The 57,393-nt window shown below is 32.4% G+C and overlaps 3 protein-coding genes and 1 long non-coding RNA gene across 7 annotated transcripts; all 4 read right to left on the bottom strand.

The window, feature by feature from the left end:
* Positions 1-1,042: 1,042 nt before the first annotated feature.
* Positions 1,043-2,385, bottom strand: LOC124900114. The gene is made up of 2 exons (XR_007057857.1): positions 2,171-2,385; positions 1,043-1,291 (listed from the first exon to the last, which is right to left on the bottom strand). It is a non-coding gene; the product is annotated as an uncharacterized LOC124900114 (long non-coding RNA).
* A 3,158-nt stretch (positions 2,386-5,543) lies between these two features.
* On the bottom strand, positions 5,544-7,131 carry LOC107878493 (peroxisomal and mitochondrial division factor 2). Of its 2 annotated transcripts, none has more exons than XM_016725509.2 (2): positions 6,879-7,131; positions 5,544-6,786 (listed from the first exon to the last, which is right to left on the bottom strand). In XM_016725509.2, the coding sequence occupies exon 2, from the start codon at positions 6,772-6,774 to the stop codon at positions 5,884-5,886; it is 891 nt and encodes a 296-aa protein (XP_016580995.1). In that variant the 5' UTR covers positions 6,775-6,786; positions 6,879-7,131; the 3' UTR covers positions 5,544-5,883. The 2 variants fall into 2 exon arrangements, with proteins under 2 accessions (XP_016580995.1, XP_047271435.1); XM_047415479.1 differs by having other exon boundaries at positions 6,864-6,987.
* Positions 7,132-10,683: 3,552 nt separating this feature from the next.
* LOC107877356 (transcription factor PAR1) lies at positions 10,684-11,199 on the bottom strand. The gene has a single exon (XM_016724015.2). It carries the CDS (start codon positions 11,120-11,122, stop codon positions 10,754-10,756), a length of 369 nt encoding a protein of 122 aa, XP_016579501.1. The 5' UTR covers positions 11,123-11,199; the 3' UTR covers positions 10,684-10,753.
* Positions 11,200-24,739: 13,540 nt separating this feature from the next.
* On the bottom strand, positions 24,740-30,829 carry LOC107878495 (mitogen-activated protein kinase 20). 3 transcript variants are annotated; one of them, XM_016725510.2, is made up of 10 exons: positions 30,248-30,829; positions 28,086-28,494; positions 27,741-27,868; positions 27,537-27,596; positions 26,776-26,925; positions 26,525-26,680; positions 26,195-26,406; positions 26,002-26,103; positions 25,569-25,738; positions 24,740-25,484 (listed from the first exon to the last, which is right to left on the bottom strand). In XM_016725510.2, the coding sequence occupies exons 1-10, from the start codon at positions 30,269-30,271 to the stop codon at positions 25,024-25,026; spliced, it is 1,872 nt and encodes a 623-aa protein (XP_016580996.2). In that variant the 5' UTR covers positions 30,272-30,829; the 3' UTR covers positions 24,740-25,023. The 3 variants fall into 3 exon arrangements, with proteins under 3 accessions (XP_016580996.2, XP_047271438.1, XP_047271437.1); XM_047415482.1 differs by lacking the exon at positions 30,248-30,829 and adding an exon at positions 28,862-28,879; XM_047415481.1 differs by lacking the exon at positions 30,248-30,829 and having other exon boundaries at positions 28,086-28,581.
* Between the last annotated feature and the right edge of the window lie 26,564 nt (positions 30,830-57,393).

Here is a 57,393-nt window from a genome sequence, read left to right on the forward strand (position 1 = left end):
TGTCTTTATAATTCTCTTGTTTTTCATTTCTATTCTTTATTTTTGTTCTGGGATACCAGGAGAAAAAGAACATAGTGTAATATTTTGTGTAAGCAATGTATTCTTTATTCTTTTTGTAATCTTGAAATAGAATGAATTGTTTTTTTCTTGTCAAGCCTGCCCATCTTTGTGAACCATCATTGTCTTTTAGTAATCTCTTAGAACACATACAAAGGTAACTGAAGGAAGGGACTATTATATTATGGGCTAGCAACTGAAGGAAATTTTTATCAAGAAGTTGATATCAGATGGGGCAATGAACAAGGTAAAATACAGGATTGAGGTCAACTTCTCACCCTCTTACTTGACAGATATTCAAGATCAGATATCCAGTCGAAATAGGAGCATCTATTTGGTAGCTTTGACACCATCACCATTCACCTGTTTATACTACAATTCTGTTGTTTCAATGCTATCCCGCCTTATATCTGTTATTATTTCACTAACAAGTTGGTTCATTGGTAATGTAGTTACCTTCTCAAGGAATAGCAAACAATGAGGTTGATTTTAAGGTCTTAGGCAGTCTCAGGGCAACCATATGCAGCTTATGTCCAAGGAAAAAGGCAACAAGGAACAACTTGTTACGCTAGTCCCGGACAAGTACTCTGGAAATAGAAACTTGAATGGAAAATGTAGCTTAATATATACCGGTAATTGTGCCGCCTGTGTGATTTCTTACTACGTGAATTACATTCTAAATCCTTCACTAGCGCCATCAATTAAAAGACCACTTGATTTTCCTACTTCTAACTCAAGGCAGCTCTGATTTACACACAATTATCATCTCAAGGTGCATGACATGATGACATTGACTTTGAGTTTTCGGAGACACATCAGCAACCAATGTTTACAGTGACGATAAAGGGGATTATTATGGCCATGAAAAACTTCCACACCTGTGTTTTTGCTCTTTACACTACCACACTATGCTTTTGCATTGATCACATACCGGAAAGCTAATTGAGCATTGATTCTCAATCGAATTTGAATAGACAGATCAAAATTCACAACAAAAATAAAATGGAATAAATCTTCTTCTAAATGAATCCCACAACAGGTTTTGTCAACATATTACTAAGATTGATATGCTTTGCGGACCAATGGCTTCATTCCCCACTTAAGTACAATGTACTTACATGTTCAAGGTTCACATGTTCCAGGAAAGCAAAAGGACCAGCAAATTCAACCAGGTTTTGCAGCTGAACACCTCAAAACTTCTGAAGCAAGATTTAATCCTACTTCTCTATTCGGCCTGCAGAAGTAAGTAGAAAACAATTAAGGAATGGCATCAGGTCCAAACACAATAGGTGCATCGACACCCCTATACACGCACCAGATTTTAGAGCTGGCCCTGCAACTCCCATTTATCCCATTTTAACACCTCTACATGGGTGAGCTAAGTGTGCGAATGCACGCGTGGGTAACTCATTACATATAACAAATCTTTTCCACCTACATACTAGTGGCTTCAAGCACATAATGGCTTAAATAAGGAATTCTAAATCTTGTCCATGGAAAATATAATACTTTCTGAATCATTTATACAAGTAGTATAATGTAAAGAACTTTTCCTCCTTCTAAGTTCTAAGTAAAAAAGTACCAAAAAGACCAGATCAATAATATATATGTGATTAGTGGTTGATCTAGAAAGCTATGTGCTAGTTTATAACCTTTGCTCAACCTCTATATAAGTATTAAAACATCCATTATATATTACTTTCCTTAATTATTCATTTAAAAAAAGAATGTCTCTATCCTCCTTTGGCAACTCTCTAATTTTAACTTTCCACGTGGCGTCTTTACGACTGCAAGATTAAAGGGGATTTTGATACATTTCACATATATTTAGTTATGATGACAAGATTCGAAAACTGCTAAACAAATTGAAACGGAAGGAGTATTGTATATTAACTTCGTAGTCTTTTCAGTAAGTAACTCATAAACTTCAAATTCTAAATCCACCAACGCTATAATTCTCCATCATATATCGATACATATACCAACAAAAGAAACATGCTTAATTAACTCATGTTCCATTTTCAAAAGCTTAAGAGCAAGAAAAATAAAGATAGCTAAATGAAATTTTGCTTAGTAGAACTAGAAGAGAAGGTGAATTAGTGGATTTAATTACCTTAAAGGAAGAAAAAAAGAGATTGGGAGAAAATGCAGGAGCAATGCCATGGCCCTGATGACATAAAACCTAATTGTTTTGAGTGAGAAACTTTGGATTAATGAGGATTTTCTAACTCCAACTCACCTTTCACACACACACTGCACTCTCTATTTTCTGTGGGTTTAACAAGGGGTTTTTGTTACACATGCACCTTCTACCTTTTTGTTTGTTTCTCTTTTTGTTGTTGAGTGAAAGAGTAACTTCTAATTATTTACATTTTTTGAGTTTCATATTTAAATTATTATGTGTTGAAGTTTTTTCTATTTTAAATATCGTTAATTATTTATTAAAAATATAATTTAATTATCAAATATTTATTTTTTTCTGCCTGAAACATCACCTCTTTGCGTAGGAGTTGTGTAGTGGTGGGATTACTTTATCCTCAATCAAAGGTTTCGGTATCGAGTGTCAACCTCAAAATGTGCCCTACAGTGTGCGATCTGAATTAGTCGGGGCTCTAATACCAAACACCGAGTGAAAAATCAAATATAAATAAATAATTAGTAACAGTTTAGATAAAAAAAATAGCGCATTGAATAATTGAGTTATAAAACTCAAAATATCGATATATCTTATTAAATGTGTTTTTGATTATTGATTTTCCAAAACAGCGTGAACCTGCAATGGGATCCGACTCACAAGTAACAACTGATTTTTTTTTTCAAAAATTTGAGTTTGAGATCTTTAATTAAGATTGGGGAGATTTTTATTATATCATCATCGCTCATGTTGGTACATATGCACGCCTTATGATGAAGAGGAAGACCATAATTATTCATTTCAGATTTTGTTGAAACGCCTATGGTTGGTTCTTTTCCTTCGTTTTGTATTAGAAAGAAAAAAAAAGGGTACTACAAATTTATGAATTATGTCTACTTTTTTTTTTTTTCAACTTAAGCCTTTTATTCTATTTAATTAAAATTTATTGGCCGATTAATTCAAATTCATTATGAAAATATGAAATGTCCCCTTTGTCATGTCACCTGTAATGGTAAAGTCTATTCTGGAAAGATACCATCTTTTAACTCTTCACTTTTCGTTATACGTAATATTTTTCGACAGAGCCACTACTCAATCTTTTACTCCGTACTACTTTTTTTAACGTCACATGTTTGGTATTCATATTAAAATTTGATTAAATTTAAATTTGCACATTGTATGACCCTTTTTCGGAGATAACATACTTGTCAGAATATTTTCCATTCTCAAAGGCCCGAATCCTAATACTTGTGTTTTAGGCAAAGGTGGATTTGTGGATTTTGGATCTTTGTCGATAGCATACAGTATTTGTATCCACTAGTATTTTAAATGCGAATATATACGCTAGTTCAAATCCCATGCCATACGCGCTCTCCGTTATTGTACATTCATCTAGGATATCAAATTATTTGATTTCCAAAACTCCCTTCGATTGAAAATAATGTGAAGTGAATTATCATTGATTTCTCCTCAAATTTTACGTTCACGCTTTCATTTGTTCATCATAAGAATTATGTAATCCAAGTTAAAGGAGGTTCAGCTGGTATACTTGAAAAATTAAAACTTCTATCAGAAGGTGTTCTTCCAAATTCATCCCACTGTAGAGTTGGACACTATAAGCAAATAAATATTGTAAATATGATATCTAGGTGACACCGTGTACCAAAACTTAGGACAAATGGAAAGAGATATCATCCAACATTCTTTTGTCTCTGGTGAGATTTGAACCGTCATCTTTTAGTAGAGGAGGTTACAGCATCACCACTTCAGCTAGCAGTTCCTTATCACCACAAGAATCGGATAAGATGACTTCCCAACAGAGCCCCACAAAGGCCTAACAAGTAGCTACAGTGCATTTCAAAGGCAATGGAGCAAATAACAAACTGGTATGTTGAAAACGCGAGACAACACATCTAAGTTGCAAAAGTGATGGGAGGACATAGACAAATAAGAAAAGATGGCCAGCATCGAAAAATAACAATGAGAAATGATGGATAAACTTGCATAAACCAGGTGTTAAAAGTGAGAACCATCACGTCTCATGCATGAATCAAAAATAAACCAGCCCCAATCCACATTGAGAAAAGAATGAAAAAGGGGCCAGATCAGGGAGTTGCAGGTGTCAATGTTCACAAGCTGATGGTAATAACCCACGATGGCAGGTTGCGAAAGCATCTCTTTACCCCACGAAAACCTATAGAAAAGTGGTAGTTTTCTCTGCAGTAGGTGCTACTTATGTGGAACAACAATATACCCAGTGTAATCCCCTATCCCCTGGAAAAGGTAGTGTCTATGCAGATCTTACCCCTACCTTGGGATATAGAGAGGCTGCTTCTGATCAGCTCAAGGAAAGACACATCAAAGGGGAAAGTCAACAACCATCTTTTTCTTCACTGTCCAAGTACAAACGAGATTTGGAAACTATTTTGGAACTTCCTGGGAGTAAAATGACCCATGCCAAACAACACTGATGCTTTTTTGAGAAGCTGGATGGAACACTATACCAGCTTTTATCTGGTAGAAAATTTGGAAAGAAAGGGACTTTAGATGCTTTGAAGATAAGAACAATCACATCCAGAAGAGAAAGGCCAACAGCAAGTTTTTTGTTCTATTTTTGGCGTCGAATGGAACTTTGTAAATGAAGCTGAAGCTATCTTAGAGCGCCTAGTCCCTACAGCTAAGGCTGTGGCTTGTCTTCACACTTTTGGCACAATGTACATAGTTATGGCACATTCTTAATTCTGTTTATGATACAAACTTACAATTTCATAAAGGAGAACATCAATTAAGGAGCTAGAGCTCAGCAAGTTCATGGAAATGTAATACACCCAGAGAAGATACTGTTACTGCTACCTAAGATATGGTCAAAGTAAGGATCATCTTTCTGGTTTTTTCCACTGCAAAGTAACTAATTGTAGGAAGGGGCATCAGTAATTAATCGAACCAGAAAGAAAACTATGAAAACGTTGTCATGTGATTGCAATAGCAACAACCTTGCTTCACAGTGATACAGCTCCAACACTTTACAATCCGAAACAATCAAGGAAGTGTTTAAGCAATTCAACCATTAAACAAAATGTAGGAAGGGGCATCAGTTATTAATCCAACCAGAAAGAAACTACATAAATGGTCCGGTAATTGCAATAGCAACAACCCTGCTTCACAGTGATATAACTCACAAGACATTATAAAAACAAAACAATCAATAAAGTGTGAAAGCAATTCAATCATTCGACAAAAACACATTAGCACATGCATATTCAGCAACTCTTTAAGCGATAACATAACAAAGGAAAAACTGCAAAAGAATTGTAATCAAACTCCTGGAATGAGAAAGAAGCAATCAAAAAGCGTTTAAGCAATTCAATCATTTCAACAAAAACACATTATTACATACAGATTCAGAAACTCTTTAAGCAATTACAGCACAAAGAAAAAACTACAAAACCATTGTAATTGAACTTGTGGAAACAAGAACTAATACAAGTATGTCAACTATCTCCAACTTAGCAAACAAACATATTTCAGCACCATAAGCTAATAACCATAATAGTGTAATCTATTATCTGATTAAGACCAAAAAGTTAACTAATAATCCAACATAACCAAACAACTATCAAAACTGTAAATTCGATATCTTGATCAGCACATAACCAAAAAGACTAAAACTTATTCAAGATCAAGCTAAGGGTTTACGCTGTTTTTCTTCCATATCGAAGATACCAAATAACACCAACAACAGCAACTGCAACAAGTGATGATCCAGCAACCAGTGGAAAATTTACTTCACCACCGAAAAACCCAACTTTATCATCACCAATAGGAATGCCATTAATATTGCTATCAGCAAGCCTTTCAGTAATAATCCTTTCTTTCTCAACCAATTTCTTCTCCAACGCCGCGGCTTTCTCAATCATATCCTTAACTCTCTTCTCTAATTCCTCCTTTACCATATGAAGCTCCTTTTTCTCCTTCTCCCATTCCTCGTTATTCACAACAAGGCCCTCTAATTCCTCAATATGCTTCTTTAAACCCCGGATTTCTTCTTCCTTTCCTTCTACTTCCTCCTTCTGATTGTTTCCAGAAGCTTCTAACTTCTCCAATTTCGTTAACAGCAGATTTCTCTCACTCTCAACCGCATCAAGCTTCACACTCTTCTCGTTTTCCATACTCTTCAATCCTTCCAACGCCGATTTCACACCTGACAATTCCTTATTCGAACCTTCTAGATCATTCATAGCAGTTATTAAATCATGCTGCAGCTTCGAAACTTCGCCTTCCAGCTCATGAGCTCTGGCGGCTACTGACCCTAACGCTTTGTTCTCCGATTCAAACTTGTCCGTCTTCACCTGCAGTTCCTTCTTCTCGCTCTCCGATTCCTCGATTGACGACTTCAGCTTACCGATTCTTTGCTTGATGACGTCATTCTCGTGAAGAAGCTGAGTTTTCTCTTGCTCTAACGCCGAGATTTTCTGCTTCAGTGCCACCGAGGTTTTCGCCGATGCATCGGCAGTTTCGTCGACGGCGATCTCTACCGACGCATCGTCGAAAACTTCGCCGTTAGTAACTGTATCATCTGCCATAGTTAATTAAACCTGAAAATAATCACAGAATAATTAAATAATTAGTGAACATTTGTTGAATAATTAATAAAAATTGAGATATAATTTACAAAATAAAGGAGAACCTTAGGTCAAATTAGGGTTTTTTGATTGCGGAAAAATGAGAATAATTTGTTAAAGATATCTTTTTGTAATTTGGGGTTTGTAGAATATCATATCTTGTCGGAAAAGAAAAGGAATAAAAATGAAATTTCGCTTTTTGACCGGATGGATGACACGTGTTATTGTTGTAAAATGGACGGTTATTGATTGGTGTTGTATAAGTATTGGGCTATGATTGTGGTTTGTATTGGCATAGGGTAATTGGGCAGCCCATCAAGTCCAAGCTATGCTGAGACAAATTTTGTTGAAATAATTTGTTTTGGCAATAATTTTCTCAATATTATATAAAGATAACAATTTCTTGTGACATTATTTGTTTGTCATAATCACTTTATACATCTTAGTGTCCTTTATTAAAATTTGCCTCACTTGTGGAGAATCCAATGGAAGCAACGTTTATAGGAGTTTGTTATATTTAGTTAGGGATGGTATGATGATGTTAAGGTCGGAGGCGGAGTAAGGATTTTCGTAGAGGGGATTCAATAATAGAAGAAAAATTAGATGTAAGGGGTTCAACATCTACAATATATTGATAAAAAAATAGTAGATAATGAACTGGGAGAGCAAACTATATAGGTTAGGAGAGTGAATGATAGGATATTGGTCATTAAGCTAAGTTTTAGAGGGTTTAACTTATAACATACATAATGCATATGTGTCGCTCGCATGTTTGGACGAGGAGGACAAAAGAGTTTTTGGGATGAGCTAGACGGGGTTTTGAGAGGTATACTATAGAGTATAGACCAAGAATAATATATCAATAGGAGGAGATTTCAACGATCACACAGGGACACCACTTTAAAAACGATACGATGATGTGCATTGCTTTGGGCATAAAAATGAAGGAGTTTAATCTTTAAAACTTCTGTGAAAGTTTTTAAGTACATAGGTCATTACTAACTCGAGTTTCTCGAAGAGGGAGAAGCACTTGGTGGCCTTTCATGATGTGATGACTAGGACTGAGATAGATTACTTGTTCATTAGAAGAAAAGGCGTAAGAAAGATTTGTAAGGTTATTTCGATAGAGAATATTAAAACTATTCACATGTCCGAACCATCGCAAAGATCACTTCTGATATCCCGTTCACCTCAGAGGCTACTCTTACATTTCCTCACGCATATCTTCTTTCATAATCTTGTTTCTTATAATATACCCACACCACACGTACACTTAATTACCCTCATTTTTGCAACCTTCATCTTATGAACATACGAGTTCTTGATTGGCCGAAATTCCTACCCATACAACATAATTTGTATAACAATCACTTTATAAAGCGCAACTTAGAGTCACAGTGACATATTCTTATTACGTATGACGCCAGACACGAGCTTCCGTTTAATCTACCCTACCATAACATAATGTATAATATCCTCGTCGATCTCTCCACTTTCTTGGATTATAAATCTGAGATTCTTGAAACTTCCTCTTTTGATGATAACTTGTGTATCAATTTTCGCTTCTCCACCCACCTCCTATAATACAACACTAAACATACACTTTATATATTCTGTTTTGGTCCTCTTCAACAAAAACTAACTCCTATCATACAATTGGAGGTCGAGTAGCTAAGAACACATAAGTATTTGGGCCTCAGAGGAAGCCCCTCTAGCTAGCCCATCAACCCACGTGATCAATTGAGATTTGAAGTCCATAATCCATATTAGGTATTTCATTTTCAGAACTCTGCGGTAGAATAAAGCATATCCTTTGCTATATTACACGTGATATAACAACATAGGCACTAATTTGTAAGGGAACTTTTATCTTTATTTCTTTTCATAATTTCTTCAAATTATAGTTGGTTCTGAGTAAGAGGGTCCACGTGCATGTTAGGATTCTGCATTTTCCTATTTTTGGTGACCCTACTTCGAAGAAATTACTTGGCTAATCGATAAAATTATTGTCACGTAATCAGGAGATTATGATTTGAAATTAAGGTAATGTTATGTACTTCCTCGTTTCAGAATAAGTGAATTGTTGGGGTATTTATTGGTGTTTAAAATAAGTGAATCCTTGAATTTTTTTTCAAATTTATCTTTATGATTTGACAATCAATTAACTTTTGAAAAAGTATTACAAGGTAAATTTTTTCTTTTTATTGGGTAAAAATAAAAAATTATGTTAAATTTATATCTTTAATATTTTTTTCTTAATATATATGTACCAAAATCCAACATATTTTACGAATGGCGTACTTCAATTCTAAATCCATTAACTTTTGGTAACTAATTAAATGAATTAAGGGGTAGGAAGTGAATTGTCATTACACTAAATCGGTTCGTCCAGTACGAGTTGTCAGACATAGGATGCCATGTTGTACCTCATACTATATATTACCTGGCTATTTTTGGAAAAATTGACTGCTGCTACACCACATGATTCATAGATTTAACCCCACATTCACATAAATACCATAACAATCACTGTACACTTCAATCCAAAACTTAGGCTATCTGTATATAAGTTTAATATTTATCCATTATCATATTAAGGAAAATTAATTTAAGGAAGAGTTTTAAAATAACTGACAAAGTTGTTATCATAAGATCAGGAAGATCATACGTTCAACTAGTGAAAATATCTTTGACACAAATATAAGATAAAACTGAGTAGTAAACCATTATAATTCCACTTTTCCTGAATCCATAAATAGTTTAAAGTTTAAATAAAATTAATTAATTTGAAACTTTTTTTTTACAATTTTATAATGGCAATTTTTTTGGATCTAACATGGCACTGGCAAAGACAAACTGAGGACCATTTTTCTTGGTAAAGAGAATTGGAGATACCTCCAAATCATGTAACCACATTCCTAACACATTTCTACTACATGATCCAAGAACATTCCTTACTTTTTTTTTTTTACCTGATGTCCTGTATTTTATTTAGGAAATTGATTTAAAAGCGAAGTTAGAATTTAAAACTTACAGATTTGTGTATATAATAGATGTTTATGATTTGACTCTTTTTTAAACCCCATATAATAGTCAAAGTTTTAATGCATCAATTACCTTTTACGAATTTGAAATTGGATCTCTTTTAATTTATTGAATTTTAAGTTTATAATGTATAAATATTAAATAAATTACTTTGAAGAAACACAAAATTAGACCAAAGTTACTATGTTTTGCAAAAGCCAAATGTCATTCTTCGACGAGAAATAAAAAGAAATATCGAAATTCGAGTGGTTAGAGTCAAAAAGAGAATTTCTTACTTATTTCTCTCATTTAAAACTGTGTATCCAACTTTTATCTCGCATAGCTATTCGGTGATAAAAGAAAGAAGAACATATTATTCTTTAATATCGAACCACCTATAGACTAATCTAGATTTGCATCACGTAAGATCATTATGGGAAAAACATATTTTAAAACTTTTTGAAGAGCTCAAATTTGATACGCGTAAATAAGAAAAAAGTAAATCATATCCATCACCACGAGTCCACAATAGGTGATTATATATCTTCATTTACTAAATAACCCCTAATTCTCCACCAATCGATACATCCCTATTAGATATAGCCATCCAAAGTAACACTTACAAATGAATCATATTATGGAGAAGTTAGATTAAAATATAAAATTAATCCCTATTTGACATCTCTAATTAGATCCTCAAGATCCCCCCCCCCCCCCCCCCCCCGAAAAAAAAAAAAAAAAAGAGAACCAAACAAGTGAGTAAAGGTGCAAGTTTCAATTTTTCACTTGCCCTTCTCCTTTATCTCAAAAGAAATTAAAAAAAAAACAAAAAAAAGAAGAAGAAGAAGAAGCTAACTTGGCCTTTGATTAATAACCAAAATGTACCAAAACTAAAGAAAGAAATAAAACTACAATTTTAACCTCCAAGTTTCATCTTTGCCTTCTCAGTACCTTCAACAAAGCTAGCAAGAACTTTGAGTGCTTTAACTTGACATTGTAATTGCAAAATATAGCCAGCAGTTTCTTCAAATAACATATCAACTCCAAGTGATTCACCTCCTGGTACTATTTTTTGCAATGCCAATATCTTCTCTTCCACTTCAGCCTTCTCATCATCATCACCTTCTTCTTCTACTTCATTTTTCTCATTATTACTATTAACAATATAGCCACTTTCTCTCCTTCTTTTTTGCCTTTTAGACACTTTTTGTGTCATTCGCTTATCTTTTCTTGATAATGTGGGTAGTATTGGAGTTGTTTCTTCATTGTTACAAGTGATATCCATGAAGAAATTTTTGAGAGGGGAGGAAGAGAAGAGAAGAGAAGAAGAGAATGGTTATAGGGTGAAAATGGTGGTGGACTGTTAAATTATTGTTGTTTATAGAAGAAATGTCAATGCCAACGAAGCTGGCCCTACTCTTCCTTTTTTTTTTTTAGTTATTTGGGCTTTTGGGTTTTTGTTGAAGAAGCCCCTGATGGATTTTGATTTGTCATGGCGAGTCACTCCACGCGCGTTACATGCCATAGCTACGGGATGTTCGGTACGTGAGATAACAGTAATAATTTTAGGATAAAATATGCGACAAGCTTTATTTAGTATTTTTTGATATATTATTAATTTTGAGATTATTTTGTCATTACTATCTTATATAGAATGTTAAATAAAATAATCTTATAAATTATCCTTATTTATTAGCTTATCTCACGCACCAAACAAACCCTTAATCTTTGGCTTGAACATTATGATAGATTACACGATGAAGTTATACCAAAATTATCTTTATCCATCTCTCAATTATGAAAATCATTCTACACTCTGAATCTTTTTTTAAAATGTGCTTTTCACACGTTACTTTTATATATTGTTCACTTTATCAATAAAAATATATTGAGTGGTTCCACAAACAAAATTTGAAAGAATAAAATGTATGTAGATCATATCTTTATTTTTATGATGTAAAAAATATTTTTGATGAATTCTCAACTACATATATTATCGATTAATCTTTAAAAATGTCAAACAAATAAATCAATTATAAATAAAAGAAAGTTATACATTTACTCCTATTAAATACTTGGACATACTTGTTTTTGAGACATACATGTAATCATGTCAATATTATTTAAACCTCCAACAATTTTTATTTTTTTTGTCAATCTAATTAAATGTTTTAGTCAAAACCATTTAACAACAAATCTCACCACTTAACAACCAAGATGTCTTCACATGAAGCACGTTCTAAAAGTAATCAAACAAAATTGGATTTTACCACTTCTACAAGCAAGTGAAGTCACGTCCGTAAAACCAGCGAGTGAGAACGGAGAGGCTAACTGTAATCTGGTGCTGGAGGGTAGATGGAAAACAGGATAGGCTCGCAGGGGAACTAGAGTCGTCTGCAGTTGCGGAATCATAATTTTTATTAAGCAGATTCACAATATAAAAATTAAATATGTGAAGAAGTCGAATATATTCAACACCTACTTTATATTCATAAAAAAAAATAAAAAATTAATTATGTATACAATAAAAATAATAATATATTCAGTAAAATTTATAAGTACAATTTAGGGAGAGTAAAACATCCGCAGCCTTACATCTACTCGAAGAGATATAAAGATTGTTTTTGATAAACTCTCGACAAGAAAATATAGGTATAAAAAGAGAAAAACAATATGTCTAAACAGTATAATTTTCTAGCGAAGAAAAAATTCTGATGAACCCCTCAACCCTACCAAGCTCCGCTCGAGGAGTGTGGGGTCTACATTAAGAAGAAAAAACAGAAGAAAAGCACATGTGATCACATGAATTTCTCGAAGGAAACACCCATCCCCATGTGCACTACAAAGGTTGCACCCAATAATCATGGATCCACGTGTCAGCTTTTAATTATGGGACCCACCCCACACCCCCTTGAGCCCCACACATATAACACAACAATCCTTTTCTTAATCTTAATAAGACTAATTAATACAAATCTTGATGACGTGGCATCCCTAATTTGGAGAGTAGTCAGTGAAATGATGTTTCCAAGAAGGAGACATCAGTCGGCTGTTATGAATAGTCCAAAATTTTCAATTTTTTGAGCATAAATTTAAGCTTAATTTATTTTTATATAATTAAAAATATGTCATTGATAATCATGAATAAATAGTGAGTAGAGTTAATTAACACTTTTGTTGTAATGTTTGATTAAATATGTTGACTCTCTTCATCTAATTTCTTTGATTTTTTAATTGATTGAGAGGTTAAGAAAATAAAGAATTTTTTAAAATGTTTTTGATCTTTTTAAAAATATGTATAATGTATCAACAAATTTAATTGTAAGATTTCAAACATGTGTGTGATGTGGAAAGTTAAAATTAAAAAATTATCAAATGGGAAAATGAAATATTGTTTTCTTCAAGGAATTTTAAAAAAAGTAAAACAAAACATTAAAATGGAGAAAGAGGAGTATTTAATTAGTCAAAATATGTACTTATGATCCACTTGCTTGTAATTCATAAATTTATTGTAATTACTAATCTTAGCATCATTTATTGTTGTCTTAAAGGAGCAGTGAGAAAACAATTTGGTTAAAAATATTGGAAGGAAGACTGTCACATTATAATAACATCTCGTATAATACAGGTATTAATAAGAAAATAAGTATTACATATCCATCCTTAGAGTAATTTTTCCTAATTCTCTCTTTTATTGCTTTAAATAGAGTAATAACTTTGTATTGTTATTTCATGTTTGATGGTAATATAACTCTATAAACATTTTAATATAGGGTGTGGGAAAACTATTTTAAAAAAATTTCCTATGTTCATTGATAACAAATATTTTCACTAGAAATTTTAGACGTTAGAATGGAGAAAAATAATTTCCTTGATAAATGTAGAGAAAACACAAATTCTACATATTGCATTTTTCCCACACTCGAACACATCTCATTTTCACCCTAATCCGTAGCTCTCTATTGCCACCATTAAATAATATGCTATACAAATTAAATAGTAGTGGCCATGTTGAAGTTTATTGCATTAGCCAGTGTAACATATGCATAACATAAGTTATAATTTATTTCACTAGAAATTTAGACGTAAAAATTTAGAAAAATAACTTTTTTTTATTAAAAAAAAAAAACACAAATTCTACAAATTGCATTCTATATTAATTGTGTTTTCTCCACACTAAAACATATCTCATTTCCACCCTAACTCATAGCTCTCTATTGCCACCATTAACTACTTCCTCCGTCTCAAACTATCCGTCCTAAATTTTCTAATTTGACTTCTCGTTTTACTTGACTTTTTTCATTAATCAAGAAAAGACAATTTTTTTTCTTCATATTTTACCCTTTGCATTAATTATTTTTTCTTCAAATTAAAATGTAAACATCATTTAATAAGGGTATTATAATAAAGTATGCATATTATTAATTTTTTTTCTTAATCAATATATTATTTTAATTTGAGACGGAGTAAGTAATATGTTACACAAAATAAATAGTACCATGTCATGTTGAAATTTATTGCATTAGTCAGTCTAATAAATATAACATAAGTTATAATTTAAATATATGTTGATTTTGTGGTGTAAGGGTGGGTGGGTGGGTGTTTACTAGTTTGTAGGGGAATTGGGATTTCATGTGATCAGAGCTACCAAATGGTTGTTACCTTCAAGCATTTTATGTTTACACATTATCAATATTTTATACACCTTATACTAAATTATTTGTTTATTGTCTCAATTCTTTTGTACTACAGTGTACGTTGGGAAGTACAAATTTTCTTGGATCACTTGAACAGGTTGTTGAACGTGATCCAAACAGACTCCAACTCACACTTAGCCAAGTTGATTCCCTATATCTCACTTTAAAATTTTAATTAACTTTTTCCTTTTAAAAAATCTAAAAATTGTACTGTAAATTTGAAATCATGTGACTGCTAGATATTTTTGGCAAAAGTAAAATCCAACTTTGATCTTATTTTACTGGTTGTAGATATACACGTTTCGATTTTTATTAGCTTCAACTTCAAATATATATATAACTATTAACCTTTTTGAACATGACACTTTTTCTTTTGGTGTGGGTGGGTCGTGAATAGGAAAAGTGAAAGAGGAATAAAGGATATTTTTATGAGATTTGAAGTTTTATCTAAGTGATGTAAGATAAAATGTTTTTTACTAGGTTATAAAGTGTTAAATTTCCAAATATTTATCAGTAATATTGATCCTAGGTAGAAAGACATAAAAATTGAGGACTATTATAGAAGATTTAGTAGATTGAGCATCTTCTAAATACATTTTCATGTTATTATTATATTTCTATTACCTCATCATTTATTATATTTCTATTACCTCATCATTCTTTAACTTTAGTATGTCTTATGTAATACTTCCTCCGTTTCGGAATAAGTGAATTGTTGGGATATTTATTGGTGTTTCAAAATAAATGAATCATTAATTTTTTTTCAAATTTGCCCTTATGATTTGACAACCAATTGACTTTTGAAAAGATATTACAAGGTGAACTTTTTTTTTTGGGGGGATAAAAATGGAAAATTGTGTTAAATTTATGTTTTTAATGCTTTTTTCTTAATATGTGTGTCAAAATCTAACAGTTCATTTATTATGAAACAGAAGGAGTATAATTTTGTCATTGATATTGTTGTTTTCTCTTCATAATTTTTATCATGGCTTTTTGCTATTTTATTTGTTTTATATACTTATTTTTGTTATACTTGAGCTAAAAATCTATTAGAAACAGTCTATTTACTTTCATATAGAAAAAAGATTGTGTATACAGTGGTGGAGTTATGTTTTCACCAAGGGAGTTCAGAAGTAAACATACGAACTAACCGAAGGGGGTTCAACATCTACCATATATACATAAAAAATAATTTTAACATATATAAATAGCACAATTTCCTGTCGAAGGGGGTTCAAATGAACCCCATAGCCAAAGGGTAGCTCCACCTGAGACAAAAGAAGACTAGGAATTCACGAAATGGACACACAAGATGCAAAAATTAGCAAGCAAAAACAACACAAAAAAAGGATTGAAGAAGAAGATTGCATACACGTAAAGATAGATAGAAAGACCCTTACTTCTACCAAGTGATTAACAAAAGATGGTGTATCAAACCATCAATCACACCTCACCAATAGAAGCTCAAACCTTCCTCTTAGGTGGACCAAGGGAATTCACACTCTTCAACACCCACCTTTCTTGCCAATTTGTCAACACAAGTGAAATCCATCAATTGTGCTAACCCTAATTCGGTTTCTCTCTCTTAAGGAGAAGGAGAATACTACAAGCTAACACTAATATTACAATCTGGAAATTCACACAATTCATTATGTCAAAACTTAGGAAAAATAAGAGTTAAGGTGCCTATTTATACTTATTACAAACAAAGACAAAAATACTCTTAATGAAGGGTGCTCCTTTGGAGTGTAAAAAAGGAGTTTTAAAAGACAACAATAGCCCTAAAATGGGGCGCCTCTTGAGTGTCAAATCATAGTGTGCAAAGTCTATTTTGTCCTTCAAGTGAGGCTCCTCTCGAGTGTAACGGTTCCCTTCTCCTCCTTCCACTTGACAAGGCTTTAAAATGCTTCAAACACTTGTCAATTCCGAAGTTTGAACCTTTGACAATGCCTTGTACAATTTTGTGCACCTCATGCTTGTATTATTCTCTCCATCTTGAAGGAATTTGTCCTCAAATTCAGATCCTACAAAATCAAAGAGAGAAGAAAAACAAGCACACAATCTTCTTGGTAGGAGGATTAGCATTAGTGCCAAATTATATGAACACACCGAGGGGGCACACTCTTAGAATGTAGCCAACAATCCTTTGTAATAATCATGAAACACTTACTATAAGCAACACAAAGGACATGACTAAGATATGCATCAAAGAGAGGAAAGTCCAACCCAAAATCATCACATATTTCAACACTCCAAGGTTGTTCACATTTGAAATTCAACCACTGGTCCTTTGTGTGTGAAATGAGAAGCTTAGAATGAATGACATAAAGGAGGTGGTTTTGGCAAATATCAAGAGATAAGGAAACTACAATTGTCTTAACGGCTTTACTATACCCAAAAGGTAAGACTACCTTTGGCTTAGGAACCATAAGATACATTTGTTTCATTACCTCTACAAAGGGCCTCATTAAATATGGTTCCATTATTGATCCTAAGGTCCACCTCACCCACACATCACTATCATTCAAACAAGGAAACCAGTCATCAAACTTCCTACCTCTACACAATACAAATTCAGAATTAACATGCCTATCATCATAGCTAAAGAGGTAGTATAGAAAGGAATCAAGTGTGAAAACATCGTGCTAAGGGCGACACTTTTAAAATACAACCAACAATCCTTTGTTCTAACCATGAAACATCTAGTATGAGCTTTACAAAGGATAGGTATAAGACAAACATCAAAGGAAAATAAGCACAAGTCGAAATAATCTCTTTTCCTCCCCACTAATACACCGGGATCAAATGGGTGAAATGGCCAAGAGACTAAACCGAAGCTACTCATTCCATCTACTAGGGTATCACACTCACCCAAAGCATTTGTTCTTAAGGGAAGACTAGCACACAAGGATAAGGACCTACGGCTTAGTAGGCTTCCCTTAACAACATACACCTCATCATTCGCAATCTCTCCATACACATGATCACCAAGAACATAATTAATAGAAAGGTTCTCACCACATAAGAAGTTCAAGGGACCATATTCATTATCAAGATCAACATTATATACATTAACACTAACTTGAGGCTCATCAAGCACATCATACATAAACTCAAGTAGTGGGCTACATTCGTGAGTAAACTGATCATCATTCACATCCTCACTAGTTGTTGGCAACTCACATATCAACGTAGACTCACCTCGGTTTTCACAAGGGTCAACTAGTGTGTGAATACTCTTGTCACTTAATAATGGAACCTTATTCAAGTCATAAGTGCTAGCACTAGATGAACACAAATCATTCTTACAAAAAGAATCAATTTTGTCATCTTTAGGATCAACTAGTGCTTGCAAACTTATATCAAGAATTTGGTCTTCATGCAATCTAACAATAACAAGAGTATTACAAAGGGAAAACTCATGCGATTCTCCTCCAAGCAAACCATCAACTACATCTATTTGACTACTACTAGCCACATCACGACATTCTAAGTTTCTAAGAGTGTAGGAGATAGCATTGTTACCTTTTAGCTCACATAAGGTGTGACCTTCACCTAGGTTTGGATCATGGCAGCCCATTTGTTCCTTTGGGAAGCTCTCATTACAAGGGAGTTTGTCAAGAATTCTTCCTTGCATCACCTCTTTGTCATTTTTCCCAAAGTTGGAATTCTTAGCCAAGAGCTTCATTTGATCAACAACCATGTGTTCTTGAGGAACTCTCCTTGAATCCTCCGGTGGAAGTATATTATCTTGAACCTGCACACAAGGAGAATTGATACTAGGCAAAATGCTAGTATCTTGGTTAGTGGTGATTCGGCTTAGATGGCATGCTTCAATCATCAATTGGCGTAGACTTTCAAAGTGCCGATGGAAATTTTCAAAAGGATCTGAGGTAGTATAAATACTATAACTATCCAGAGTGGATGATGTTGTTCCTTCCATTGTCAAGGTACCTAAAAAGAATAAAAAAACAGCAAAGGCAAAAAACCTACAAAACGAACAAATAAGTTAGTTTAAATAACCACACACACTCATACTCGGATCTCACCTCACACTTGGTCTCACAAGTGTTGAATACTTGGCAATACTTGGTAAGTGAATTGAGTGGTGAATATGCCTTGGTCCGAAATCGATTTTTGTTTGATAAGACTCAATAAAATGATGCACGGACTTGAACCAACAAACTACTATGACTTTAAAACAAGAAAAACACACAAAAAGTGAAGACACGAACAAAATGGAATCAAGACTAATTATCAACCTAGTGGGTACTTACTAGTTTGCTAATTAGTGATAGAATCAACACAAAAACAACTAGAAACAACAAATAGAAACTTAAAAATCTAATTTAGAACTCAATTTGGTTGTTTGTATAAGTGATGACGTTGCAACTTGTGATTGGACGTCACTTTTCAAAATTTTCAAATTGCAATTCACTTGTTTCGGCCAAAAACAATTACAAGAAGAAGAAATTTAGCTTGGGAGGGAAAAATTGAAGGTTTGGAGCCCTTTTAGAGCTTCAAATGAATTCAAAATGGATTGGTCCCCTCCTTGTACTTTCAATTATACTTGATTATTCCCTTTGTCTCTTCTTTCTTTTGGATGACAATGAATATGCCAAGGAATACTCCTTCATAAACACCAAGTACACTCTCGTTCTTCTCCTTTTTTGGATTAAACACACTCTTTGAATATTCTTCTTCAACAAGCTATGAAGATGGTAAAGAACAATATGCATATTCAAGAGTTGACCCAAGTTTGACCACAAAGCAAATGAACTCTAACTTTAATTTTTCTTTTGTATCTAGGTTCCTGGGGCTAAAGCAAGCTCAAATAACACAAAATTAGCCACAAACACACCACAAAATGATATGCACCAAGAGATTCCACCTCAAAAAACTTCAAACAAGGCACGACAATGGTGGATTTAGCTAAAAAACAATCAAATCTTGTTCCAAATGTAGATATAGACTCCCTAGGTGCTAGGGAACAAGAATCTAGCACTTGAAACCAACAAAACAACACAAAAACATGTAGATCTAAGATTTTAAAATCTGTCCAAACACAAAAACGAGTTTATAATTTTTTTTGTGAGATTTTCGATTTTCTACACTTTTTTGTTGAGATTTTCTTAGATCCAAGACTTAGGGTTGTAGGAACAACCCTAAAACATGGCTTTGATACCAAATGATACAAGAGAAGACTAGGAATTCACGAAATGGACACACAAGATGCAAAAATCAGCAAGCAAAAACGACACAAAAGAAAGGGGATGAAGAAGAAGATTGCATAAATGTAAAGATAGATAGAACGACCCTTACTTCTACCAAGTGATTAATAAAAGATGGTGTATCAAACCATCAATCACACCTCACCAATAGAAGCTCAAACCTTCCTCTTAGGTGGACCAAGGGAATTCACACTCTTCAACACCCACCTTTCTTGCCAATTTGTCAACACAAGTGAAATCCATCAATTGTGCTAACCCTAATTCGGTTTCTCTCTCTTAAGGAGAAGGAGAATACTACAAGCTAACACTAATATTACAATCTGGAAATTCACACAATTCATTATGTCAAAACTTAGGAAAAATAAGAGCTAAGGTGCCTATTTATACTTATTACAAACAAAGACAAAAATACTCTTAATGAAGGGTGCTCCTTTGGAGTGTAAAAAAGGAGTTTTAAAAGACAACAATAGCCCTAAAATGGGGCGCCTCTTGAGTGTCAAATCATAGTGTGCAAAGTCCATTTTGTCCTTCAAGTGAGACTCCTCTCGAGTGTAATGGTTCCCGGCCTTCTCCTCCTTCCACTTGACAAGGCTTTAAAATGCTCCAAACACTTGCCGATTCCAAAATTTGAACCTTTGACAATGCTTGGTACAACTTTGTGCACCTCATGCTTGTATCATCCACCCCTGTACGTATACACCATCCTTTTCAAAACCAGGATGATATAAATAGATATTTAGAGTTGTTAGGAGGGATGCGATTTGGAAACCGTATGTATATGGATGCACCACTATCATTAGCTCGTGCCTTAAGGTATTCGGTTAAGTCTCACAAAGAGTACAACCTCATGTATAGTTGTCATTATTGAATTTAAAATCTTGAAATTTTATATCAGATTAAGCAAGGTCAGTAGGTCGCATCGCATTCACCGATCGTAAATTTTCCTCTATGCTATTACTAATTTCACATATAAAAATACAGTACTTGGATAAAAAAGAATAATGAATATTTACTTGACCAACGGGTAACCTTCACGTTGATTTTAGCACTGGTAAGAATCAATCATAATTTCGACAACAAAAATATTTTTTTCACCTAGAGTTCGATACTTATTTTGAATTATGACTAATTTAAATTTGCGTCATTAATATACACTTTGGAGGCTGTGCTTGTCATTTAAATTTTAAAGGGTGTGCTCATCAGATGTGGAGTCAGGATTTCTGCTGAGGGGATTCAAAATTTGAAGAAAACTAATCGAAGGAGGTTCAAAAATTTACAATATATACATAAAAATTATTTTAATCATATATTAATAGTATAATTTTTCCTTGAAGAGGATTCAGATGAATCCCTTAGTAAAAAGCTGATTCCGCCCCTGGTGCTCATATCAAAGGTAAATTGATCATTTTGAGAATTCAATTCAAAATTTTTTTACTAAAGAAGAAAAAATACTAACCAACGCGCCGTAACTTTTGGTGGTTTAATTAATGTCAATTGGAAATCTATCATCATAACCAATAAGAATTAGCAGCTGAAATTGCCTCCAAATGCAGATAACAAGCAACATACATGCACAGTGGCGGAATCAAAATTTTTATTAAAGGGTTCAAAATCGAAAAAGTAAGCACACGAAACTATCTGAAGGAGATTCAACATCAACTATATATACATATCAAATAATTTTAACTGTGTATAAATAGTATAATTTTCTATTAAAAGGGGTTTATGGCTCCTGTACATGCAGCTATAGAGGGGGGCACAAAAACTAATTTTCAGAAAATGTACAATATAATATATTATTCAAAAATATTCTTCAGTAAGACAAATCAAACAGCTAACTCATCCAATGAACAATTGATTGAATACATAGAAACTTCATTGCAAATCTCTCAACATTCTTCATCGTGTATTTTCCTTTTTGTCTCATGTACGTTTTTCTAAGCCAATATAACAACTACAACGTGAAATTTGACGAGTGTAGTTTGAGGAGAGTACAGTGTACGTAAATTTTAGTGGCAGACTCAAGATTTAGTCGTTGTGGATGTTCGAAAGATTGAAACACATGTATTGACACCCAAAGTTTTAAAATTTCGCATGGAAACCAAAACATCCAACTATCTTTTTGATTTTGAAGGTGCTTTTTTTCATCTTATATCAATTTTTATATACTTTTTATATATTTATACTTTTTTTTGCATCGAGTTTAACGGGTCGGAGCACCATCAATTTGAACTTAGGTCCGCACCTGATGATAAATCCTATCCCTAATTCATGGAGGTGGAGAGACAGACGAAGACCTTTTTCGGGGAACCCTCAAGTAAAATGCAGGAAATTAAAATAATACTAAAGAAAATATGACAACTAACGAGAAAAATACTATTAAAGAATTCAGAAAAGCAAGTACATATAAGCAACATGTTCATATAATGAAACATTAATTATGTAATAATTGAACAAAATTGTCTTGTTGTACTAAGCATGTGACTACGTTCATTCCACCTAGTCAGTGCATGCTAAAATTAATAAAACATTTGTTCATGAATTGATCCCACTGATTAGTTCATTGATCCAAATCTAACACATCTGTCGTGTATCTTAATTAGTCTTAGTATAAAGATCGGAGTGAGAAATTAAGACGAGGAATTAAATTGTGTTAGGACAAATTAATAAAATCATCGTGGGACTAAGGAAATTTCCAATATCAAATCATCCACACTTTTGTTTCAACTAAAGAAAAAATGTAAAGTCAATTAGGTAAGTTTCACAAATTTGTTGTTGTCGGAAACAGTTTCTTTGCTTTCATGAGATAGAGGTAAAGTCTGATACTCTCTAACGTATCTTCAACTATTATTATTCAAATAAGCAATGATGAAAATTCAACTTGGATTTTCCGTTCACCTTGTAATAACCTTGAGGAGAATTTGACAAAATATATTACGAGCCTTCTATTTTGAAAAAAATTACGTTGTATATATAAACTTAAAGTGAGGTACATTAAAAGTTTGTCTAAACGCTAAAATGCGTATTTGTATAAATGCTAAAATGCAAACACTTTTTGCAGATCATGAATTACGTAAAATATATTGTGCGAGTAGTTTATTAGAAATTCATCATCATTTAGTAATAGCTGATCTAATTATAGTACTTAATTCTAACAATTACTACTAGCTTAAAATATTGAATTATTATGTAGATGATTGTACTCATTACTCAACACTGAAAACTCTTTCCATTTTTTTTTTCTTTTTTACTTCTTCCAAAGAGTTCTCGTCTTTTTGCTCTCTTGACGACTTGATCGAACCTACTGTTATGAAACTGAAAGTGAAAAGTATTTACCACCTAAGCAAACCCTCTCGCCGTACTCGACTATAAATAGTGTGTGAGGCATTGACAGGAGCAAGTGGCATGGGTAAAAAAGACACACAAACAATGTGGGGTTTGCGTTGAGAGACAATATGCACACAACACGTTATGGACACTATGTAAGAAGGCAGAAAAAGAGGACATTGAATAATCATGGCTATGAAGAGAAACACATGCTATGCATTTTCCATGAAATTATGTGCCTTGTCCCCCTGCCCACCACCCCACCCCATCCCCACCCCCTCACCCCTAGTGGCGGATTTAGGTGTACTTTTGTAAATCTGATGCATATTGGGTATAGTTATATAAGAATTATATAAAAATTGGTACAAGAGTCAAACAGACACCCATAAAACTAAGAAGATAGTTAGACATTTTGATTTCTATACAGAACCTTAAAACTTTAGACGTTAATAGATGTTCAAACCTCACTAAGACACCAATGACCCCTAAATTCTAGGTCCGTCGCTGCGGCCACCCCCTACCTCCAATCCCTAAGGCGTATACATATCGTTGGTTGGAAACTGATTTTTCTCCTTATTTTTTAAAAAATAAAAAATTTAAAAAGAAAAGCATTAACATTAGTTCATTCCTTTTTATCTGTTCACTCCTTGCTAATAGGAGTATTTGATATCTATGCGACGAAAGATGAAATATAGCTTTTAGTGAAATAGTTGAGGCATGCATAAGTTACCCCGAGCACAAACATAATAGTAATAAAAAAGTTGATACATGAGTGGTGAGAGAAGGATCTTAATTGAGGTGCTTAATATATGGTTAAATTGAAATTATGCAATCTAGTGGTACATGCTAAAATTGCAATCATTAAACTATGATTCTAACATCTCAAGTCATGTTATATACTTATCACACAAGAATCATCAAAATCAAAATATCTCAAGATACTCATTATTTATAAAGAAAATAATGAGAACCCCATATATAGCTAGACGCTAGTTAGACTAACCTAAGTGTATAAACATATTCCATAGAGATTGCATAGATGAGTTGGCTACCAAAACATATTAAATTGGTTTTGATTTAATGAACTTTTCTATAGATATTCTCGTACTAAAGTGATTAATTGGTTGATATGACTACATAAAGTTTCTCGTTTAGTCCTATTTTTCTTTTATGGTTTGGTTGGTATGTGTTTTGTGATTAAAAAAAAAAAAAACCTTATTATATTTAACGAAGACGAAAAGTAAAATCTGCTCAAAAGGTTGCACATAGAAATTTGTTTCAATCCCCGACTTTCCAGCAATTTTTATTTGTTTTAGCACCAGAATGTACACCAATGAACAATAGTTTCTGAATAGTAAAAAAGAAGAGAGATCTTGGAAAGTACTCATAACACACAAACAAAATCAGTGAGAGGAAAACAAATAAAACAATAGGCCCAATGTACTCCCACAATATACGTAGACCTTGCCTCTACCTTACTAAACCAAATGCCTCGCTATGCAAAGAAGTAACTTGATGAGACACTTGCCCTCTTTTTTTATCTCGCGCTCTCGCTGTGCAGATAAGAAAGTACTAGCAAGACGAAAACGAGGAAAATATTTCAGAAAAGAGAGCTACTCGTTGGGGGAGAGGGTAAGGACACAAACATTACCATCAGGAAATCAAAGTTTGATTTCACTAACATGAATCTCATGCTGAACATATCATTTATAGTCTTGTCTTTTTATGTGATAAACTAGGAAAAACTTGACAATTATAATAGGTGGACTAGATCCCTGCAGATTCTCCCCCAGCCTGTACAACCACCATAACCCCTTTTGTCCCAGAGTTTGTCTGCTCCCAATTCCTGAAAAGGACATTCCCCCCAACTCAACAAGTATTTATCTCAAAAAAAAACATACTAAGACCATTCACCACTTGAGAGCCAACTTCTAGTACATCCTGGACATGCCATACTGAACAGTTCCTACTTTCCTATGAGTAGCAACAGTAGTAGCTGCTGCCGCCGCAACTCCAATTCCACCATATTGAGATTTCGCCTGCAATAAGTTTGTGTCGATGGTAATACGGTCGTCAACGCGATCTGGTTTGGTAACTCCAGCTCGCATCATATAGAATGGGTTGTTATCGATATTTATAGCAATATCTGGGGCTAACTTGGCAGCCATGCCACACGGTGCCATCGGCTTTGCATAAGAATTCATATCCCCCCTCCTCTCTGTTTCAATGGGCCTTTCTTGCTTCCCCACCCCACTTCTGTCGTAACAGTACGCTGAAGGCATAATCTGAGGAGGGGGGCCTACTGCATTCCTCATTTGAGGTCTAGGATCATATTTTTCTTTATTCCCGGAATCATAAGCCAAGCCTGGACCAACAACCTTTCCTGGTTTGGCTGTTGGATTGGGAAAAGACGAGCTATCATTAGAAAGATCACACTATTATAGAAAGCCAAACTAGCATGATTGACAAAACATACCTAGGGGATTTCTTGGCTGAGCCTGTATGATTCTTGTCAGACTACTTGCAAGGCCTTCAGTATCTCGGCAGTTTCTACTGCAAGACTCTTCACCATTTTGCCGGTCTCTCATATTGGTAGCAACAGACTGTTCCTTCGAAGGGATTGGATTTGAATGTACAACTGTAGACCTGCAATATCACCACTCTTTTATAATTTCTAACTTAAACATAATACATAAATATATAGAAAGATGCAATTAGCACGGTATTAAAACATAAGTGCATGCAGGGGACGACCCTAGCTGGAAAATCAGATGGCTTCCATGACAGCACCAACAGTCCAGTCAACTCAAATGCGTTAATACCAAATTGTCATATAAAAGCAAAGATTTGATCTTATTCCTAGACAATATTATCGAGGAGGAAATTTGAGTATTAGGATTCATAATCACCTTGGAAGAGAGACATGCTTCCTGTCCATTGGAACCACTGGAACGCCATTACCACCATTCTCTTCCAGGTGAGCAAACTGTTTCCTGAATTGATCAACAGCACTGCAAAGAAAAGGCAATATCTAGTCAGTAAGACAAAACATTTGTTTAGACGGGCAAGCCAATGAACAGAAGTCGAGAAAAAAGATACAACCTTGGATACAGAAAGTTAGTTCTTTCAACACCATTCATGTAATCCTTCCTCAGCTGCGGATGGTATTCCAGAATCTCCCGGAATATTAATTCCCTGAGGTCCTCCTTTGTCACTCTTCGCCTCTCAAATTCAAATTCCATCTTTGAAATTGACTTGCATGATGGTTCCCTTTCAGCTTTAGCCAGGCCCTTAAAATAAGGATCAGCTAGTGCCTGATGTGTTTAGCATGGGAAGAGGAGGGAAATGAGCAATTACCATGCAAGAAAACAAATTATACTAAAACATCCAAAAGAGAAGTTCAAATAGTATAATCGTCATGATACCACGAACCTCTTCAGCAGTGGGTCGGTCCTTGGGGTCGAAAGCAAGTAACCTTTCAAGAAGTTTAAGGGACAAAGGATCAGCATTTGGAAATTTCTGGGCAAAAGAAACAGGTTGCTTCTTTCTCATGCTAGTCAGGTATCTCCTAGCCTTGTCATTACGCACCTGCAACAGCCACAAAAAAAGGACTAATGAGAAAAAGTTGTTTTGAGGAAAAAATTGTCAAAAATTTAAAAATATGAATTCAAACATGTTCATACACGAGAAATTGTATCCATTGAAGGTGTTCCAAGCAGATCGGTCATCAAATCCAGTTGGTGAACTACATTTTTTCCAGGAAAAAGCGGCTTCCCGGTGAGAACTTCAGCAAAGATGCACCCTATGCTCCATATATCAATTGCAGGGGTATACTGCAAGCAAAAAACCGTCAAAATTTGTATAGTGAAAACAACATGCAGTGCAATGATTATCAACAACTTCCAGGAAAACTGACACTACTAAGAAGGGCGATTGACCTCGCAACAGTTCAAAATATCCATAACGCATGAAAGAATCAGCAATTCCATATAAAAAGCAAAATGCAGAATTTTCAGCAAGTGCAGTATGAAAACAATTATTCTGATCCACGAATAAGAAAGCTTTACAATCAGAAACTTCAAACAAGAAGTGCACACATACATGTCAGTTATCCCATGCCGTGGTTAAGGACAAAGTCACCCTAAGTTGAATGTATTAGAGGACTAGGGAAGTAGACGAGTACTGAGACAATATTAACCATAGCCGGGAACAAATCAATGGGTTAAAAGTGAGAAATGCTTCTAGCTTGTGACAGCACCTAACATACAACATTTCGACCTATTAACCAATGCATTGATCACATGTCAAGTTTTCTGGGACATCAAACATTTAGTCAGGCATATAATTTAAAGTGCCCGCTACTAGAGGTACAATGAAAAGAGAGTTGGATTAGAGAGAGAAAAAAATAAGAGGTTGTACAGTTTTATAGAGATTCTAACTATACCTTGGAGTAAAATGAACCGCATAACTCTGGAGCTCTATACCATCTAGTAGCTACATAATCCTGCAAAATTCGCCCGTGAAGTTACGGCAAGAGCGAAAAACCAATAAAGATGAACATGGCATCTTGGTAATGTATTCAAGTGATAAGTGGGGGAGTGGTGGTGAAAGTATTATGTTAACATATATAACTTTCAACAGCACCTACCGTCCAAAATATTGTGGTAGGTGTATCATTGAATGCAACTCTGGCCAATCCAAAATCACAGATCTTGAGCTTACAATTTGCATTTGCCAAGATATTTTTTGGCTTTAAATCTCTATGGTAGACATTAGCTGCAGCAAAACAAGAGTCATTGAGATTATGAAACGCACAAGAAAGGACTAGTCTGCTTACTGATGACAACAGGGCTGATCCGTGCCCCATTAAGGCACCTACAAACATACTCCTCTTCGAAATTTGAAGATAAGGGAACACAGATTAAATGTAATATATAGAAGCACTGGAAACTCTATAGGATCAAAGATGCAGCACAAGACCGGACAGATTTACCTGTGTGTATATATTTTAGGGCACGAAGCAACTGATAAAGGAAAAACTGATAATGTTCCCGAGTCAAGTCATCATTAGCCTTGATAACTTGGTGTAGATCCGACTCCATGAGCTCAAAAACAACATAAATATCTTTAAAATCCCTCCGTGAAGGTGGCAACATAATATGTTTGATTTCAACTATATCGGGATGGCGCAGAAGTCTCAGAAGCTTTATCTCGCGGAGGATCCGTGCTGCATCAGATATGTGTTCAAAGATGTCATGAATTTTTTTAATTGCCACTTTTTCACCAGTATGTGTGTCAATGGCTGAGCAAACGACACCATAGCTGCCTTTCCCTATGACTTCCTGAATTTTGTATCTATTTGCATCACCATATTCAGAGAAGAAGTCCATCTCTGCAGAACTCTGCAGCAGCATCGAACATACACTCAAATTATTCATTTTAGATAAAATAGGCAAGTATTCAACACCGTTCATCGTCAGCTAAAAGCAGCATCCAAGAGAATCTCTAATAAATAAATGGCATATTTTCTTCCATTCTATGACTTTAGCAAAACTTTAGAAGCAAATACACAAGACCGCAACTAGTAGCCTTATCATTTAATAACATTTGTACAAATAGAGATAACAAACAAAAGTCACCCTCCCAAAATATGATTCAACAATACAGAACATTCAAAACCTGAATGTTGCAAGGTACCATTCATTTATTAAATAAAGTGGGAGGATTCCCAGAATTATCATACCATATAGTGCATAAAAAAAACATTACCTAGTTTAAGCCTTAAGGCAAGTACACTTTTGCTCCCTGCATATTTTCAATAGTGCAATCTCATTTTAATTTCAATCTATGATGCAGATTATATGAATCCGATGCAGGAACTCATCCATTCAACTGTATGAAATTCTGATTGATCCATTCAAAGGACTTTTAACTTTTCAAATTATTGAAAAATTTTCATTCAGTTTTGGTTGACACGAATACAAAATCATGCCTCCGAATCTCAGTTTAGTGCGCGGAATAAGCGATCCAATTAACAAACAAAAACAAAGATATAGAAATAAACAAAAAGACCCACTTGGCACAAAAGAACCAGGTTCTTTTGTGCATAAAAAATGGGAATGGGGGGAAGTATCAAGTCTTCTCACCTATCATTCAAGAATAAACATTGTAATCCACCTAATCATTTCAACATCCACCAATATAAATAATTAAAATCCACCAACAAATTCACCAAGAACCTAACAAATCCCAATCCCAAACACCACAATAAAATAGATGGCAATAAATCCTGTAATTTCACAGTCACAAACAGTACGATGATGAACATGGCAATAAATCCTGTAATTTCATCAGGCTAAATTTCAAAAAAAAAAAAAAAAAAGAACAAAAATCTCAATTTTTTCCTTTGATCAGGCTGCTGCATTTTTCTCAATTATTCTAAAACCTCAAAAGAAAATCTAAAAAAAAAAAAAAAAAATTGAAATCAAAACAACATAACGATAAAACTAGTAATTTCATTTCCAAAAAAAAGAGCAAAAAAATCTCACTTCTTTTCTCTGATCAGCCTGCATTCTTCTCAATAATTCCGAAACCCCACAAAACCTAACAAATCCGGATCCCAAAAGAACAAGAAAATAGGTGGGTGGGGGGGGGGGGGGGGGGGGGAAAAAAAAACAATGCAACGATGAAAATAGCAACAAACCTGCAACTTCATTATGCTAAAATTCGAAAAAAAAAAAAAATCTCTCTTTTTTCTTTTATCAGGCTGCATTTTTTCTCAATAATCCCAAGAACTCAAAAAAGGAAAAATTGAAAAAAATATACCATTCAAATAAAAACTAGAAATTTCATTTCCAAGAAAGAGCAAAAATCTCTTCATTTTATTCTTTTGATCAGGCTGCATTTTGCTCAATAATTCTGAAAACCCACAACAAATCCCAAAAGCACAAGAAAATAGAAAAACAATTCACAAACAATACAAAAATGAACATATCAACAAAACTAGAAATAACGAAAAAATCACCTCTTTCCTTTGATCAGCCTGCATTTTTCTCAATAATCCCAAAATCACAAGAAAAATTTAACACACACACACACACATTGACTATCAAACCTATTAATTTCATTTCCAAAAAGATAGAACAAAAATCTCACCTTTTTTCTTTGATCAGCCTGCATTTTTTTTTTCTCAATAATTCTGCAAACCCCACAAACACAATAACAAATTCGAATCGAGTGATCCAAATAAAACCAACCCCAACACTCCAAAATTCAAGAATTTCAAGAATTCAAAAACTCATCCACATTTGCCCCAAACAACGAATATCAAAAGAAGAATCCCAGTCCCACCTTATTAATATAACCACTTCTTCTTGATCCTTCATAAAACTCTCCCTCAACAACCAAGAAATGGGTTCCACATTACCACAACAAAAATAACAAAACCCTAAATCTCATCTCCTCATCATAATTAACAATGGAAGGGAAGGGGGAGATGGATATATGTGGATCTGAAGAAACCCCTAGCTGGTGGGAAAGAAGGAGAAGGAGGGAGATCTGACACCGACAATTTTAGAGGTGGGACTGCTGGGGTGGTAGGGTTACATACACAAACAACAAGATGTACAAAAATACATATATATGGACATGTATTATACCTCATTCTATTTTTTTATATATAAAAAAAAACAAATAGGTTTTTCATTCGGTGTTGAATATCATATTGAAAGCCGATTAAATTTAGAATGTGAACTACATGGCCGGCCTACTTGATTATAGTATTGAAGCCCAATTAAATTTGAACAGAGCATTACTCGGCCCATATTTTAAAGTGACGCTCCCGACCATCGTCACATTGAAGCTAGACTAAATTTGAAATATGTACTATAAGGCCCATCCGACTATTATAATGGAGTTTGATTAATCTGAATTGCGCCCCGACTATCATATTGAAATCAACCTAAATTTAGGTTCTAAACTATACGGCCTACAGAACTATCATATTGGAGCCCAACTAAATTTAGATAGTGGTCTATCGGTCCATTTTTTAGAGCAACACTCGTAATTGGACTTTTTTTATTTAAAAACTCAACTCAAACTTCTAATCGAACTTATTTTATATTTAGAGACTTGAACTCAAGATGCCAATAACTTTTTTTATATTTAAAAGTTAAAGAGTCTAAAATCTTTCTCGAAAGTTATTAAGGACGAAAGAATATCGATCATCTGATCTGATTACAACTTATGTTGATAATTATTGTACAATAAAGAACAATATTTTATTTTACTACTATAATATAAAGTAGTTTACATATTATATTTACGTGCATGTGATGTGAGTGTATCTTATCTGGATACAATATATAGTGCCACGGCCACCCAAGAGGCGGATGCATTTAACAACACGCAACAGAAAGGGAGGAAACAAAAAAAGAAATTGCTTACATTTTATGGTAGTACGTTTTTAAATTAAAATATGTTAATCAATAGCTTTAGAAGTAAATTAATATAAAAACAATAATGAATTATACTATATAGTTAAATGTTACAAAAAGTTTTACTACATTTAATAACTTGAGAAGTAAGTTATATAAAAATAGTAATTGGTTATTACTATATAGTTAAATGTTACAAAAAGTTTTATTTAAAGACAGGTAGCATGCGTATAATTAATTCTAATGTGAATAATAAGTGCAAATTGCTGTTTTTGTTTTGCATTAAATGTGTATGTGTTAATCCAATAATTCAATTCAAACTTTATTGATAAATCATTTCATTTAAAAATAAGTTAGGTTGAAATTTGTTATAGTGAGATTGATTATTTTATATTATTTTTTATTAATTGTTTGTTTGTTATATTAAACAACATGCATTGTATTACAAAAATATTATTTATTTATTAAATAGAAAAAGGATTTGAGAGACCTCATAAATGCAGATTTTGTTAGACATGAGATAACTAATCTCACAATTATTACTACGATCCCTTTTGAATAACTTATCTTCATATTAATTACTGATCCAAATATGTAACTATTCCAATATTATTACCGAACAAAGAATAAGATACTCCGGTCCCTTGTTTTGTTTTAATTGATCTTTTTTTAAAAAAAAAATTGTTTCATTTTTGTGGTCCTATTTAAGAAGTCAAAATGATTTTATTATGTTCTTTCAATACTATCTTGGGTAAGGAGAAAATTCTGTTGGGAGCGCTACCCTCTTAATGGGTCTTGCAACGCGCGATTTGAATTAGTCGGGACTTCAATGACGATACCGGACACCAAATGGGAAATAAAAAAAAAACTATACTTGGATTTTGTAAGGAAAACCTAATTATTTTTATTTGCTCCATGAAATTATTGGAAGGAAAAGGCATATCCGTGATGATGAAAATGAATCTGCCCTTTAAACACCACCACAAAATTGGATGGTATGTTATTAGATTGGAAAGTTTGAGTAATAATATTGTGGTTTTATGCATCTTTCAACTTGGTCTACCACCAATAAATTATGATAAATGGAAGTAATTATCACTGGCTAGAAATATTTGGTTCTAACCTTAGAAATAATATTGCTTTCATTGAAAATTACTTCACTTTTTGAAGTGAGATTTTTCTTTGTATGAATTTTAATTAATCGAGTTTCAAGATAAATACGGTACATCAAATGAAAAATAACAACAACAATCTAGTGTATTCTCACATAGTGGGGCCTCAGAGGGTAAGATGTACGCAATCCATACCATTACTTCAGGAGAAGTAGAAAGACTATTTCCGATAGACCCCCGGCTCAAATAAAAAACAAAGAAAAAGGAATTCATCCTATACATGCATCTCATGTATTTATTTAATGCCACAGGGTTAAGTAATATTTTTTCGTTGTATTAAGCTGTTAATTTTTTTTTATACAATAGTGAAATATAGGGATTGTGCGGTATACACTATTTTAGTGGATTAATAAAGAGATTAAATAGTTAATTTCCAAAAATGACTCTTGTATATCATTATTTCAAGTAATTAGATAATTTTAGTGATCGATGTAAAAAATTATAATTACTTACTCACAATAAATAATTATATAAGATCAAACAATTTAATCTTAATAATTAAAATTGAAGTGAGGATAGACATAATTATGAAGAAGATATTTGCATATCAGCAATTACTACTGGATAGTCTATTGATACTAGAAGTGCAAGGGCCATGTGCAAGGCCCGTATTATTACGGGCCTAAAATAGTAGAACTGCAATTTTTAAATTTTAGAATTTATCTTGAAATAGAAAGTTTGAGTAGTAGAATATTTTTATTAGTATAATTGAGCTGAGAAGATCATAATTGAAACCTTTTTTTAATCTTCTTGTTGAATTTTGTTATCAGAAATATATATATAAAAAAAAAGACACAAATATGATGAAATAGCTTAAATCAAATATCCAACAGATTATTGTTTTTTAATATCGCAAAGATTAAGAATCATATAAATTTACCCGATAAAGAGAATACACAACCTAGATTCGCTATTGTTTTGTTTAATTATTATTTTTAACACAAGAAAAGAGTGTTGTTTTTTAATAGAGAAGGAAGAGTTGAGATTTTCTTTTCTTTATTTTATTTTTAAAACTGAGAAATATTAATTAATATTGAGGAGATGTAAAAAGTTGAGAAAGATGGTTACACATATTTGATAGAAAATTTGTTAATGTTAAGAAAATGCAAAGTGTCTGATAGCAAATTTGTGGTAGATACACGTTTTTTGTACCTAAATTTACTTTATTTATATTTAAATTAGTTTGTAAAAATCTTTTGCAAATAATCTTTATACTTCTTTTCTTTGATTTCTTTAAAATATAGTAATAAAATTTACTTATGCTTTATTCTTTTCACACTTTACTACATACATTTTATCCTCTTTAAATCTCATTATGCCATTTTACCCTCTTTAAACATTACTGTACATTAAAATCACGATTGAAGCAATTGAAGCAGAAATCAATCAATTTTTTTTCTTGTTAATTATTGTTATTTACAGTACTTTTTATTTCATTTTCAAATAATATATGTTGTTTTATATCTTCTTCTGTCCCGTCCCAATTTATGTGTCACTAATATAATTTTGACATTCAATCAAATATTTTATGTTGACATATTGTTTTGTTATTCTTGTTTTTTTTAATACATAAATAACTTATAATAAGGTGTGATATAGTAAAATCATCGTTCGAAAAACAAAAATTTAATTTAAAATATTAAGAGTTAATTTCACATTTTATATATATTTTGTTTTTTATTAAATATTATTTATTTTCTTAATACCTAGATGACTCATAATAATTAATTAAGAGCGATTAATTATGTTATTGCTATAAAAATTAATATAATTTTATCATATCCAACAGTAATCATCCATAATTTACCAGAATAGTATATTAATTAAATACGGAATGCTATATTTGCATATGCAAAATATGATATTATTAAACATTATTGGATAGTGCATTATATTTATCTTTCACAATAATAAAATTTTGCTATATATTTTTCTTTCTTTCATTTTAACTTAATACATATTGACCCAAAACAAATTCTAAGAAAATATTTATTAGAAATTTATTTTATTAAATTAAATTTATTAATTTTGTACTTTAAAAATTTAAAGTTAAGTTTAAATATTAGTATTTCTATATAAGAAAAAACTAATTTTAAAATTTAAATTTACTAAAATAAATAAATAAATAAAAAGATTAATTTTCTATATAAAAGTCAATTAAAATAATAAAATTGATTTACTTTAAATATTTAGTTGCAATTAATTAAGATAAAATTTTATTTTGTCATGATTTATGCTGCACCGATAAAATTTTGAAAGTTGAATAGAATTTTTATCTATTTTTAAAAAAGTATTTTAACTTGTTAATTGTTATGATTTATAATAATTTTTACGTAATTATCAAATAATATATTTACTCCTTGTGTCCCAATTTATGTGGTTTCGATACAATTTTTAGAGTCAACTAAAATTTTTATATATCTTTTAAATATTTTAAGTTGTTAATTATTATGATTTGCGGTACTTTTTCTTTTATCTCAATTTATGTGGCATTGCTAAAATAATGAGAGTCAATAAAATTTCTATATGTCTTTTAAATATTTTAAATTATTAATTATTGTAATTTGTGGTAATAAATTAGTTTTGAACATGATAACCAATTAAATAAATAAAAAAAATTACTTTCAATATGTAGTTATAGTTAATTAATATAAAATATATTAAATATTTAAATCATTATAATAAAATAATAAAATTATTATATATTGAGATATGATATGTAATTAATTGGGAGTAAAAATTTTTTTTGATAATTGCATAAGAGATGATCGAAACCACCTCTTTTCTGTAGAAAAGAAAAACATGTCACATTCGAAACAATAATACTGTAGTATCGTAGATGTTCATTTATGTCAGAAAAGTCTCAATTTTTTATTTTTTTTTTCAAAACAGAAAGCTAAATTAATTCATTTATAAATCAAATCCAAATTAAAAAGGAAAAAAACAAAAAAAAACTCCTCCCTCCCCGTGGCCCCTAACTCTTTTAGCTACATTTTTTATTGTCTTATACTTTATATTCTAATTATATTTGATAAACAATAATTTAGTGGCTTTCATTATCTAATTTAAAATTTCTTTTTTACCAAGTTATTTATGTAAAAAAAATAAAAATGAGAGGCACTGGCAATGCCGTAGAATGAGGGAACACAAGAAAGGTGTTTGACATAAAATAATTTAAGAGTAAATAAAACAAACATTAGATAAGGATGTCAAGTAGGTGTACTGTTGGGTGGAAAAAACGACCTTTTGCCACACAGTTTACAGTTTTAGTCTAGTATAATAAAATACCATACCCATTAGTTGTGGTATTTATAAAATCAGCTCGTTATAATAATATTTTGTTATAATAATTTATTTTTTAAAATTAATTTTTTATATTATATTTTATTTCTTTATAATAATGTTATTATAATTGTATATTTTTTAAAATTACCCTTCTATAGAAGTATACTTTATTTTGTAAGAAATGCATTATGTATAAAATAAAATATCAAAATATTTGTAATAAATTATCATTAATATTATGCACATAGTAAATTTTGGAGTATGAATATTTAATTTAAATAAAAAATCATATTTAAACAATATACATCAGTTATTTCATAACTTCAAGAGAAAAAGACTTCTAATATTTGTCTTTTCTATATTCATTTCTAATTTTACATATTTTATTTATAACAGCTAAAAGAAATCTTAATATCAAATATCAGTAGACATATATAACAACACTTCTCTATAGCATCATGAAATTTTCAAACAAACATTATTATCATAGAGTTGTTTGACTATACTTTTTTTGAGTACTAGCTATGTTGATCATATTAAAGTTTTGATTAATTTAAATACATATCATATAAAACTCATTTAAAATAAATAACTCTTAACATGATCTTTTTTATATTCAAAACTCGATCGAATCTAAAATCTCAACGAAAAAAATCATACTATCTTCATCTCATTTTATGTATCGTCATTTGATCGGGCATGAAATTTAAGAAATAAGTAATGATTTTGTAAAGTTTACAAATTATCCCTTTTAAAGTTATTTTAAGATTTACTTTTTTATTGTTTTTTTAATAAGTGAAACTCATTAAGGATAAAATGAGAATGATGTTATTAAATAATTAAGTAAGTATTAAATAAAAAATAGTGGCATACTTTTTAAGACGAACCAAAAAAATGACTACACATATAAAAAGGGACGGAGGAAGTATTTATGTCACCGGTACATTACTCCCATCACAATTAGTAGGTACAGAGATGGGAAAAGTGAGTAACACCAAACTGCCAGCTGTCAGTTTTTGTAAGTATATGTTGTGTCGGTTCCAACGAGTATACTCTCTGTTGTTTGACATTCTACTGCCGGTTAATTTTTTTTTGGATACTTATATGTTCGAATAAATTTAAATTTATATTGAAAAGTTTCATATTTTGAGGTAAAATACTTTTTAACAAAGATAATTCTATACTTGGAGTAATTTAAATTTGAGATTTTTAATTAACAATAAATGAATATTTACCATTCCATTCTAATCTATGTTGGTTTTGTTTCTTCGTACGTCCTCTTTTTACAAAAATTGGATTACTTTCCTATTTGGGCATATTACTTTTCAATAGGAGTTATGTTAATCTTATTCATATTATTTTAGTTTCAAATTCACATCGAAATTGAAAGTTGACTGGAGATTTGGAGTTTCAAGTTGATAATTACATTATTTCGGAGGACTTCATTTCTCTTACATGCTTCTTGTTTTAATAATAATCGATGGTGAAATAAGATAGATAAAAATATTAATGTATATGTTGGAACATCTTATGAAATTTGTTATTTTTATTTTCTAGAATTGCAATAAAATAATTTTCATATTTCCATTGAATATTCGATATGGATAAAATAGTCATCTAGTAGATCAATAGTGAAGTAATGAAAACTCTATTCGCACTTGGTTGGTACTATTTAATATTTTTTGTCGGTTCAGGAAGTTTTGAAAAAAAGAAAAAAAATATTTTCAATAGTTTGAAGCTGTCACACCTTTTTCGTCACCGATTTTTCCAATTAAAATGACGGTTTTGAATAGGGATTATTTATTTACAGAGTCGTCACTTCGAATTAAGTTATGGTGTTCCGAGTCACCTTTTTGAATCCCTAGTCAAAAGAAAATGACTCTTTTATTTGGTCTACGAAAACAGAAGACCGGGTAAGGAATTCTATTGACCGAAGAGAAAGTGTTAGGCACCCCTCGAGTCCCGTGGTTTTAGCACGGTCTCTTTTATTGACTTATCTTGATTTAAACTATTTTGTATAACTCATGTTGGGACCTAGGTTCGCTCATTTTTATTATACCGAAAATAGCTATTTATGTATCTTATGTTAAATAAATTAGTAAAAATTAATTTTGAAAAAATATTTGCCAAGGTGCATTTATTGCATCCTTGAATTTTTTAAATATCTCAGAAAGATGTGTATGTCTCATTCTTATTGAGACAAATATTTAAAATGTGTCTAAAATTTGCTTAACGTTAAAACATTTACTTTATTTGTAAAAAATTTGTAGAAATTTATCCTTTTCAAAATGCTTAACAGTAAACTAAAATAATAATTATTTAAGATAATTAATTAATTTAATAAATAATTATTATGTTTTGTTAATGACAGTAAAAATAATGAATTGAAATAAAATAACAAATTTAAGATAGTCGTTATTTAACTTTCCTGAAGTAACTTAAACTTACATTTTAAAGTTAATTTCATACTATGAAAAATAATTGGTCATTCCCATAATAATAATTTCAATAATAAATTAAATAGAGCAATCCCTGACACATTTAAAATTAATATAGTCTAATATGTAAAATAATTAATAATAAAAAAATAAGGGAAAAGAAAAATAGACTCGAATCAATACTTTATTGTTTTACAATTTATACTAAAACAAAATAAAAAATTCACAATTCCAATTAACAAATACCCTAAAGTAACCTATGACATCAAAAGCAGAAAAAGAATGAAAAAAAAGAAAATAACGATGTGACCAAATCCGATGAGTTTAATGATCCGTCGACGAAATTTGAGGGGATTTTCGGAGGTGGTGGTATTTTTCGAAACTCACGCCGCTGATGATTAATTTCGGTATAGCGTAGCGGAAAAGAGAAGAGGGAGGTTTGCGCCGTGATTAGTTCTCCGTTTCTGATCTCTTTTTTTTTTACTTTTTTTTTCTGTGTTGGTGCGTGTATATGTTAATCTATTGTAATCATGGAAAAATATAAAGAAGGAAACTGTATGAGTGATTGTGAAACTCTGTAAATATATTTACTACGTCTATTTTCTTTCCCTAACACATCCATTTTCAAATATATGAATATTCGATAATTTAGTCGTATGATACGTTGTAAGAGATAATCCATATAATCAAACAATCACACATAATCAATGATAAATGAAGTTACTTCAAATTTTCATTCTTGTTTTTTTTTTTAAAGCAAATTTACAACAATAGAATAAGATAAAAATAGAACATGTATTTCAACTTGATTGAATACGCAAGAGATTGTCATCGGAAACTTCAACAAAACTCCAACTTACACTTTCTTCTTTTTCTCTCTTTTTCTAAATTTTTACTCTATGATTTTTCTCTCAGTTTATGTGTTGTCTGATGCAGTGTGTAATACCGTCTAGAATGTACGTATGTAGAGTCCTTAAATTAGGGAAAGAATTGGGGGGAACAGTTATTATTTTTAGGGGGAATGGTTATATTTAGGTACATAAGGGGGAAGGGATTTAAAATTTAAATTTTATAATTTATTTATTTATTTTAATAAAAGATAATATTAATAAAAAATTAAAAATATAATAAATATAAATAAAATAATAATCAATTAACTTTATATTTAACAAAAAGATAATAACAATTTATAAATAAATAAATAAATAAAATATAATAAAATAATATTAAAACTATTAATTTATTTATTAAAATTTATAAAAGAAAACATATATTTAATTTTTATATTATTTTTAAAATTAGAATAAAATAAAAATAAAGATCAGAATATATGATTAAATATAAATATAAATATTTAATATCGATAGACAAATTAAAATTTAGGAAGGATAAAAAATTATGTGTCTACATTTTTGCCCCTCTTTGTGTGAAATCTCGAAGAGTTTACATACAAAGAAGTAGACAAGATATGATTTTTGACCCTCCAATTATTTAAAAGGTAAAAATAAAAAAAAATATGACCGAGTCCTGTTTTTGGACATCCTACCTATCCCGAGTTATAAGAAAATCAGGTCACGAGTAGTTCAAAGGTAGTATGGAGATAGAAAGAGTTAAAGTCGAGTGAGATTCCATTGAGTTTTCGGTTGACGACTTCTGCCTTTTACATTCAAATGACTAACAAAAATAAAAAATGAAATAAAAATTGCAATCTCTAGAATCTTAATTCAAATCTTCATGATTTACAATCTCTAAAAATTGCGGGCTCCTGACTTGTTATTTTTTTTCACCCTGTTCTTCAGGTGGGCTGCTGGATTTACAATTTCATAACCCTGTTATTCAGGTGGGCTCCTGGATTTGCAATTTCTTCACCCTGTTCTTCAGGCGGGCTCTTGGATTTGTAATTTCTTCACTCTGTTCTTCAGGCGGGCTCTTAGACTTCCTTTCTCCTGAACTTCTTTTTTCTTCACCTTGTTCTTCAGGCGGGCTCCTGAACTCAAAGCAAATAGGGAAACAGAAAAATCACATCCTATTCTTCAGGAAGGTCCTGGATATAAAATAAAGTCTCATTATTCAAGAGGGTCCTGTCCAATTCTTCAGAAGGGTCTTGAGCATAAAATAAATTCCATTCTTCAGGTCCTGTCCCATTCTTCAGGAGGGTCCTGAGTATAAAATAAATTTCCATTCTTCAGAAGGGTCCTGTCCTATTCTTCAGGAGAGTTCTGAGCATAAAATAAATTTTCATTCTTCAGGAGGGTTCTGAATATAAAATAAATTCATACAATACACATAAAATTTTTGCCCCAGTTTATACTGAAAAATTTATGTGTCACTGGATCTTAATATATCTCGCAAAGAATAAAGTTTACCATGACCGAGATCCAGCATCGGATGTTGTAACCATGCTTCTTGCATTGAGAGAAGTGTGAAATCGCATACTTTATCTGAAAATAATTATTTTATCTCTGTTCCAAACAAAGAAAAATTGTGAGTTTTTTGAAACATGTGGTGGTTGGTTTGTGGCATTTGACTTTTGAAGTGGCCGCTCTCGCACTTGCCATGATCAACTTTTTTCCAATCCATGATAATATTCATTGAATTGTCATACTTCTGACTCAGAATTCTGACTACTGAGATCCTCAATTCAAATCATATTTCTGTTGTATGATGCTTCTGAGTTTATTTTCCAATACATCCCTTAGATTTTCACGAGTTTAAAATGGTTAAATCACAATCTTCTTAAGTACCTTACTTTTACTTTGAAACGTTATCTCTGTGCATCAATTTTTTGTCTTGCTTTGTACCCTTAAAGGAGTTGGTAGCGAGTTTGGAGTCCTTTCTCACTCGACCTGACGTGAATTTGACTCAAAAAATAATAAAAAATTTTCGTTTGATGACAAGGACACAAAAAATAAAAAAGTAAAATAAAACCAAAAGAAAAAGACAATAGGCATCTCTTTTTCAAAACAAAGAGAAAATTTATCTGAATATGAAAATCGATTCTGGTGATTATGACATGCATTTTGAATCAAACAACCAAATCTACCCACACCAATTATTATAATTTTTGTCCACTTATTGAGCTTAAAATTAAACTAATCTTGGACTTGTTCCTTCTAGATAACAATCTTTCTTCGACTAGTGGCACCTCAATGGGTTTTTGCCAACGAGCCTATCTCCTTTTCATTTCTGACTCAGCTCACAGTCATCTAATGGCGTCCGAAAGGATTTTCACTAATAAGACTCTCAAATTTTCATTTATTTATTTATTTTTTAAATAAACACCTAAAATATGAAATATCTTGCACTCATAACATGTTTAGCCTTGACATTCTCAAAGATTGATCCGAAGTTCTTTCTTTGGTTGTAACTTGGCTTTTGGATAGGGTTAGAAAGAAAGGTCGGGATAAGGCTAAAAAATTTATGTAACTTTGGGTTAAACATACAACTTTTGGAATCAATTCTTTTAAGAAAATAAATTTTTGCCCCAGTTTCATTTCATTCTGGGTAATTTGAATTTTCTTCTGGTTAGACCGAACTCTGGAGTAGGGCTGCCTACGTATCTTTTCATAGAAAGAATCAGGTCAAACGTAGTTCAGGAAACACCATTCTTTTGCTTGATTTTGAATTTTTGATTGATTTCTTCTCTTTTTTAAAAAAAAATAATATTTTTTTCTAAACTCTTTTTTCTTCAATCTTTTTGACTTTAATTTGATTTCAAAAGAGGGGTACGAAGAAAAATAAAAGCTCAAAGGGGTAAGCAAAGGTTGATATATTATTCGGATAGTAGAATAAAATGCCTTCATCATTTCATCTTTAAAAATGTAAATACAAAACATACATAACATAATTGTACATGAATATCATACATAATATCTTTTAACTGCATCAGCATTGATCGGTATTTCCTCCATTTTGCCTTCTACATCAGTCAGATATAACGCGCCATTAGGTAACACTTTCTTCACCATGAATGGCCATGCCAATAAGGAGAAAATTTGTCTTTGACTTCAATCTGATGAGGTAGAATGCGTCTTAGTACCAACTGACTAACTTCAAAATGTCTGTGATGCACCTTTTTGTTAAATGCTCGTGCCATTCTCTTCTGGTATAGTTTTCCATGACGTACTGACGTCAATCATTTTTCATCAATCAAGCTTAATTGCTCTAAACGAGTCTTGACCCATTGATCTTAATCAATTTCAGCTTCCACAACTACTCGAAGAGATGGAATCTCAATCTCTGCAGGTATAACTGCTTCAGTTATATTAACAAGTAAGGAGTTGCACCAATTGAAGTCCGAACTGTAGTACAATAACCCGACAAAGCAAAAAGGTAAATTTTCATGCCGTTGTCGGGAACCCTGCACCATCTTACGGAGTATTTTCTTTAAGCTCTTGTTGGCAACTTCTACAACTCCATTTGCCTTTGGACGATAAGGAGTTGAATTCTGATGCATAATCTTAAATTGCTGGCACACTTCTTGCATCAGGTGGCTATTGAGATTCGCAGCATTATTTGTGATAATTATCTTTGGAATGTCGAATTGACAAATGATATTGGAGTGAATAAAATCAACCACTACTTTCTTCATCACTGACTTAAAAGTCGTTGCTTTCATCCACTTCGTGAAATAATCAATGACTACCAAGATGAACCTATGTCCATTCGAGGCCTTTGGTTTAATTGGTCCAATTACGTCCATTCCCCAAGCCACAAAAGGTCACGGAGCAGTCATTGTATGCAACTCAGATGAAGGAGAATGTATTAAGTCTCCGTGTACCTGCCATTCATGATATTTTCAAACGAAACTGATGGAATCTCGCTCCATGGTGAGCCAATAATAGCCTGCTCGGAGTATTTTCTTTGCCAAAACATACCCACTCATGTGTGGTCCACAAATTTCATAATGTACTTCAGTCATGATTTTTGAAGCTTCTTTAGCATCTACACACCTCAAAAGTCCCAAATCAGGAGTCCTCTTATACAAGATTCCTCTACTTAGGAACAATCCACTAGACAAATGCCTAATAGTTCTCTTTTGATTACCATCGGCATGTACAGGATATTTTCCAGTATGAATATATTCTTGGATATCATGGAACCACGGCTCTCCATCAAGTTCTTCCTCAACAACATTGCAATATGTATATTGATCATGAATCGGTATATCCAAAGGGTCAATATAAGTTTTGTTGGGATGTTGAAGCATCGAAGATGAGGTCGCTAAAGCATCAACAATCTCATTATGAGCTTTGAGAATGTGTTAGAACTTCACTGATATAAATCGTTGACAAAGATCTTGCAAACAACCTCTATATGGTAGGAGTTTTGAATCACGAGTCTCTCAGTCTCCTTGGATTTGGTGGACTAATAAATCTGAATCTCCTAATACCAACAGTTCTTGGGCCCCATGTCAATGGCTAATCTCAATCCCAGAATACAAGCTTTGTATTCTGCCATATATTAGTACAGTAGAATCGAAGTTGGGCTGTTATAGGATAATATTGTCCTGATTCAGAAATAAGAACTTCTCCTATCCCCACTCCTTTCACATTAGCAGCTCCACCAAAGAACAACTTCTAGCCTGAATGGCAATCTTCAGAAACAAACTCATCAACATACAATACCTCTACATCTGGAAAATAAGTCTTCAATGGCTCATACTCCTCAGCTATAGTATTTTCAGCCAAATGATCCGCTAAAGCTTGAGCTTTCATTATAGTTCGTGTCACATAGACAATATCAAACTCTGTGAGCAGCATTTGCTATTTCGCTAGTCTGCCTGTGGGCATAGTCTGCTGGAAAATGTACTTTAAAGGATTTATGTGAGAGATGAGGTAAGTAGTATAAGATGACAAGTAATGTTTCAGCTTTTGGGCTACCCAAGTTAAGGCGCAACATATCTTCTCAAGAAGAGTGTACTTAGCCTCATAAGTGATAAAATTTTTACTGAGGTAGTAGATGGCTTGTTCTTTTCTGCTCGTGACATCATGTTGACCCAATACACAGCCAAAAGAATTGTCTAACACAGACATGTACAATATCAAGGGTCTGTCTGGCTCTGGAGGAATCAAAATAGGCAGATTCAACAAGTACCTCTTAATTCTATCAAATGCCTCTTGACATTCTTCAGTCCATTCAACTTTACCATTCTTCTTCAATAACCTGAATATTGGCTCGCAGGTTGTCGTAAGCTGAGCAATGAATCTACTGATATAATTCAACCTTCCAAGTAAGCTCATCACCTCTATTTTATTCTTTGGTGGAGGCAAATCTTGAATAGCTTTTATTTTTGAAGGATCTAACTCAATACCGCGCCGACTGACCATAAACCCCAAAAGCTTTCCTGACGGTACTCCAAATACACATTTTGCTGGGGTAAGTTTGAGATCATACCTCCAAAGCCTTTCAAAGAATTTTCTCAAATCTTTGACATGATCAGATTGCTCTCTAGACTTAATGATCACGTCGTCCATATAAACTTCAATCTCTTTGTGCATCTTGTCATGAAATATTGTGGTCATTGCCCTCATGTAAGTTGCCCCAGCATTCTTTAGTCTAAAAGGCATGACTCGATTACAATATATCCCCTATGATGTAATAAATGATGTCTTTTCCACATCTTCTGAATCCATAATGATCTGGTGATACCTCGATAACAATCCACAAAAGACGCAAGATCATGTTTGGCACAATTGTCCAACAAAATATGGATTTTGGGAATTGGAAAATAATCTTTCGGACTTGCCTTATTTAGATCATGATAATCAACATACATCCAAACTTTGCCGTCCTTCTTTGGAACAGAGACAATATTTGCCAACCAAATAGGATACTGGGCCACTCAAATGACTTTAGCCTTAAGTTTCTTCGTAATTTCCTCTTTAGTTTTTACACTCATGTTAGTTTTGAGCTTTCTTAGCTTCTGATTGACAGGAGGAAAAGCAGGATCAATTGGCAACTTGTGAACTACCAAATTAGTGCTCAAATCGAGCATATCATCCTAAGACCACGCAAAGATGTCTTTATACTCATGCAAAGCTTCAATTATGGCTTTTTTTGTTGTGGTTGAACATGTATACTTATCTTAGTTTCCCTAATATTTTCATGATCTCCTAAATTGGTCTCCTCGATCTCATCCAAATTGGGATTTGACTTATTCTCAAACTGTTTGAAATCTTTGCTAATATCCTTAAATGCTTCTTCATCAAACTCAACTTCTTTATTCATTATTTCATAATTAGATTGGGTTTTTTAATCTGGTTGACAATTCTTCATGCATGTCATATCATTAGAATCGGCATAGAAAGAACTGTATGATAGAAAATAAATAAATAAATAAATAAAAATCAGACTCAAAATAAAATAAAAGGAAACTACGCTTTATTAAAAACATAGATAGAAAGAGTTTTAACCTAAAATACCAAGTTTAAAGTTTTGAATTACAATCCTAGAATGATTCAAATTACAGGAGTAAAAATAAACAAACTACTAAGACTGTAAGAAAAATAAACTACCAAGACTCCTTTATAATAGGGAGAAGAGTGGCCTCCCAATTGTTAAGCTGGATTTCAGGGTCGACAAACTGCATATCTGCATTGCTGGTACCTTCTCTAATTTCAACCATATTAGCTTCAATGAACATATTCTGAAAAAATCCAATCAACTCTGTATCATCATTATTCATTGATTCTGCAGTAGGAAATAACTTGGAGGATCCAACAACACTGAATTTGAGGAAAGACTTGTGAAGTGGCGGTATCGGCTTGGTAAGTAACCATGACTCTTTATTACGCTTTTTAGCCTTCTTTATATCTTCAGCAGTAGGCTCGTATCCCAAACCAAAAGTACCAAAGTTCTCATAGAGGTTTACCGGAGAACTATGCCTTGCAAAAATATCCCTAGACCTTTCCTGGTTCGAAACCATGCTTCAATATTTCATTTACTACCATAACAGATGCAGAGGACAATTGTGGTCTTGCGATAAGATTCCCTTCGAGGATATGCTCAATAGCCACTACCCCAGAAGCTTGATGAATTAACACATTATTTGCAGTATCTTCTTCGATGGAGAAAACAAAGTAGTCTTTGTACATGGATAAATCTCCTTCACCATGAACAATTATTTCTTGCCTGTCGTGTTCAAATTTGACCATTTGATGCAATGTTAATACGACTGCTTTAGCTCTATGAATTCATAGTCTTCCCAGTAACATATTATATGAAGTTTCAATGTTCAGCACTTGGAAATCCATAGCAAACTCCACAAGTCCAATTGTCAATATGAACTCTATTTCACCAATGGCATCAGTTTTTGATCCGTCAAAACCTTTGATGCATACATTATTAGGTCGGATCCTTTCCACATTAACATTCAACTTTTGAAAAGTTGACATAGGACAAATGTTAGCGCCTCGTCCTCCATCAATTAACACTTGAGTGACGATGAAATATTCACATTTCACTAAAATGTACAAACCTTTGTTATGCTCAGTACCTTCCATAGGCAATTCATTGTCTGAGAAAGTAATTTTATTTGCTTCAAGGATCCTTCCAACAACTTTTTCCAGCTGATTCACTCTAATCTCATAGGGAACACATGCTTCATTAAGAATCTTCATTATAGCCTTGCGGTGTTCCTCTGAATGCATCAATAAAGACAACAAAGAAATCTGTGTTGGTGTCTTCTTTAACTGTTCTACAACAAAATATTCTGGCAATTTCATTTTCTTTAAGAATTCTTCAGCTTCTTCATCAGTGACAGGCTTCTTGACTGTTATTCGTTCTTCACCGCCTTGTTTATTCTTTCTTAACTCTACTGGAGCATAACATCTTCCAGATCGAGTTAATCCCCCTATTTCTTCTACATCTTCAATCAGTTCTTTCCCCTTGTGCATCACCACAACACGATCCTAATTCCAAGGATCTGCTTTAGTATCAACCATAGGCAGCTGTGACACTGGTTTGATAAAAATAGGAGCTATGAGAGCTTCTTTTCTGATTAAAAGAGGCTTATTGGATCTTCCGGGAATAATGAGTTTCGGCTTTATTTGACTTGACCCAATATTTTTTGAAATCTCTTTTCCCACCACCAAGGGAACATTCGATGATTCGAGTTTTGTAATCACCACCTCCGCTTCTGCAGGTTTTTCTTTTGTCAAATCTACAGTATTTGTTGATTTTTCCAAATTAGTTTTAGTTTTAATAATCGGCTTAAAGAAAATCGTAGCATCATCACCACTGAGTATCACTTCGAGCATGTTTGTTTCATTATGATCTGGCAGCAGATTTTGATTAACATTTGGAGCGTCTGGACTTTCTACCATGATCTGTTGGTACTAATCAACTCTTGAATGACTCTTTTCAGATACCAATATTTCTCTGTGTCGTGCCCTAGGGCATCAGAACAGTATTCACATCTTCTAGAATAGTCCAAGTTTTTCAGAGAAGGATTCGAGATCCTTCTCTTAATTGGGTTTAAAACATTTATTTTTCTCAGCTTATGAAATAAACTGGTGTAAGATATTCCAATAGGAGTGAAATTATATTTTACCATGTTATCTCTTTTGAAGTCTGCTCTAGGCCAAAAATTAGACCTGGGAGGGTCTTTTTGAGCTTGCAAAATCGGTAGATGATTTTGGATGGCGGGTGCACGCCATTGCGGGTAAGAAAGAGCCCGAGTAATGGTTGTGCATTATAAATAGGATATTGAGGTGAAGGAACAAAACATAATTAATTTTGTGCGTATGGTTGACGCGTACCCCTCCAATTTTGTTGTAGACTTGGCACGATAGTTGCTACATCCTCTTTTCTTTTCTTTCCCCCGAAACTTCCTATACTACTTTGAATTTCCTGTGTTATTGCTTTCAAAGCGGCCTGGCTGATAATCTTTCTAGACTTGATTCTGTTTTCTACCATCTCTCCAACTTTGATAACTTCGATAAATGTGCTTTCGATAGTAGAGAGCAAATGATGGAAATAATCAGGCTCTTGTGCTTGAAGAAAAATATCAATCATTTCAGGTTCTTTTATCGATGGTTTGACTCTTGAAGCTTGCTCTCTCCATCTGACGGCATATTCTCAAAAACTTTCGGTCATTTTTTTTCTCATGTTAGAAAGCGTAGTGTGGTCTGGCACTATCTCAATGTTATATTAAAATTATTGAACGAAATCCCTAGCCATGTCATCCCATACGTGCCAACGGGAAATGTCTTGGTCAATGAATCATTCAGAAGTTATCCCTGTAAGGCTTTCTCCAAAGTAATCCATCAATAATAATTATTTTCCTCCTGCCCCCCTTAATTGATTGCAAAATTTTTCAAATGTGCTACAAGATCGTCGTGTCCTTCATATTTGTCAAACTTTGGCATTTTGAATCCTATCGGCAAATGGACATTAGGAAACATACACAAACCCTTGTATGAAACACTTTTTGGCCCACCTAATCTTTGCATATTTCTCATACTCTACTCCAGGCTTCTAACTTTTCTAGCCATCTCCTCATGTTCCTCATTCTTAGCAATCTTCTCAATCACGATAGGAGTATCGCGTTGATGAACATGATAATGTGGATTTTGAGATCTGAAAGTCATTTTAGGAGGATACAACATATCATGACTTGGTTTACCCATATTCTTTGGTACTGTTGGTTGAGTACCTGTAGTAGCTGGTGCTACAGAAGCAAAAAGTGGGTTATTTGCGACAGATGGATTCAGGGGGTGCATGGTAGAAGTACCAGCAACTCCAGACATATTAGCAAATGGGCCAAATCCTGTTGGGTAAAATGGATCACTAGTTTGAGCTGGGTCAGAAGTTGGATCATTTGAAGTCGAAAGTCCAGGGATTGAAGAAGGCGGGGCTTGTCCATTCAACCAAGCTTGGTACATCTTTGCCATCTGTTATTTCAATGACTTTATTTCTTCCATTGATGCTACTTCCTGCGAAATCAACTGATTTTGCTCTTCTTCACTGTCAGAACCTATACTTTCTCTGCGGGTTATTTTTCTTTTACCCTTGTATCTGGTGTTATACGGATGTGATGCTAGTTTAAATCATAAACCACAAACCAAGTAGCAAATAGGTGAGTGTTATATTTTTAACACATTATAATGTCAAGTTATATGTCATGCTTCTATATGCATTTTCCAACCTATCATGGAAGGCTTTGTGTTTCATCCCGACTTTTCTAGGCATATTTTTTCAAAATTTATGATCGAACCCTTTGGAGGGTTGCCTACGTATCATGCCAGGACATGAATCAGATCTTGCGTAGTTTGGGAGGAATTTAACAAAATTGTTTTGTCTTTTTTTTTACTGAAGAAAATATTTAAAGTAAGTGAAGTAAAACATATGTAATATATATAGAAATAAACAGTCAACTTCATTACATTCTATAATATAAATACAACAAAATAACTGATCCAACTCCTAAAATAAAACCTACTAACTGACATCTGAAAACTAAAAGACATAATATCTAAACAAGAAGTTTTAAAACTGAAAATGAAAAACTATGACAAAGAAAACAACTATCCATTCAAGGATACTTTGACTTAATATGTCCTCCCAAACTCAAATATATGTCCTCCAATGAAGTAGTGAGACGTTGTACGAAAGCTGGTACTTATGCCAAAAAGTCCTCACAATCCAACTACTGATAATCCAAACTCATTCTGGCAGTATCTTGTGCTACACGGTGGACCTTCCCTCGAAGGGAACTGAAGGCCTGATCCCATTCCTGGGCCTATTGATATCAAAAATCAACCATCTCTCTTACACGTTATTCACGAGCAGAAGCAACCTCCAACTGTTCTCGCAATATTCCTCTTTCACGGATCCACTGAGATCTCTCTTGATCAAATTCTTCTTGCAGTTACTATCGGTGAGATGCGACAAGTTCTGCAACGTGTGACCTCTAGTGGTAGCCAATTTGATTTGTCCCCGAAGTGCAACCTCAATATCTGCTGATTTAGTTTTCTCTTTAGCAATTTCCCTTTGTTGTTTGTCTATTTTTGCCGTGGCATGCTCTAATTCTGCTCTCAAAGCTTGATTGGCCTCATGATGTTCTCGCATGGCTCTCTCAATTCCTATCCTAATTGCAGCTTCCTGATCTATAGGTCCCCCAACTGATCTTTCTGATCTGACTGGCGGACTCAACTGTTCTTTAAACCATTCACGATAAGGGTGTACTTCTCCTTTCTCCCGGTCTATGACCATCGTTTCAATCCCCATGATATGATAACCCTCCCAAATCTGCTGGGCCAATTTCTCCGGAAGTAGGATCTCTGGTCTGACCTCAAATACAAACTCGATCATATTTTTCGAAATGGAAATTATTTGACCTTTTTCTAGCTGACGTAAAACTCTCAATGGAACATACGGTTGAACACCCCTAATACCCATTAATAATAAGAACGGCTGAATGACAGAACTATGTATGACTTACCTCCAAGGGAACCACGGGAGATTCTAAGTGATTTTATCTGCTGTTAGAGAACGAAAAAGTTTATCCCAATCTCTAACTCCTTCTGGCCATTTATATTTCTCTAACCTCTCTTCATCATCTTTGATGCGATTGAATCTTCCAGGATTAAATATTGCCATTGTAGGACGTCGGTAGTGATGCTCCATAATCACGTCTGTAACGAGATATTACATCCCTCAAAAAAACTCTTTTCTTGCTGACAAACGGTCAAAGCACGGTAGATATCTGTCAGGATCATTGGTACCATAGTGTAATCTTTCTTAATCAGTATCTGTACCACCCCCGCTAAACGAATATTAATTTTTTCTTCTCTCCTCGGGAAAATCATAGTGCCTAGAAAGGCTACCATGAATGCAAATCATCTGTGAACTTTCCAAGCCTCAAAACTTCCCTTATTACAAAGCTGTTTATCGTCATTTTCAAACCTCTCTTGTCTTCCATATCTGTCATACAAAAACTGCAAGGAAACCCAACTTTTTTTCATTGAATCTTCTTTTGATTTTCGTATGTTCATGAGCTTGCAGAATCTGTTTATCAAAATGAGTCTTGGGGTTATAAGTTTCTTCCTATGCATATCCCCATATCCAACATACGCCGCTATCTTCTCTACAGTAGGAGTCAACTCAAAATCCGAAAAACGAAACACATTGTTCTTCGGGTCCCAGAAGGTTAGTAACGCATCAATTACCTCCCTATTAGGCTTGATTGTCATAATACTCGTCAAAAAACTCAAATACTTATGTATCTCGTCATAATCGAATGTATCCATTTCGTTCCACCACAACCAAAGTTGCAAAGGGGTACAATCCATAACCTGAAGCGGTACACTTTCATCTCTCTTTCTCTTTGGACGGTTGCCACGAACAGGGGAAGACATTTTATGCCTATTGATAAGGACATGAAATTAATAAATGTCTAGATTTAGGTTGAACTTAATTTTGAAAAGAATTTTTATCTTGACTTGTGAGAACTAGTGCGACTCTTAAATTGAGACTTAAATGTAAAGAACAATTTTATCAAAAATCAAAGTGAGAAAAACAAGACTAATAATATTTTTTTAGGAAAAACACTTATTTAAACTGACTCTATCAAAATCTTTGCAATAATAGCCTTCTAGACAATTTTAACTATATATTTGGAGACAATACTCCCTAAGTACATTTCAAAAAATAAATAAAAAATAAATAAAATGATTTAGAAATAAAGAAAAGAAGAATGATTGTTTTATGAAGTTGTATAAAAATTTCAGTCTCATGACCCCAAAAAGTTCAGGACTGTTAAAATATATGTTTACATATTTTATTATTTTATAAAAATTCAGCTCATGACCCCTAATGGTTCAGGATATTAAGATTTTTATGTTAAAACTAATTTTGAAAAAAAAAAAAGTAAAATAAAGATAATAATATTCATGTAAATAATCATTTCTTCTTCTTATTATTATTTTTTCAAAAATATCCTTCAATAAATTTGTGAATAAATATATTATTATTATTTTTTTTTAAATCAGGGTCGTATCCCAGATAGGACATCCTACATATCCCACTAAAAAGTGAGAAACAGACCCTAGTAGTTCAAGAAAACTCTAAAAGTATATTTAAAATTTTCCTTTCTTCTTTTTTTAAAAAATAAAATAAAATTTTCCGTTGAAATATAATTCAATGAATTTAAGGATAATATAATTTTTTGCATTTTGAAGTTGCCTAAAAACTGGTCAACAATAAAATAAGTCTTCCAAATAAATGTCAAAGAGCACGTAGGATGCACATGTTGGTCTTTATAAAGCAGGTTACCTGTCCTAGACAAACCCGGTCCCTGTGTCGCGTCCCGCTAGGTCAAGTGCATATGATGCAAATAAAGTGGCACCTAATAGGGATAATCTGAGTTTTTAGTTCTTCTAAGTTTAATCCTAATAGGGATAGGTGTCTAGACTGGCTTACTCGAGCGAACACTCGAGCTGGGGAGGGAGAACTTGGTCGGTAGCAGGGCAACATTGCCTTCGTTGTTGATCCGAATCCCGTCTAACATGTGTGACTATATCCTTCACCAGGTGCCTTGACACTCCGGCTATCTAAAAAAGAAGGTGGGATACATATGTTGCATTTCCTCTATCCTATTTCAGAGACTCAGAAGGGGTACGCGAGAGATGACAATATATAATACAGTTCAAATAATATCAAAGCGGTAAATGAGCAACAAGTTGCACATAAGGCCAACAAACACAATATCAAAATAATTAAAGCAAGTAAAAGCCAATATCCAAAGCTCAAATTCTAGTTATTTCCCCAGCAGAGTCGCCAGAGATGTCACAGCCTTTTTCGCCCGAAGCGTAGAAGTCGAACGATTTTTCCAATTAAAGTGACGGTTTTGAATAGGAATTATTTATTTATAGAGTCGCCACTTGGAATTGAGTTATGGTGTTCCAAGTCACCTTTTTGAATCCCTAGTCAAAAGAAAATGACTCTTTTATTTGGTCTGCGAAAACAGAAGACTGGGTAAGGAATTCTATTGACCGAAGGGAAGGTGTTAGGCACCCCTCGAGTCCCGTGGTTCTAGCACGGTCGCTTTTATTGACTTATCTTGATTTAAACTATTTTATATAACTCATGTTGGGGCCTAGGTTCGCTCATTTTTATTATACCAAAAATAGCTATTTATGTATCTTATGTTAAATAAATTAGTAAAAATTAATTTTGAAAAACTATTTGTCAAGGTGCATTTATTGTATCCTTGAATTTTTTAAATGTCTCAGAAAGATGTGTATGTCGCATTCTTATTGAGACGAATATTTACAATGTGTCTAAATTTGCTTAACGTTAAAACATTTACTTTATTTGTAAAGCAATCTATCCTTTTCAAAATGCTATTTAATCTTAACAGTAAACTAAAATAATAATTATTTAAGATAATTAATTAATTTAATAAATAATTATTATGTTTTTTAATGAAAGTAAAAATAACTTCCCTGAAGTAAATTAAACTTACATTTTAAAGTTAATTTTATACTATGAAAAATAATTGGTCATTCCCATAATAATAATTTCAATAATAAATTAAATAGAGCAATCCTTGACACATTAAAAATTAATATAGTCTAATATGTAAAATAATTAATAATAAAAAAAATGAGGAAAAAGAAAAATGGACTCTAATAAGTACTTTATTGTTTTACAATTTATACTAAAACAAAATAAAAAATTCACAATTCCAATTAACAAATACCCTAAAGTAACCTATGACAACAAAAGCAGAAAGAGAACGAAAAAAAAGAAAATAACGATACGACCAAATCCAATGAGTTTCATGGTCCGTCGACGAAATTTGAGGGGATTTTCGGAGGTGGTGGTATTTTTCGAAACTTGCGCCGTCGATGATTAATTTCGGTATAGCGTAGCGGAAAAGAGAAGAGGGAGGTTTGCGCCATGACTGGTTCTCTGTTTCTGATCTCTTTTTATTTTATTTTTTACTTTTTTTTGTGTTAGTGCGTGTATTTGTTAATCTACTGTAATCATGGAAAAATATGAAGAAGAAAACTGTATGAGTGATTGTGAAACTCCGTAAATATATTTACTACGTCTATTTTCTTTCCCTAATACATTCATTTTCAAATATATGAATATTCGATAATTTAGTCGTATGATACGTTGTAAGAGATAATTCATATAATCAAACAATCACACATAATCAATGATACATGAACCTGTATTTCAACTTCATTGAATACGCAAGAGATTGTCACCGAAAATTTCAACAAAACCCCAACTTACACTTTCTTCCTTTTCTGAATTTTTACTCTATGATTTTCTCTCAGTTTATGTGTTGTCTGATGCAGTGTGTAATACTATCTAGAATGTACGTAGGTAGAGTCCTTAAATAGGGAAAAGAATTGGGGGAACAATTAATATTTTTAGGGGGGGAACATTTATATTTAGGCAGATAAGAGGGAAGGGATTTAAAATTTAAATTTTATAATTTATTTATTTATTTTAATAAAATATAATATTAATAATAAATAATAAATAAATAATATAATAAATAAAATAAAATAATAATCAATTAATTTTATATTTAACAAAAATATAATAAAATTTTATAAATAAATCAATAAATAAATAAAATATAATAAAATAATATTAAAACTATTAATTTATTTATTAAAATTTATAAAAGAAAATATATATTTAATTTTTATATTATTTTTAAAATTAGAATAAAACAAAAATAAAGATCAAGATATATGATTGAATATAAATATAAATATTTAATATCAATAGATAAATTAAAATTTAGGAAGGATAAAAAATTACGTGTCTAGCCATTTTTTTTCTTGCAATTTCCATTTTTGTATGTATATGATTCTTTTTGGATTGCACTTATATGTAGTTATTTTCATGGTTGAAGTGATTTGCTGTATGCCCCACTAGATTCAAAACAAGACATTTGGTATTTACTATTAGTACGTATTTTAACTTATACTACTAGTGAAAAGTCTTATTCATCTTCATTTGTCATTTATGTCATTAATTAATCCGTAACTTGCCTTCACAGGAATTGCGCACTTTAAAATAAACCACTATAATAAGCTCCTAATCATGTTCTTTTGACTTCTAATATGTCAAGAAAATTGGATTTTAACCAATTATGCCATGGGACATAGTTATTTTTCAGCTGGCTATCCAAAAGCATACTGCTTATTACTTCTTTCGTGTCCGATAATACTAGTTCACTATTAACTTGACACAAAGAAAATAATAAATAACAGATTGAATATAATAGATTTAACGAAAAAGGATCAAAAATACCCCTAAATTATCTGAAATTGATCAAAAATATGCCTCATTAGTTTTTTGACTCAAAAATATCCCTTTGTTAAATATTTGGCTCAAAAATACCCCTCTCCTTAATAGAATTCCATCAAGCATGTCACCTAAATAAAAAAAGTCACGTGGCTATGCCACGTCACCATCCACATGTAAAATTTTATTTTTTAAAAAAGGATCAAAAATACCTCTGAACTATTTAAAATGGATCAAAAATACCCCTCGTTAGTTTTTTGGCTAAAAAATACCCCTCCGTTAAATATTTGGCTCAAAAATATCCCTCCCCCTTAACGGAATTCCACCAAGCATGCCACCTAGATAAAAAAAGCCACGTGGATATGTCACGTCACCATCTACATGTAAAATGTTATTTTTTAATTATATGCCATTCCTTTCTTCTTTATTTTTATTTTTATTTTTTTGCAAAGACAGATTTATCGATCTGAAAAAAAATTATGATCAGCAAAATTAAAAATTTCTAAAAATATTTAAATAAAATAAAATAAATCAGTGTTTTTACTGGATTTATTTAACGTTTTTGAGATTTCTCAACAATGGGAAGATACTAAATAAATTTTGTTAAATGAGTATAAATTATTCAATTTTTTTCATTATATGATAAACTTTTCACTTAGATTATTAAATAAAATTATTTCCATATTTTTCTAATGATTAAAATATATTAAATATCATTTACTTTTTGAATGTGAAATTTTCAAAAATTCTAAGAATACTTGATGATTAAACATAAAATTAGAAAAACTATCAACATTTATTGAATCCAAAAAAAATAAATCAACATCACTGAATATAATTTTTTTATTTAATTCCTTCATCAAGAAGAAAGGAATGTCATATAATTTAAAAATAAAATTTTACATGTGGATGGTGGTGTGGCATAACCACGTGACTTTTTTACCTAGGTGACATACTTAGTGGAATTCCGTTAAGGGGATATTTTTTAGCCAAATTTTAACGGAGGGAGATTTTTTAGCCAAAAAACTAACGAGGGGTATTTTTAATCCATTTCAGATAGTTTGGAAAATGTATTACATGTGCACAAATTGGTAATCATCAATTGTTTTTCAAACTAGACAAATATTGTTAGACAATACCTTTAGTAATATGAACAAGTAAAAATAGACGAGGGGATCTAGTTGTAAAGTCACAACACATTACACTTATTAATCATTGTAGTAATTAGCAAAACTAAGGAGTTTGTGCTGGTTTGTCAAATTAGCAAGCTTTTTAACCAGTCTTAAGTGAATAATCAAACAGCAAGGGGTTGATACGGTGTGAATAGTGATGTCCTTTTTTTTTCTTTTCAGAATAATTAAACACAATATATAGTATGAATAACGTATAATATATTCATAAATTATGTTTAATTAAAGTGTAATGTATTCATTAATTATGAATATAACATATTACGTAATATATAATGTAATTACGTAATATATAACGTATAATAGTATGAATATATATAAGTTAATTATGTTTAATTATATATATATTATGTTAATATATTTAATTATAATATATTATGTTTAATTATGTTAATTATGTTTAATTATATATAATTTAATTATATATAACGTAATATATTCTCACACACACATAAATTATGTTTAATTAACGTATAATATATTCATAAATAAATAAATAAA

Source organism: Capsicum annuum, chromosome 7, assembly GCF_002878395.1.
Source record: "Capsicum annuum cultivar UCD-10X-F1 chromosome 7, UCD10Xv1.1, whole genome shotgun sequence".
NCBI lineage: Eukaryota > Viridiplantae > Streptophyta > Magnoliopsida > Solanales > Solanaceae > Capsicum > Capsicum annuum.

Excerpts from the sequence above, each read along its gene's own strand:
- LOC107878493 (XM_016725509.2), bottom strand. The coding sequence starts at position 6,774 with ATGGCAGATGATACAGTTACTAACGGCGAAGTTTTCGACGATGCGTCG.
- LOC107878495 (XM_047415481.1), bottom strand. The coding sequence starts at position 28,566 with ATGAACGGTGTTGAATACTTGCCTATTTTATCTAAAATGAATAATTTG. Across the intron at positions 26,681-26,775 it reads CAATGGATACAATTTCTCGT|GTGCGTAATGACAAGGCTAG; the intron begins GTATGAACATGT and ends TGGCTGTTGCAG. Across the intron at positions 26,104-26,194 it reads ACTAACTTTCTGTATCCAAG|TGCTGTTGATCAATTCAGGA; the intron begins GTTGTATCTTTT and ends TTTTCTTTGCAG.
- LOC107877356 (XM_016724015.2), bottom strand. The coding sequence starts at position 11,122 with ATGGATATCACTTGTAACAATGAAGAAACAACTCCAATACTACCCACA.